Source organism: Heloderma suspectum, chromosome 4 (genome assembly GCF_057233095.1).
Source record: "Heloderma suspectum isolate Gila_16-S chromosome 4, 16-S_ref, whole genome shotgun sequence".
Classification (NCBI taxonomy): Eukaryota; Metazoa; Chordata; class Lepidosauria; order Squamata; family Helodermatidae; genus Heloderma; species Heloderma suspectum.
The window spans coordinates 181,126,209-181,191,763 of NC_139461.1; the positions used below are offsets into that span (position 1 = coordinate 181,126,209).

Consider the following 65,555-nt stretch of genomic DNA (forward strand, 5'->3'; position numbering starts at 1 on the left):
AACCCTCACCATGCCTGCCACTCCAACTGGTTGTGTGTGGCCTGCACCACCAGTGACCTTTAATGCCACATGCAACCCATGAGCCACATACGGTGGCCCTCCAGGGATTCCTAGACCTCTGCTTCTTGCGGCCTACTTGGAACAGAAACAGTGGAGGAGCTGTTGAACACTTGAGCACCCTCGCAGCCTGCATCCGACTTGCTGGGGCACACAAGTCGTGCAGGCTTGGGTGATATGAATCCGCACTTGGTTGCATAGAAGCCACCACATCCTTCTTTCGCACACGATCAGGTAAGATTTTAACTCATCAGTTGGTATTCACCTGGCTTGTGAGAATTTCCGGCGAGTTTTCGCAACGTTTGCATCTGATAATCAAAGAAGAACTGGGCTGGGAAGCCTTGGCGTCTTGAAAACTGAGATTGCAGCTTTTGGGAACAGACCTCTGGCGGTGAAAGCAAGTGATTTCTTAGAAGTGCATGTGTCTTTGATCTGACCTGAAATGATGAAATGCAGATTGCTTCTCCCAGCAAAAGGTTTAAAGGAAACAGAAACTAGTTTCATTATCAGAGAAAACAGGTGTCCACTGAAAACATGCTTCTTTCCAAAATGACCGTCCCTCCCACCCAAACACTGAAGCCTGGGCTACGTGTGCAGCAGAATACAGTGGTAGAATGCATTGTACCACTTCACCATTTAGGTGCCATCTTGGAAGGCTCTCCATTATTTTTTTTTAACTCCATGGGCGGGAGCCAATGGGGACCTTCTATGGGTGGCCACCCCCGCTGGTACCAGTGTGTGTGCAGCGCCTACCACTGGCGATGTAGCGTGACCTGCCCCTTCCAGAAATGAGCATTTCTGCTCATTTCAGGGCATGTTCCCGGAAGCACTATATCACAGCTGCCAACAGCAGGGATTGCACGTGCACTGCAGCTGGCAGTGCTGGCTGCATGCAGAAGGCCCCTGTTGGATCCTGCCCCTGCAAGTTAAAAAACACAACAACAACGTGCGATGGGGAAAAAGTTCTAGTTTGACCCACTCTGCTGTGCTAGCTTTCTACTTGCAGGGAACCAGTTTAGACAGCGATGCACCAAAAAAATGTGCCCCAGCCTACAGTCTGAAGCCGAACCATGCATTACATTACAAATGCAATGTACAGCTGCCCTTCTGCTTTTTGGTTGCTCACAAGGAAGTGCACGGAGTTCTGATTCAGACTGAGACTACCAATGGAGGCGGGGGGTCTTCTTTTTAGAATTCCCATGCAGGGCAAAGGAGAAAATATTGGGAGGGGAGAAGGTTTCAGCCTCCCTTCCTAATGTGTGGTGATCCAGATTGGGCACTCACATGCTTAATGGTGAATAATTAAAAGGTGGAGGGGCAGCTGCATGTTTCATTTTTATCATAAGATGTGGTGCGGCCCTGAAGTGGTTTGGTTCATTCCATTATGTTAAGACTAGGGTCGCCAGGTCTCCGGGCCTTGCCTGGTGTCTCCAGGCCTTGCTCCAAGTCTCCAGGTGGGAGTGGAGTGGGGAAAACCTCTGGGCAAGAGCTCTCCACCGGCTGCGGGTTCTTTTCCCTCTCCTTTTCTTTTAGACTGTTCTCTAGCCAGCGACGAGGAGTCAGCAAGGGAGTGAGCTAGCACAGTAGCCGTTGGCCCTGCTTCTGTTCTGCCCCTTTGGAGCTGCCCCTGCCACCCAGCCAGCCACTCCCTCACTTGCTCGGGCAGCTTGCTCCTGCCTGCCCAGTCCCAGATCAAATCAGCTGAGCTCATCACCTGTGACACGCTGGGCAGTGGCAGCTGCGGCTGTGCGAACGCAGCTTCCCTGCCCAAGCAAAGATGGTGGCCTCCTGAGCCAGTTTCGGAGGGAGGCAGGAGAGTTTTAGGAGTAGTAGCTGAAGTCCCACTTGCCTGCAGATGGAGGAGGAGAAGGTGAGGTAAGCTAGAAAGTGGGAAGGGTGGGCGAGATCACTTTGGGGAGAAGGGCTAGGGGGATGAGCACGTGGTACAGCCCTTTTTGCTCAGGAAGTGCAGCACCACCTCAAACAATAATATTTTTTTAAACTCCCTACTGTGTGGGCAGAATGAAGTGGTAGACTGAGAGGAGGTGCTAGATTTTTTTTTTTGCCTGACTCCTAAGCTGTGCTTTACATATCTATTCAGAAGGAAGGAAGCCCCAATGAGTCAATGGGGCCTACTCCCAAGTGTGTATAAGATTGCAGCTTAAATGCCATTGTTTGCTAGCTCCTTTAGAATGCAGAACAATACGAGGCAATAGGCTTTTGATAGATACTGTTCCCCTTTGCAAGCTTGTAAAAACTAGATGACATAATAAAACAAGGGGGGTTTCATCATACAACTTTGCATGTGATTTTTAGTTAGGCCCCGCATTGACAGAAGTTGAAAAATAGGAATGTTGTTCAGCGCTCAAAAGACATTTTTATGCAGTCTTTTGGCATAGAAACTAGTCTGTTGCTGAAGGGGTTTTTAATTGGTTGGCTGCTGTTTATTTTTTTATTGCTGTTTTTTATTGTTTTTAAAGTATTTGTTTTTATGTTCTGTTTTAATTAATATTTTATTTTTTATCTGTATTTTATTATCAGCTGTACTGAGTGCCATATTTGGCGGAAAGGTGGAATATAAATTAAATAATAAATAAACAATAAATAAACAATGGGGAGGAAACATCCAGGCATGCGGTTGGCACAGCTGGAGATAGATGATTCTGTATTATTATTTACACATACCAGGGATGTGTAAAGTAGTAACACATTAAGTAATAAAGTAATAAAGTAAACACATAACACATAAAGTAATAAGGTAATAAGAGGAAGACTGCAATCCTATGCACACTTACATGGGAATAAACCCATTAAGCTCAATGGGACTTCTATCTGAACTACATGCACCGAGCGACTGTGGTTGATGCTTAATGTATCATGCTTAATGACATTACCAGGGCCCGCCCCCTGTGATATCACCAGGGGCCGTCTCTAGGTCTCACGTCTGAGCCCTGAAATCTCTGGGCCCGGGATGTTCTGAACCTGGCAACCCTAGTCAGGACTTTATCATCTCATTCCCACTCTCATTCTGCTGCATGTGCAAATAAGGCCTGAGAGTGGGACAGAAAGGGCAAAATTTACCTAGATGGAAAGGAGAGAAAAATATGTCTCCTGATGTGGAGGCGGAGAAGACTGAAATCTGGAAATGTCTCGCCCACTTGATACTGTTGCCCCATCTGCACTCTTGAACTTAATGCTATCACAGCCTGCAATCTGGGGTGGGGAAGGGGTTTGCTCCTTTTCACAAAAGATGAGTTGGCCAGGATGGAAAGGGGCGAGTGGATTCCACATAGTGGGTTGGAGCCAGATTTATAGTGGATCCACTGCACTGATGGAAGCATACTTCCCCGCCCCTCCTTCCCACAGCAAACCTTCCAGACCCCCCAAAAATCTACACAGAGAGTCAGGAGACTCTACTGAATGGGGTGAGCTGTGGTGTGTGAGGAGGAAGAATTCCCAAAAATCATGCAGAGGGACCTATGGCAAGTAGTATCCTACCTCTCACAGAAAGCCCCTTCCTCTCATGACAGGCATGTCCTGGATCCAACCCAGTGTCTTCACTCTCGTGTCACCTTACTTTTGAAAAGCTGCAGAGTCTTTGTGTAGGTTTGTTAACTACTGGGGGTAATATCCTACACAGCCCATGTGCACAGAATCATGGCCACAGCCAGCCTGTAGGTCAGGGATGGAGAACCTCTGGCAAATGGGCCAGATGTGCCCCCAGAGCTTCAGTGCTCAGAGACAAAAGGGTATTTAACAGCAGTTAACATTGAAATACCCTGAAAACAATGGAGATGTGCATTTTGCATGCAAGAGAGCTGTTGCACTGGAGCTTACTCTTGAGTAGATTTGCTTAGAATTGAGCGGTGTTCGATATGCTTGGTGGGAAAATATCCAAATTCCTAAGAATTACATCTGGCCCTGCCTGTTTGGCTTTTATCTCAGGCCGGTAGCCAGAGGTGGGCCAGGTGGGCCTGCCCCCTACATTTTCTCTGCACCCCTTAATTTTTTTTACAAAGAAATAATTTTAAACAGTTTACAATTTTGCCTTTTAAAGGCCTGCAAACCAGATAACTGCCCACCTGCCTACCCCCGCCCCAAAATAAACCTTTTAGTCTGACTACAGGTCTGCTTTTTCTATCCTTGGCCCCATCCTGTACCCTGAGCCCTGGCCACTTCTGGAATGGGTGCCCCAAGACCCTTCCCAAATTCAGCCCCCAGGCCAAAAAAGGTTCAACACCCTTGGTGTAGGAGCTAGCAGAGGTCTCACCTCCTCTACTAAGACGCCACTGTACTGCTGGGCATGAAGCAACACTGCCAGGCCATTCATTCCAGGTCAGGTCATTCTGTGCCTCCCCTAAAAGCACCCCCAGGAAAAACAGGGGGTGCCCCCAAATAACAAGCAGATATTCCAGTTTTCCATAGTTCCGTGCATATATTCTGTGATCTCCGAAGCAGGGGTGCACAAACTCCTTCATCCTGAGGGCCGAACTCCATTCTGGAAAAGCTTTCGGGGGCCACATTCCAGTGAGGCCAAAGACAAAAGGGGCAGAGCCAAAAAATACCAGCATATTTTAGCTGAAAGCTCTTACTGCCAGTAAATAGGCCTTAGGAGAAGGACTTCATCTTTTGAGAATGGGGAAAAAACTGTGCAAACGCTGGGAAACCACCAAACAATCAGTGGTTGGTTGGGGCCAGGGAAAGGGTCATGGTCTTCTGGGGAACCCCAGAGGGTCAGGTTTGGCCCTGGGGCATGCAGCTCTGCACCCCTGCTTTAAAGAATGTAAAGAAAAAGAAAATAATTGGGCCCTCTGTAGAATGATGTAATCAAAATGCAGGCCTCATCACTGCAGTCACTACACTATCCTTCTTAACTGCGCCATCAAGTCAAGGTTGGCAGAAAGTAGACCTCAGTCCACACATGGCAGTGTTCAGTTACTCTCTGATGCCTGCTGTTTGCTGGGATCCTTGCACAGAATGCTGCACTGGAAGGAAGTCCCATTGCATTCAGTTTTTAATTTTTGTGAACCGCTCAGAGAGCTTCGGCTATTGGGCGGCACAGACACGAAATAAATAAATAAATAAATAAATAAATGTGAATAAGTAAGTAACTTCTGCGTAGACATGCTTAGGATTGCGCTGTTCTGGCAGTCGTTTGATCTGAGCGTAGAACAACATTGTGACCTAATGAACCCCTTATCGTTTTCTCTGTTAAGGCATGTTTCTTTTCTTTTTTAACTCTTATCACTACAAACAAAAGAAAAATCACCCAATATTCTAGAAAATGATTCTACAGAATGATTCAAAATTAATCATTCTCTGGCCCCATCATCAGGGCCGTAGCTCAGTGTGATAGAGAGCATGCTTTGCTTGCAGAAGGTCCCAGGTTCGATCCCCGGCTTCTCCAGGCAGGGTGAGGAAAGAATCCTGCCTGAAACCCTGGAGAGCCTCTGCCAGCCAGTGTCGACAATACTGGGCTAGGTGGGCCAATGGTCAGACTCAGTATAAGGCAGCTTCCTATGTTCCTAAAAGGCAGGCCTCATCACTGGAATCACTACACAATTCTTCTTAACTGTGCCATCAGTCAGGTTTGGCAGAAAGTAAACCGCAGTCCACAAATGGCAGTCTTCGGTTACTCCATGGTGCCTGCTGTTTGCTAGGATTCTTGCACAAAATGCTGAGCTGAAAGGAAATCCCATTTAATTCAGTGGTACCTACTTCTGAGTAGACATGTTTAGGATTGCGCTGTTCTGGCATTTGATTGATCTGAGGGTAGGACAACATTGTGACCTAATGAACCCCTTTATCCTTTTCTCTGTTAAAGCATGTTTCTTCTTTTAACTCTTATCGTTACAAACAAAAGAAAAATCACCCAATAGCCAAGGTAACATGGAGAAAAAGGAGAAAAGGAAGGGGGTTGACAGAGTTCCAGAGCTACACACTTACAGGGAATGAAATTAAAATAATTTAAAAACTTAACATTTGTATAGTGCTTTCAGTATACAAAACATTTCACTTGCATGATCTATTTGTAACCCTTACAACAACCCTGAAAGACACTCAGTGTTATTATGCCTCATACTGCAGTTGGCGGGGGGGGGGGGGGGATGAGGCTGAGAGAGAGTCACTTGCCTAAAACGATCCAGTGAGTTCATGGCAGAGGCAAGATGCAAACAGGGGACTTTCTGATTTGCAACTCAGTCTCTTCACCATCATTCATTCATTCATTCATTCATGATATTTTTGTACTTCCCCATAGCCGAAGCTCTCTGGGCAGTTCACAAAAATTAAAAACCATTAAAAGTTCATTATACAAAGTACAAAACCATTTACATAAAAACATCTAAACAGACAGCACACACACAGACAACCTATATAAAAACAATTTTTAAACAATCAACGAAAGACAATCCTGGACCTGATTAAAAACTCATTATATGCTGCCCTTTGCCTGAGAGAAGAAGATAGTTTTAACCTGTCGCTGAAAAGGTAACAGAGTGTTGGCACCAGACGGGCCACATCAGGGAGACCATTCCATAATTCGGGGACCACCACCCGCTATGCACTACATAAGCTCATAGATTCAATCTTAATCTGTGAACATCAAACCAAAAGGGTCATGAAGGTGAAATATTAGCTGACAGTACCCTTCCAGAGTGACATGTGGCACTCAGGAGAAATGCTTCTGAAACATGGTGATGGGCCATGAATATCTGAGACATCCTATGGTTTTAAACCAGCTTTCCTCAACCTGGTACCTTCCAGATATGTTGGACACCTCCCATCATGCCAGGTAGGGATGTACGAACCCCCCAATGTCCTGTTATGGGGAGGTCTGCCGGGAGGGCAATTCAGGACGCTTGGGACCCCACGGATACCTCCTGAGCCCTGCCACCACATCCACCAGAGTTGGTGGAGCGGATCTCCAGCTTTAAAAAAATAACATGATACACTAATGCCATTAGCTTATCGCAGGAAAATTACAGCCGTAAATGGCATATTGTATGCCATTTGCAGCCATAAAGCACTTACTTTTACCTAAATTGCAGCTGTTTACTGCCATTAGTGTATTGTGTTTTTTAGAAAGCTGGAGAGCCACCCCTCAGGCTGACTTCTGGACGTGGAGGTGAATGCAACCAGTCCGCTGCGGACTGCAGAGGTTGGATTCTTTGGAATCTGGCCTCATTTGAGTCTGCTGCGGATTTCTCCTGCATCCCTAGTGCCAGGCGAGCATGGTCCATGTTGGGAAGGGTGGTTTTAAACAAACTCGCAATGAAAAAGGTTCAGAATAGGGTCTGATTGTTGATTATCCATCTTCCTCCCCACACCTAGGAGTGGCGGAGAAATCCGCCACGGACTCCAATGAGGCCGGATTCTTTGAAACAGACTACCCCCCCGCCACCCCCCAAAATCCCCCCGGGACAGAACCTACCTGGTGGCAGGCAGCTGGTCCAGGTCACTGTCTTCGTTCCGCAGCCATCTGCTGCTGGGCTGCGGAACAAAATGGCACCTGCCATTTGCATCCCTGCCATTGGCCGTGATTGGCTACATAAGTATTTACGTAGCCAATCACGGCCAATGTCAGAGATGCAAATGGCATCCCCTACGCCATTTGCATCCCTGCTCTTTACCGTGATAGGCTACGTAAATATTTGCGTAGCCAATCACTGCCAATGGCAGGGACGCAATTGGCGTCCCCTATGCCATTTGCATCCCTGCTCTTTGCCGTGATAGGCTACGTAAATATTTACGTAGCCAATCATGGCCAACAGCAGGGACGCAAATGGCGTCCCCTACACCGGACGCCATTTGCGTCCGCAGACCAGCCACGGCCGGAAGTCCGGCAGCGGCCAGAGCCGGCCAGCGGCTCTGCGGACTCCCCGCAGAGCGGAGCCGGCCAGGAAGGATTCTGGGGGGAGGACCGGATCGCCTCCCCCCGCCTGCAGCCCCCCCACGGACCCCAGGTAAGGGGATCCATACATCCCTACCCACACCACCTCTTTCTGCTGTGTTATGTCCCACACTTCAGCCACCTTGCCAGATTCTTTTTTCAAATGAGAGATTTACTTCAGGGATTAGGTAGGCTGTGGAATGAGAGCACCTGTGCTAGATTCATTTATTCTCCTCTCCGTCTGAATAATGTCTGTGCACTGATTGACTCCGATCCCAGGCTGTCTTCACTCTCAAAATAAGAAAAGTGACTCAGAGCGAAAAGTGTAGTTATGTAGGCAATATGAATGAGTGTTCATCAGTGGAAGGCAGATATTTACAGTGGAAAGAAAAGCAGAATAATCATTCACAGCTCCTCCCTTTCCACCACCACGAAGTCCCCACCATCAGTTGCTTAGCCTAATTTTTTCCTTAGGTGACTAGAATGTTAGAAGAAACATTTCCTTTTTACATTTCCTTTATGCATCCTTGTGGGGTGAGTGGTTGTTATTGCCCTAGTTCCTCCTCCCCCCCTTATTTTTTACCCCACTTTTCTGTCCAAAGGGACCATAAGGCAGCTCACAGCAAACAAAACATAACAAAACTCTAAAACCATTACAATCATTAAAAGAAGCATTAAAAAAAAGTTTAATATTTAATGCAATTTAAAGGGCAGGAGCAATCCTTCCTGTCCTTTCCTTGCTACTGGCTCTGAGCCAGGTAGGAGCTCTTGGCTAAGGGGGCAGCCATGACCTATTGTGGTCTCCTGGTTCCTTGGGCCTGGTAGTAAATGCAGCCCCTCCCAGCATGACACTACTCTAGCTACTGATAGAGCAGGATTCCTCTGGATGTACAAAACTTGGCAGAGGACCTGGGTGTGGAGGTTAGGGTTGCATTTGGGAAGAAAGGGGGAGGAAATACTGTCTTCTTGTCAATCAGCCCTCCTTCCTGTTGCAGGAACCAGCTGGGTCAAGGAGAAAAGAGGACAACAGCCAGACATTACCAACCACTCCAGCCTCTTCCCCCGCTCCCTGTTCCTGGGGGGTAGGGGCTGGCGGTTGGCTGAAGGGAAGCCTCCCTTCCCTAAAATGACACTGGGGGATAGAAAATCCTGATTAGGTCTGGACTTCCATGTAGAAACAATAAAGTAGGGAAGGACATAGAGTGTACATATATATAAATGAAGGGTTCACAAAATGGTACTAATATGGAAGTGGCATCTGGCTAATTGAGTTGTGGGCAATATATCCAATAGGTGCTAGTTGTGACACTTCTTCAGGCAACAGCATTACGTGCAGCGACTCCAGTGCTGATGACTGCAGACAGAAGCTGATGGGAGCAAGTTCCTGAAACACCTAAGGTGAGAATTCTATCACAGCCTCTGGTGATGTTAACTCAGGAGAGGGGAGTGTTAAAGGTGCCTTCGTCTTGGCTCATGTGGGAGAAAGTGTCTACAGTAGAGAATAAATGTTGGGGGCCTCTAACATTGCAGACTAGACTATGAGCCAAATCAGAAGCTTCTAGGGGCCTTAATGAGCCCCTGGGCTTCCATTTGCCCATCCTTCCCCAGGCAGTTTAGGAGTTCACACTGGAGTCCAGTATGGTGTTCTCTTTTTCTCCTTCAGTTGGAATAACAACTGATGGCACACAACCAAGATCAACCCAAACAAGCTTGGTCTCCAGAGATATGCAACTGAATTCATCTCAAACTGCTTGAATATCTTTCAGTTCCCCATGCGAGTTTCTGAGAATGTTTGGTAAATAAGCCTGCCTCTCTGTAGTTCGTTGTTTACCTGAAAACATGAGCATAGACTGCCCTACAGGAAAGCCACCAGACATTTATGTCATTGTTGATGTTCGGAGGGCTTTCACGTTCCTGTGGTTGAACTCATCTCAACACAGACGAACACACAAGACGTTTTTCACATGGTCTTGTGGCTACAGAGCTTCACCAGCTGCTATAGTCGTCATTTTCATTCATAAGGTACCACCACCACCACCCCCAAAACAGGATGCCAGCTTGTTTAGGTTGGTTTCAGTGGCAGGAACGAATCAGGCTGTCTGGTATAAATTAGCCAATCGTGTGCACTCTTATCTTGTTCACCATTTCAAACTTCAGACATAGCCTGCATAGAGACGATGAAGTGGGGGGAATTGATGGATGAAGCTTTTCAGGAGAACCCATTTCTCTGGAGCAGCAATTCCCAAAGCATTTGTCACAAGAGCAGCCGAAATATTTCACAGAAAATTCCTTCTTGGCTTGTAAAGAAACAAGCGGAAGCAAGTCAGGCATTCTTCATCCATACCCCAAACAAATTAAATTGGACGTATGTTCCATTAATTTTCAGTGAGGGTTACTTCCAAATGATGCTAGGATTGGGCTGTTTGGCTGCTCTGTCCTAGCATTAACATTGTCTTGTTTGGGGGCTTTTGCTTAAGAAAGGGGATGAATGACATGAAGTACTTCTGTAAGGGCTATGCTTACTGCTTGAATGCTACACACATGATTTCTGACTCCTCAGTAAGAAAGTTTTATTCTATCTGGTGCCCAGTGTCACTGGGTGAGGCACTTCAGTGCCCATTTCTGGTACCACGTTTTCAACAAACTACCCAGGAGTGGAAAGACATTGTCCTCCATAAATAAGCCTACATATACATTCTCTCTCATTAAAAAAGAAAAGAAGAAGAAGAAGAAGAAGAAGAAGAAGAAGAAGAAGAAGAAGAAGAGAATTACTATGTTGGATCAGACCAAGGTCAATCTAGTCCAATGCTGTTTCTCAGAGAGTCTACAAAAAGTGGTATACGGCAAGCGGTATTAAAAAAATCTACTAAATAAATAAAATGTGTCAAGAAGCCCATAAAACAGAGCTGATTTTCAACTTTCATTTTAGTTTATGATGACAACTTCAGCCAATTTTTCAAGTGAATTTAGGACTGGGTACATGGAACAGGTCTGGTAAAGATACAGCATATCACATGCCCTCTTCTGGTTCCTTAGGCCTCTCTAGAACACATATCAGTGCATTCAAGACTGGAAACCCATTGGGTAACAGTGCCAGGCCCACATGGGTACCCTGTTATCTGCCTTGAAAAGACATTGGTGCACGGGATGAAGTTGCTCAGCTGTGAGGGGAAATGACAGGCACATGCTCAAGTGTTTCCTCAAAAAGAGTGTGTGAATAAAAGCCTCAGCAGTACCAGCAAGATTTTCCCCACTACTTACACACTTGGAGACAGCTATTTGCCTTTTCCCTTTCATGTCCCTAGTTATGTTCCATAGCACCAAACTAAGAGCGCAGGGGCCTTCTCTGAAGTGCCCTTTCTCTACAGAGAGGACAACAGGAATAACAAGATGGAGAAAGTCCCCATAGTTACAAGTTTGGTACTTTCAGGAATATAAAACTTCAGAATTTCTTACATAGTATATGTTTGGGGTTACTTCACAAACATAATGGCTACAGTCCAGAATCCTGCTTAGGCAAGAGCTTCTAATCTACTTTTATGTGAATGTTCAGGGCTCTCTTGGCAGCCTGGATCAGAGCCAAAGACTGCCTGTTCGTTCATTCGTTCATTCATTCATTCATGTAATATAAGCTGCAGATATACTGGGGGAAGCCATCGTACTTAACCAAACTTAGACAAACAGTAAGACTAGTCCCACTCAACCCAAGCAAAGAGTCAAAACAAAATTCCTACTATCTTTTGTACAGAAGTGTGGAATGGGAAAATCCAGGATAGATAAATTTCTAGCCATCACAACACATGTGGCCCTTGTAAACCATTAAGATGTGGGCTCGTCCCTGAGTGAATCACTAACTCACCATCCATCCATGACCTCACCACATGTCAAAATTCCTCCCCACTGAGCCATCTGTGCAAACTTTTTAAATGTGCAGCATTCTGCAAATATATATCCAGGAAATTATTTTGACATACTCTTGTTAAAAACAATGTGCTTCTTAGCAGCAACATGGCTACCGATTCTAAGGCAGGACTGACAATCCATTATCACTATATTTCTAATTCTAGAGCTCTCATTGCCTTTGCTATAGACTATGATCGGTCATATGACTGCTGCCTGGCAAATATGATTGGTCATATTTGCCAGGCAGCAGCCCACCTAAAAAGGTGTGGAGGGTTACCTTGATTAGGGGATTTTGTGACAGTCCTTACTCCCAGAAGTATATTGCATTAATTATGTAGCATGTAGCTGACCCCCTCTCTTGTTTTCTTACTTGAGGGTAAGTGCATGCAGCCCCAGTTCAAACCATCAGCACATACCAAGGGGGGAGTATTAAACCTCCCCCTCCCAGAGCTGTTTGCTTCCCAAAATGCTTCCCCCACCCCCTGGGCAGGAGGATAAAAAAGAAAGAGGGAAAGCCTCAGTTGAAACCAATGGAGACTTTTTCTTTTTTTTAACCCCCACATGGAGGGGGAGGGATTTCAGGAAGGAAATAGCTGGAGGCAGGAAGGTTAATGCTCCTTTCCTAGTGTGCACTAGTACCAATCCAAATCAGCGCAATGCATGCTATGGAATTAATGTAATGTGTAGTTTGACCCAGAGGCAGGGCAATTTATTAATTGATTTATTGATCTATTAAATGTATTAAATGCCTCATAAAATAAATTTATCGAGGCATTTTACAATAATGATTAAAAAAAACTTGGCATGATAAAAGATAATGCTGTAAGAAAAGCCTCATCTGGATCTGCCCGTATTGGCTGTCTAGCCCCGAAAGCAGGGCAGGGGGAGCGAGGAGGAGATCTGCTCCTTACCACTCCTCCCACCCTGCACTGGATAGGTGGTTGCCCCCAAACTCGGAAGTTACTGTTGATCCAGATAGGATTACTCCCTTAATCCATCTAGGCATTTAATGTGCATTTTTAATGCAAACAGTGCCTGGGGAGTATCTGATACTTATTGGGATGGCAAGAGGTGTGGGCAGGGAGTTTTACACTGGCCTCCCTTACTGTGATCTTGACAAAAATAACTCTTTTAACCCACTCTATTAAGTTGCTCCTGGTATTTACATTGGGAAGAAACTGGGGGAATGGCACCTCACAGCACAAATACCCAGTTCCCAATTTCATGGTGCTGAGTGCTCTTTCCCGGGGGCTGTCTTCACAGGGGATTTCCTACAGATTGGGAGTACTTTGTGGTCATTTGCAGCACATGACATTGTGGACATTGTGGCCAACCAGCTGTGTCTGTCTTGAAAAGCCACAGTATCAAAAGGTTTTTCAGTTAAAGGATGTGTATTTTTCAGTTAAAGCAGCTCTCAGGCGGTTTCACTGCAGCGTGCCACATTTCTCCTCATTAACTGCTGGACATGTCTGTGTGACCTGGCTCTGACCTGGCAGTGATGTGGCCAAGGGGAGGGGCTTGCCCTTCCCTCCCCCCACTCCTTTTCCCTCATTGGAACTACTGTCCCCAGGGAGAGTAAGTAAAGTCACTGGCCTGCCTTTCCAACACATCAAAGCACTAGAACACACTCTTGAGCCTTCAGAATCGTGGTGCACTTCCTCTTCGACAGTGGGAGTAACTAGCCTCCATTTCCCCATTGAGAGACGTGATTATGCGCTTCTCTGATGCTTACATTACTTTGCTTCTCTGATGTTGTGTAACTTCACTTCTCCAACTTCATTGTGTTACCATGCTTCTCTGATGTTTGCTTTTCTTTGCTTCTCTGATGCTTGCAGTAAAAACAGGTTGGAAGCTATAACTCCATGACAGTTTGCTGGAATGGAGTGAAATTGGGGTGGTGGGATGCTCTCATAGGGAGCCTTCAGATGCTGAACTGGATAACTGGGGATTCAACTTCTACATGGAAAGTGTACATTGGGGGAAAAGGGGTGGGAATGAACAGCAAACTTTTACTCTTTCCTTTGACATTAAACAAATGCACATTAGGGCTTTATCACAGTAGTGATCTACCACAGTATCAAGATCATAGGAGCAGAGAAGCCTGTTATTGTAAGCAGGGAGTAGTGGCCAGAGAAGGAGAAAGGGGGGTTGGAGGAGCTATAACTCTCTGATGTTTGTTTCACCTCCCCCTATCCCCCCCCCATTTTCCCCTATTGGGCAGTAGTGATCTACCGTGGTATTGGGACCATAGGAGGCTGTCACTGACAGCAGAGAAGCCTGTCATTGACAGCCTGGAGAAATTACCAGAAAAGGAGAAAGGGAGTGGGAGTAACTCCCTGACTGCTTGCTGGAATGTGGTAAAATTGCACTGGTGGGGTGCTCTCATGGAGAGCCTACAGATGCTGCACTGAATAATTGGGATTTCAGCTTCTTCATGGAAAAGTGCACACATTGGGGGGGGGAGGGTGGAAGCTATAACTCCATGACAGTTTGCTGGAATGGGGCAAAATTGGGGTGGTGAGGTGCTCTCACAGGGAGCCTTCAGATGCTGTCAGAGATAATTCAGGATTTCAGCTTCTTCATGGAAAAGTGTGCGTAATGCTTCAGAATTGTGAAGTAGTTACTTTCCCATTCATAACAATGTAATAGCAGGGGAGAGCCTGGACAGGGGTGGGACACAAGCCTTTCTGACTGGCTGAGCAGCACAGGACTTGAAACTTCGGGGTTGTGTGGGCAGAGTTAGGGAGGAGAGCTGAACATCATCAAGCCTGGAGGTGTCACCCAGTCAGTGGGAGAGACTTGTTTCCCACCCCTGTCCAGGCTCCCCCTACTAATGTGCTCCTATGAATGAGAAATGCGGCTTCCTACTGTGACTTCTGATAGCAACTACTCCGGAGGCTAGAAAGAGCACTGTAGTGATTTTTATGAATGAGACAGACAGGCTAGTTACTCTCAGCAACAACTGCATAATTCCAGAGGCTAGAAAGAGTGCTGCAGTGATTTTTATGAATGAGACAGACAGGCTAGTTACTCTCAGCAACAACTGCATAATTCCAGAGGCTAGAAAGAGTGCTGCAGTGATTTTTATGAATGAGACAGGCAGGCTGGTTACTCTCACAGGTGAAAGCAACAACTGTGCAGGCTAGATAGTAATGGGGGGTAAATGGGGAGGGAAGGGGTGGCCTCACCCCTTGACCATGTCTCTGCCAGGTCACAGCCACATCACAGAGGCATGTCTAAGGTTTAATGCAGAGGGACAGGGCACACTGGAGCGGAACTGCTTGTAAAAAATACAGAGTAAAAAGACTTTCCAAAAATGTGGCTTTTCAAGAAGAAAGCTACTGGTTGACTGTGCATTTATTTTATTTTATTTTTATTTATTAGATTTATTAGCTGCCTATCTGGCCAACAGCCTGGCCACTCTAGGCAGCATACAATACTAATAAGAAATTTACATAATCAACTGAACAAAACAACATAACAAAACAACACGGCTCTAAAAAAAACCCTAACCCACCCCAAATGCCCGCTTGAACAGCCAGGTTTTTAAAGCCCGGCGGAAGCTCATCAAAGATTGGCAACAACATCATGTGTCACAAAGGACCTCAAACTGCTCTCCCTAGTCCACACTAAATCGCTCGTGCAGATTGGCTCGTGGTGATAATGATGAAGATGTCATAGATGTAAATGTGTCATCTAAAGTAAGAGAGAGAGAGAGATTTTTAATTCTCTAGAGCCCTTTTTCCTAGAATGATGGTATAATACGTATTCACTTTCCTGCTTCTATGTACCGAGGCAATGACAGCCTCAAGGGTCATCAATTCTTGACTGATGTTTTTTTTAAGCTGTGTGCATGGTGACAGGATGATGAGTGTTCAAGTATTAGCACATATTCTGCTCTTAAATTTCTAAGAATGTACAAATACTTGAACACGCATTATAGGACTGGGCTCTCCCCCCGCCCTGCCCAATTCTGTAGCTTCATATTTTTCAGGCAATGAGTTGGCAGTGGGTATTTTGGTGATGTTCTGCAGCACTGGCATTATGGTTTTGTGTGGAGAAAACTCCCCTGAGGTCCTTCCATTTTATTTTTTTCCTGAAATGCCCCCTTTTGAGGGGAATTGGCAAAAACAAAATGGCAGTCACAGCCAATTGGAGCTATGAGGAGTTCTGGTGAGTCTTATTCTCCCAGCCCAAAACACTGAAAATTTGGCACAGCCCATCTCATCCTATCATACAGAGAGTTTCAAAACCAGTTTAAGTGCCTTTTCTGAAAGACGCCGTAGAAAAGGCAAGGACATCTTTCAATGAACAACTTGTGGGTGAACATACTACCCAAAGAGCAAGGATTTATGTTCACTTATAATTTGACAAGAGATTTTCTTGTCAAATTATGAATTACAAGAGCTTCTTCACACAGAGCTTTTATCCTGCTATTGAGATTGGTTACTCACAGAATTTTGCGGGTCCTTTAGATGACATTGTCAACCTCCAGGACATCTTCCGCACTAAATTACCTTTATTCTAATTTTAAAAGATTGGAGATAATGAGCTATCAAATTACAGCACTTGAGTTCCACTTGAGTTCCCTCATGAAAAGAAGAAAACCTGCAATAAGAGGAGCTAGACCAACAAAACATATGGAAGACTCAGATAAGGGTGAATGTGTGTCAAAGGAGTCCGTCATGATCCTGCATTTAAAATGGAAGCAGAAAGCCCCATTTTAAATGCGGGATTTTAGTAGGGATGTCAGAGAATTTCGCCATGAATCTCGGGGATTCACCCCCGAAATTGGTGGCGAAACAGTCTGCCCCCCCCCCCCGGGACGGGACTTACCTTGGGCGAATCCTCCTGGTGGCAGCGGCTCCAGCGGCAGTTCGGCGGCGGCGGCCAGTCTTCCAACCAGCTGCCACTGCCCCCACTTCCAGTTAAAAAAAAAAAAAGAAGAAGCGATAGGCTACGTAAAGATTTACGTAGCCTATCACAGCTGAGTAAAAAACACACACACACACACGCGTACGCAAATGGCGGCGCCCATGGGCGCCGTCATTTGCGTTCCTTATTTTGGCATGTCTAGTCTACGTAAACATTTACGTAGACTATGGTGAAAATAAGGGGAACGTAAATAGCGTAGCGTCTACGCTATTTGTGTTCCCCTTATTTTCGCCATAGTTTACGTAAATGTTTACGTAGACTAGACGTGCCAAAATAAGGAACGCAAATGGCGGCGCCCATAGGCGCCGCCATTTGCGTACATGCAGGTTTTGTGTGTGTGTTTTTACTCAGCTGTGATATGCTACATAAACATTTACGTAGCCTATCACGGCTGACTGCAGGGATGCAAACGGCGGCAGCTAAGGCCGCCGCCATTTGCGGCCCGGCCGGCCAGGATTCGGGGGTGGAGGGACGGAGTGCCTCCCCCCCAGCCAGAATTTCGGGGGGGAGGGATGGAACGCCTCCCCCCCCCGGCCAGAATTTCGGGGGGAGGGACGGAGCGCCTCTCCCCCACCGCGAATCAAATTTCGTTAAAGGTAAGTGACTTTCATACTTCCCTAGATTTTAGGCTGGTGTAGAGATGCTCTAAGTCACAGGGGAAGGGTAGTGTAATCAATGCAGAGTTGGTATTTAATTATTAGAAAGTAAGTTGCAATGGTTTCTAGTATGATCCATTTTTGAATAAGAATTACTTTTCTACAAGTTAATCCAGATCTGTTACACACACAAGTTATAGTACCTACAAATAAGCATTTGGACTACGTTCACCTGGGGGCGGGGTGGGGGGATGTATAAGGATGCTTCCAAGCTAGGCTTTATTGTGCAATCCCCCTGGCTGAGGGCCAGAACAGACATTACTTCAAATCTGTATCTAGCAGCTACATCTTTTTTTTTTTTCATTTTTACTCTAGAGAAGGTGTGGGGGAACCAATCTAGATGTTAAAAGACACCCCTTCCATCCCTCGTGGTAGACTTCCAATTTGGATCAGGGGCCCTATGCCTACTTTAGAGTAACAATGAGTGGGGGGAGCTATAGGTGCTAGGTATAGATTGAAAGTGACATCTGTAATGGATAAGGCTGCCACTTATGCACCACCAAAGAAAAAGAGGAAATGCATCACCAAAAAAGAGGACAAAGGAGGGCATAGATCTGCAGATAGGCGGCCGCCTCCAAACTGGGAGGCGACCACCTATCCTAAGCAGGGCAGGAGAAACATGGAGGGGATCATGCCCTCTGTGCTTCTTCCCCTGCCCTGCTTTTTTGGCTAGACAGCCGATTGCGGCTGTCGAGCCGCAGGAGCACAGAGCGGGGAAGGAGGCTGCTGTATGACACATTTGATGTGTCATACACGCAGCTATATTCTCCCCGCCCTGGAATGCCCCCAGTCACTCTCCTTTTTAGCCCCTCTGTGCTCTTCTTCGAGCATGGAGGATGGGGTTGTTCCGCGCTGCCTCCGAAGCAACACGGAAGTTGGGAGGTCGGTTTTCCGGGAACTGACCTCAGAGCACAGGCTCCGAGGTCGGTTCCCGGAAAACGGCATATCCTATGGCCATCTAGCCACTGTCTAACGGATTGCATAGGATTGCTCTCTCCAACAGAAATACAATACATCACACCATAGTGAGAAAGATTGTGTCCAGATGACCTGTGTGCCTGCTCTTCAGTCTGCTGTCAAGGTGCTAACACTTGATGGGCAACTTCAAGGCCCACGTTGCTCTCCCTCCTTATGGTTCTTTGATATTAAACCAGGCTTACACTGCACACCTCTTCAAATAGAGGACACCTTCAAATAGAAGATTGTCCTCTGGAAAGTAGGGCACCTGGCCACCCTAGTTTTGGGTCTCCGTCATGGAATTTTACGAGGACTCCAGGCATCTTCATCTTTTACTTCTCACCATCTTATTTTCCCCACCACTTCTGTCTTTTTTTCCCTCCACAGACAAAAAATCCATTAAGGAGGGAATGACATAATAGATGCACAATGCGTTTTAATTGGTAGCAGTAGGAACTGTCAGTCTGGAAGCAACCTAAGTCGAATATTGGGGATTTGCTGTCTCCTACTGAAATCAATGGTCCACTTTGACTGCAGCAACATAGCAACAGCTGTGACTGTTATTCCCGCAACAACTGAACTTAAATAACCATTTTTTTAAAATAATTTGCTTATTCTTTGGTATTCTCTGATATGTTTTTGTCACCAAAGAGACCTGTTCCCATCCAGTTTAACCACAACCATAAGACAGCTTTGACTCTTTTTCAAAACATAACTCTACACACGTCATTAGACAGTGAAGAAGGCAGGGGAGGAGGAAGTCGTTCAGTTTGTGGTAACAGTATGTGACAAACAGATCTTTTTCTTACAAGGCAGCTGACATGTGTCAGTATATAAAGCCGGCAGAAGAGTCAGCACCTGTGAGTGCGACAACTGTACAAAGTCAGCAGCCCCATGAAAGATAGCAAAAAAATGCCGTGGCTGTTCTTATGGCACACCAACGCAACTGCAATGAAAGAAGACAGCCATGAGCTTGCGGAAGGCAAGGATCATAAAAAGAAGAGCAAGGCGTTGTAAGTATACAAGTATAGCTGCACTTCCAAAAGGGTTTTTAAGCAAAAATGGCTCTTGGATGAGACGCTACTTAACCGATACTGTTCATTGGCTGTAGAATATACTCCATCAGGGATCTACCACTGTCGAACCATAAGACAGCCTGGAATGCAGGTCTTATGATGTCTTATCATTTTCAACAGTAAGCAGAGATACAGAATGATAGAATGATGGACTTTTTAAATGCCATGTAACACAACAACAGCACCATTAAGCACTCGTCGTAAGGCTGCAGTCCGATGCATACTTACTTTGGAGTAAGTCCCATGGAATTAGTGCTGTTTGTAAGTCAACACGCATAGGATTAGGTTGCACGTTCCATCAGTTACAATGGGAAATTCAAGCAGGGCCACAGGATATGTCTATCCTGTTGAAATCAAAGGGCGTTCAAAAGAAATATTAAGTTTGCCTGGATCATGCCCTAAATGCAGATGAACTGTTCTGTGAGAATTTTAGTGTGCTTTGATGTGCCTGGATGTGGCCAAGAGCATGGGCAGTGCAAGTGTGTGTTTGTGTGTGCATGCCAAATACTGTATAAAGAGTGTTCTCTCAACGTCTCACCAAACGGAAGGGTACGAATTCTGGCTGCCTCAGAAATAATCTGAGAGAGATGGAGGAGAGGCGTCTGAGTCTGGTGACCTACAATGGAGTACACACTGTACTTTTCCATGCCTTTGAGTATGTTGCATTAAATTGCCATCTAGGCTACTTAAATTTGTGGCTTGCCAAATGTGGAAAAGCACTTTTAGAGTTTGAAGGAATCCCCAGGTCATCTTATCCAGTATGGCAGGATACATCCTTCTTCAAACCGATACATTTTATATAAGAACTCAGTAGCAGGGCACTCTGCACTCTACGTTTCAGCCAGACTATTCTTAGATTCAAAGCCTAGGGCGTGTTTTTCCATGGATGTCCATGAGAGCGAGAAATGTCTCTCTCTCAGCTCTCTAACTTTACATTCTAAGACAGTCCTTTTGCTCGTATTACTCTGCAAAGAGCTAGGTACACAGAGAATGCTGCATAAATAACGAATAAACTACTGAATGTATTTTATCATTGATTTCAGGGGTGTAGAAATGAAAAACTATTTGATGTCTCTTGTGCCACATATAGAAGCCGCCAACATCAAGTATCCCACCTCCAAAGATGCAATGTAAGTATTCTGTGGTAATATTATAGTAATATTATATTATTTAATATGATAATGTGGAGGCATTTTTCACACATGGTTGCTTCTCACCTTGATCCAGCAAGGCAGATCTGTGCACAAAGTACACATATTCAATGTGAGTGCACATACAGGTAGAAATCACCATTCATATCTCAATGCTTAACTAGGACCTTCTGAACTGGCCGGATTAATGCTGTTCTGAATATTTTAAATCTGTTATTTTCACCAATTTGTGGGGACAAAAGGAATACTCCAGCAAAAGAGTCTGGGGAGGGAGAGAATTTCACAGGATTTTTTCATTACAGAGGGGGGCAGGGGTTCCGTTTACCTTTTAAGTATAGGAGGTAGCCGAAGGGTCTTCTATTTTATAATTTAAAAATACCCCATGTGCAGTGGCAGCATCATGGGCCTCTTAGCACAGAGGCTTTCAAACAACCAGTGCTTCCTGAAATGCTCAGGAAACGTGTCACATGGTCTCCTGAGCCTTCAGAAACTGCCGCCAAGCTGAAAGCCTTTGCGTTTAGAGTCCCACATTGCTTCAAGCAAGAATGGGGCTTTTAGAGCTTTAGGAAAGTTCTCCCCCAGCCCAAGCTCCAAAAGCCCCATTCTTGCTTACAGATATCAGCATGCTCAGAAAGCTGTCCTTGTGAGGCCCAGGGCCTAATGACATGTGAAGTTTAACGTATTGCTTGCAGCAGTGACGGGATTTTTTAAATGTAAAATTAAGACTGGGGGATGGGGGAGCTGATCTAGATTTGAATCACAGCTTAACTCTTCTCTTCCCTCCCCCATCGTGATTCTGAGGGGGTGAAATCGCACACACCATGCTGCAAATAGCAATAGGAAAAAAGCTCCTGCTAGCACCAATGGGACTTCTTTTTCTATCGCTCTTTGCAGTGCAGGAGGATTTTCTTCAGGATCACAGTGGGGTTTGTTGTTGTTGTTCAGTCGTTCAGTCGTGTCCGACTCTTCGTGACCCCATGGGGGAGGTTTAAGCCTCCCTCTCCATATGTTGGGGTCCCAATCCAGTTCAGCTTCACTCACACTTGGTTTTTGTTTTTTAAACTGACTAGATCATGCTGTCGTTGCTTTCTGCCAGGTTAGCTGCCCTGTGACAGTCAACAAAATTCAAACCCTGTCGATTTTGTGCCTGTCATGCAGCTGTTAAAGCAGGGGTGGGTAGCCCCCACCCTGGGGGCTGCTTGCACCCCCTCTGGCCTTAAGTGCGGCCCCTGCCACTGCCACCGCCCCCGAGCAGTGGCAAAGCAGTAGGCACTTAGCTGCTGAAATCCATGTGTCTTGTTTTAAAGCTAAATTAAAGCCGCCACCACTAAAATTCAGACACACTCGGTGTTGGTGTGGCCCCTGGGGTGCTCCAGGGTTTGAAATTAGCCCCTCGGAGCTCCCGAAGTTGCCCCCCGTGTTAAAGGCACAGGAGCCCCACCCCCAAAAAGAAATGATGGCAGTCTAATTCCCAACACTCCCTTCTAACTTACTTAACCAGGCCATTGGGAAGCTGAGGTCACTGAGTACAAGGCATCACTGGAGCTTGTCTCACTCCTTGAAATTCCAGCAGAGCAGCCTGTGGTCGAGGAGTGACCCTGAGAGTAACCTATGGAATTAACCATCTCTCCTGGTTTGAAGTGTATTCATTTTGAATTTTCTTTCTGTTCCGGTTTTGTGATGTGTTCTTTCTTACTGTAGGCAGCTTCCTCCATCTCTAGACGTGCATTTTGGTGTACTAATCCATCTAAGCCTCATACTGTTGTGAGATTTTTTAAAAAAAATGATAATCAACCTCTGCAGATAAGGTGGGAGAGTTTCAGAGCCCAGACTTACAGGAAGTAAGATAAGACAGTCAATATAATTCTAGAACATTGACTCAATATCCTGTCAATGAATTAAAGTTTTCTCTTATCTATTTTTTTTTATTTTATGAAAATCTGCATTCATTTTTTACACATCCCAGTTCATGATCTTATTTGTGTCACCAGTAATGTAGTAATTGATAGAGTGTGTAACTAGAACTATCAAGTCCTGGGTTCAAATCCCCACTCAGCTATGAAACTCCATGGGGAGTGGAGTAAAATGGAGTAGGGTAGAGACCATGGCAGAGCACATGCTTTATACACAGAGGCTCAATCCCAAATGTCTCCAGTTCAAAGGATCTTAGGGTCAAAGCGTACATTACTTCCCCAGCCTAGTGCCCTCCAGAAGATTTTGACTATAATTCTCAGCATTTCTGACCATTAACCGTGCTGGATGAGGCTAATGGGATTTGAAGTCCAAAACATCTAGAGGGCACCTGATTGGGGAAGGCTGCATTACTTTAAAGATGTAGCTAGCAGCTATGTCATTTTTCCTCTCTTTTTATTACTCTAGAGTAACTGCAGGGTGTCCAATCCAGATCAAGATCCTACTATGTTGAGTAGGGGAGCTTTAACACTTTCCCCCCTGCTGGGGTCCTAATCAAGATCATGGGGCCTGCACCTCTAATATGTATTGCCAAAGAGTGCCCATTTGCTTTAATGGATCACTAATTTGCAAAATTAATTACAGGTGTCGGGGGAGGTGATCCAGATCAGGACAGCTCCAAAATAGAGCCTCAGTACTAATCAGGGTCCCTGCGCTTACTCTAGAATAAAAAGGGTTTTTCACTCCCAGCCCCCATTTCCCTGATGTAAAATCATCCAGTTGGTATTTGTAGTCTCCAACTTCATGTCTCATTTGATCCTCCTTATGGAAAGAATTCTGCTAGGCAACCAGTTACTGAAAACGTCCTGGGCTAGATGAATCTGTGGTCAAGTAGCTTCAATCCCACCTTGAAATCCTTGAGGAAATGGTGGAAAACAAACATGATATATAAAATGATTTTAATGTTCAGATTTCTCTCTTGATTGGTTTTATGGTGCATACGTATATATAAATCTTTGGAATAATTTCTCACTACCACCACCACCCACAAAAGCAAAACTAACCACTCAGTCTCTTTTCCAGAGGAGGCCACTACATTTCAAAAAGTCAAGTTTGAAATTTCTTGCAGTTAAATTGTTTCTGTTGTTACAGGCTTCCTGCAGAAGAAGTGATACAGTGGTCTCAGTCTCTAGAAAAGCTTCTGGCAACCCAGTGTAAGTATTCTATTATAACAGTTTTGCGAATTGGAAGATATAATCTTGAAAGGACAGTCTTTGAGCAAAAGAACAGAATTGCCACTTTCAAAATAAATATGACTTGGTTAAGTATCATCCTTCAGGGCAGCTATGCCATTATTCAGAACCTCCTAGCATGGTAATAGATGGATGGAGCCCTTGCCTCTGGACTAGGGAGACCTGGGATCAAACCCACATTCAGCCATGAAAGTCACTGGATGGTTCTGAGCCAGTGTAGTGGTGCCATCAGGGCAGGAATTGGGGGATCCTCTCAGGAGAATGAGGTGGGGGCCCCCGAAGTAGAGCAGGGCTGCTTTTGAAATAAGTCAAGTCATACACATTACCATTTAAAGAGAGGTGGGGTGGAGATCTGTAAGACCATTACGTCCAGAGTCTAAAATTACCTAGCTGCACCATCACTGGTCATGATCTTTCAACCTAACAGGATATTGATGAAAGCAACATGTGATCATCCCATTTTATAGATGTGCAAATTAGCAAAATATTAGTTTGTGAAGGTTCTCCAAATTCTGCCACGAAGCTCATTCTGACTCGTGTCTGTATCAGATTGTGAGCTTTGTTTTTTTCTTTTTGCTTGAAAATTTGTGTGTATTTTTGGGCAAATTTTTCCAGTCAATCCATCAGTTGTGCACATTTTTGAAATGTACACATTTTTCTCCCACTGGTTAAAGTATGTTTGTGCACATTTTATATGTATTTTTCAAATGCTTGCAAAATGTATGCACTTGTATGAATCTTCTAAACATGTATGTTTCTTGTTCAGCAAATCACAAGCGTTCAAGTCCACAATCAGTTCTGGGAGGCATGAATTGGGTTAATCCTGGGGGGGGAAAAAATAACTGAAATGAATTTTTCATGCAACCCTTCCCCATTTAGGCTGTGTTGAACTCCTTGGACAAAGTGAGAGGATACAAATTATAATGCAAAAAAAAACTTGCTTGAAAACATAGAAGTCTGAACAAGTCACCAAAACCTGAGCAATTAATTGGTTTAGTGGGCCTTCCTAGAGAGCAAGAGTATCCTACAACTATAGTGCCGCTTCTGGGAATATCCCTTCCCAAGTATTATGTGGCCTCATGTCCTGGAAAGACAGTTCCTAGAACTTAATTGCCTCAGTATAATCACAGTTGCTTCTTTATGTTGTCTTCCCCATTTATATGGCTAAATCCATTTTGGTGTTTTTGTTCATTGCAGATGGTCAAGATGTTTTCAGAGAATTTCTGAAATCTGAGTTCAGTGATGAAAACATTGAGTTTTGGCTTGCTTGCGAGGATTACAAGAAAACCCAAGCTGATCATTTACATGGCAAAGCAGAGAAAATTTACAAGGAGTATGTTCACTCAGATGCTAAAAAGCAAGTAAGTTCTAAGTCAGAAAAGGAACACATAGAGCAATTTCTAATGTGTATAATTGGACTGGTAGAGTCAAGTTCACATGGGGAGGCATTTATTTGAAAACATCTCCATTTATGTTATAGCATTGTTGTATTTTGATATGTACCTCTATCCGTGCTGTTGCTAAGGGCCACATATTATGTGCATCACTTAGTTTCTCCTTTACTTGCAACTAAATGCACGAACTGACTCCCTTGAAAAGCATCACCTGTGAAATATTATGAGTTGATGTGCGTGGCCTCCCATTCATGTGCAAAAACTAGCCCTAAAGCAACCTAGGGAACACACATTAGCTCCAACTTCAGCATGCTGCACAACTTGATATTACACTGGCTATATATGCCCAAACCAGGAATGTCAGGAAGCTGTGCCACTATTTGGCTATGCATTATTTGACTGGCCCATTTTCAAGATGAATCCCCACACCCATTATTTCACTTACTATGCATTACATGTAATGTTTATTGCAAGCAAACCTCCTACCTCAGTTTCAAATACTTGTTGTTGTTCAGTCGTTAAGTCATGTCCAACTCTTCGTGACCCCATGGACCATAGCACGCCAGGCCTTCCTGTCCTCCACTCTCTCCCAGAGTGTGCTCAAGTTCATATTCATTGCATCGCATCGGTGATGCTATCTAGCCATCTCATCCTCTGCTGACCCCTTCTCCTTTTGCCTTCAATCTTTCCCAGCATCAGGGTCTTTTCCAAGGAGTTTTCTCTTCGCATTTGGTGGCCAAAATATTTGAGCTTCAGCTTCAGTATTTGTCCTTCCAATGAGCACTCAGGGTTGATTTCCTTTAGGATTGACTGATTTGACCTCCTTTCAGTCCAGGGGACTCGTAAGTGTCTTCTCCAGCACCACAGTTCGAAAGCATTGATTCTTCAGCACTCAGCCTTCCTTATAGTCCAGCTATCACAGCCATATGTTACAAATGGGAAAACCATAGCTTTGATTAGACGGACCTTTGTCGGCAAGGTGATGTCTCTGCTTCTTACTATGCTGTCTAGGTTTGCCATAGCTTTCCGCCCAAGGAGCAAGCATCTTTTAATTTCATGGCTACAGTCACCGTCTGCGGTGATCTTGGAGCCCAAGAAAATAAAATCTGTCACTGCTTCCATTTCTTCCCCTTCTATATGCCAGGAAGTGATGGGGTCAGATGCCATGATCTTCATTTTTTTAATGTTGAGTTTCAAACCAGCTTTTGCACTCTCCACTTTCCCCCTCAACAAGAGGCTCCTTAGATCCTCTTTGCTTTCTGCCATTAGGGTGGTATCGTCTGCGTATCTGAGGTTGTTGATAATTCTCCCGGCAATCTTAATTCCGACCTGTGATTCATCCAACCTGGCGTTTCTCATGATGTACTCTGCATATCAATTAAATAAGCAGGGAGACAATATGCAGCCTTGTCGTACTCCCTTCCCAATTTTGAACCAATCGGTTGTTCCATGTCTGGTTCTTACTGTTGCTTCTTGACCCTCGTACAGGTTTCTCAGGAGACAGGTAAGGTGGTCTGGTACTCCCATCTCTTTAAGAATTTGCCAGAGTGATCCACACAATCAAAGGCTTTAGCGTAGTCAATGAAGCAGAAATAGACGTTTTTCTGGAATTCTCTTGCTTTCTCCATGATCCAGCGAATGTTGGCGATTTGATCTCTAGTTCCTCTGCCTCTTCGGAACCCAGCTTGTACTCAGGGTAGTTCTCAGTTCACATACTGCTGAAGCCTCGCTTGTAGGATTTTGAGCATAACCTTGCTGGCATGTGAAATGAGCACAGTTGTACGGTAGCTTGAACACTCTTTGGCATTGCCCTTATTTATTTATTTATTTATTTATTTCTATACCTCCCAATAGCCGAAGCTCTCTGGGCGGTTCACAAAAATTAAATCCAAACAACACACAATAAAACAATTTAAAATATACAGAACATTAAAACCACAATATAACAATACAACCACAATAAAACCTAGTAGCAGTGCAAGAGTTTAAAATACAGATTTAAAACAGCAAAGATAAAAATTTCGAAAACTAAAATGCCTGGGAAAATAAAAAGGTCTTCACCTGGCGCCGAAAGGAATACAATGTAGGCGCCAGGCGAATCTCACTAGGGAGCTCATTCCAGAGCCGGGGTGCCACAGCAGAAAAAGCCCTCCTCCTAGTAGCCACCCGCCTCACTTCCTTTGGCAGGGGCTCACGGAGAAGGGCCACTGATGATGATCTTAAGGTCCGGGCAGGCACATATGGGAGGAGGCGATCCTTCAGGTAACCTGGCCCCAAGCCGTTAAGGGCTTTGAATGTTAACACCAGCACTTTGAATTGGGCCCGGAAATGGACTGGCAGCCAGTGCAGCTGGAAAAGTACTGGGGTAATATGAGCTCGCAGGCCAGTCCCTGTTAACAATCTTGCTGCCCTATTTTGGACCAGCTGAAGTTTCCGGACCGTTTTCAAAGGCAGCCCCACGTATAACGCATTGCAGTAATCCCGACGAGAAGTTATCAGAGCATGGATAACTGTAGCAAGGCTATCTCTGTCCAGATAAGGGCGTAGTTGGTATACCAGCCTAAGCTGATAAAAAGTGCTCCGTGCCACTGAGTTCACCTGTGCCTCAAGTGACAGTTCTGGATCCAAGAGCACCCCCAAACTACGAACCTGATCCTTTAGGGGGAGTGCAACCCCCTCCAGAACAGGTTGAATATCACCTAGCCGGGCAGACGAACCACCCACTAACAGTACCTCCGTCTTGTCTGGATTGAGTTTCAGTTTATTAGCCCTCATCCAGTCCATTACCATGCCCAGGCACTGATTCAGAGCAGCCACTGCCTCACCTGGTTTTGATGTAAAAGAGAGGTAGAGCTGGGTGTCATCTGCATATTGATGGCACCTCAGCCCACACCTCCGGATAACCTCCCCCAGCGGTTTCATGTAGATGTTAAACAGCATGGGGGATAAAATAGAGCCATGTGGAACCCCATGGCACAATTGCCATGGCACAGAGCAGTAATCCCCCAGCACCACCTTCTGGAATCGGCCAACCAAGTAGGAGTGGAACCACTGTAGTGCAGTGCCTCCTACTCCCAACCCAGACAACCTATCCAGAAGGATACCATGGTTGATGGTATCGAAAGCTGCTGAGAGGTCCAGGAGAATCAACAGGGTCGCACTCCCCCTGTCCCTCTCCCGGCAGAGGTCATCCCACAGGGCAACCAAGGCAGTTTCCGTTCCAAAACCAGGCCTGAAGCCCGATTGAAATGGATCTAGATAATCCATTTCATTCAACAGTGCCTGGAGCTGTCCTACAACCACCCGCTCAAGCACCTTGCCCAGGAAGGGGATGTAGGCCACTGGCCTATAATTGTTAACATCCTCTGGGTCCAGGTTAGGCTTTTTCAGGAGTGGTCTAATTACTGCCTCTTTTAAAGCGGCAGGCACCACTCCCTCTCTCAAGGAGGAATTCACAACCTCCTGGACCCAGCCGGACAACCCCTCCTTGTTTGCCCTTCTTTGGAACTGGAATGTAAACTGACCTTTTCCAGTCTTGTGGCCACTGCTGAGTGTTCCAAATTCATTGGCATATTGAGTGCAGCACTTTAACAGCATCATCTTTTAGGATTTTAAATAGCTCAGCTGGAATACTATCATCTCCGCTAGCTTTGTTGTTAGTAATGCTTCCTAAGGCCCACTTGACTTCACTTTCTAGGATGTCCGGCTCAAGTTCAGTGACCGCACTATCATGGCTATCAGGGACATTCAGATCTTTCCTGTATAGTTCTTCTGTGTATTCTTTCCACCTCTTCTTAATCTCATCTGCTTCTGTTAGGTCCCTGCCTTCTTTGTCCTTTATCATGCCCATCTTTGCACAAAATGTTCCCTTGAGATCTCCGATTTTGTTGAAAAGATCTCTAGTCTTTCCCATTCTACTGTTTTCCTCGATTTAGTTGCACTGTTCATTTAAGAAGGCCTTCTTGTCTCTCCTTGCTATTCTCTGGAACTCTGCATTCAGTTGGATATATCTTCCCCTTTCTCCCTTGCTTTTCGCTTCCCTTCTTTCCTCAGCTACTTGTAAAGCCTCATCAGACAGCCACTTTGCTTTCTTGCATTTCTTTTTCTTTGGGATGGATTGAGTTGCTTGCTGCCTCCTCAACAATGTTACGGACCTCCGTCCATAGTTCCTCAGGCACTCTGTCTATCAGGTCTAATCCCTTAAATCTATTCCTCACTTCCACTGTATATTCATAAGGGATATGATTTAGGTCATACCTGAATGGTTTAGTGGTTTTCCCTACGTTCTTCAATTTAAGCCAAAATTTTGCACACAATCTGAACTGTATGAGCTGTGCTCTCAGCTTCATAAGGTGTGAAAGGAAAGACACATATTGCCCATGCGATAGAGATGTGACAAAGAGCCATATGCAAATGACATCTCCCCAGCATATGCCATCATATGCCCTTATTTGCCTTCCCTGTCAAAGCTGTCCCAACCATAGAGAAAAACCATTCAGGGTGCCAAAATTCCAGCGGCACTCATCTCAGCTATATAAATGTCAGAGAGAGAGAGAGAGAGAGAGAGAGAGATTGCCTCAATTTATCAAATTTCTTAGTGCATGCTTATAGGTGAAATGGGGATTCAGATCTATGTCAATGCTGATGTGCAGGAAGCTGGAGGTAGTATTTAATCTAGATTAATTAATGCGGAGCACAACATTTAAACTAATGAAAGTGACAATACAAAAAAAAATGTATCCTGGCCAACTCTTGATCATTTAATGTAGTATTGCTATGCTGTTCAGCGTACGATAGAATACAAGTGAGGGAGGGGCAGGTGGCAGCATTTGAATTCACCTCAGGCAACACCTTGGGTGGTCCCTGGCTCCCTTTACACCAGCATTTGTACATGGCAAGCTTGTCTTCTACATGAAGAGTGGTGGTATCCTTAGAAGGCACAGATACACATCAAAGTTCCTTAGGATAAATGAAAACACAGGGGAGGAAGCAGACCTAAGAGCAGCTGCTTAACAGTAATTAAATGGGCCTTGGATTTATGGCTATAAGCAAGACTTTATACTTCATTATGAGGCACAACAGTGTCAACATGATGCCATTTTAAAAGATGCTGAAGTCCAATTCTGCTCTCCCTAGGTCAACATTGACTTTCACACAAGAAAATCCATAGCTAAGGAGGCTCAAGATCCGACACCTTCGAGCTTTGATGAGGCCCAGAGACTTGTGTATGTACTGATGGAGAGGGACTCCTATCCGAGATTCCTCAAGTCCGGATTCTACCGTAACCTGCTAAGTAAAGTTCAGTGCAACAGTCTCAAGTGAGGATTCTGGGGAGAGCCAAGGATGGGCTTTGAAGCTTCTCTAGCATTTGAAAGTCGTTCAAGTGCTGTTGGAACTGAGAATGAAAGGAGACTTTGGAACTGTCAGAACATGGGCTAGTCTACATGAGACAACCCAGCCAGATGAGTGTGTCTGGGTAATTTTCTTCAAGGAGACAGTGAAAGGAAGAGAGAGACCATATTGTCTTGGTGCCACTGAGCTAAGGACCACGTCCCATGTTACCATGTTTTTTCTCTCAGGAATGGTCACGCTGTCCACAGGTGTTGTAACACAAGAAGGATGTGCATCTCTATTCATGCTGTAGCTAAGGGCCACGTATTATGTGCATCACTTGGTTTCTCATCCTTTGATTACTTGCAGCTGAATGTATGGACTGAGTCCCTTGACAAGCATTGCCTGTATTACGAGTTGATGTGCAAGGTCTCCCTCTTGTGGCCCATGCACATGTGCAAATCCGTTGATGCTGCATGCAGCCATCGAGGGATGAACATGCATGTGTGAACTACCCCCAAGCACCCTAGGCAACACACATGAGCTCCAACTTCAGCATGCTCCACAACATGGTATTATTACACAGGGAATATACGGATGAACTAGGAATGACAGGAATCAGAGTAGCTTATGAGGAGGTAAATCTGCATTTTTTTTTAAGATCTCCGACTGGGGATTTGGAGACAAATCTTAATCAGGCCTGCACAAGTTGTGACCCACCAAACTGAACACCGTTTACCTGTGATGTGTTGTGACCAACCAGGTGCTCAACGACATTTGAGCCCCTGCTGTCCTACCCCACAGGAGCTGCAACAACAGGGCTGTCAAATGCATAGCTGGCCACACGGCATGGCTATCATTGAGCTTGGCAGGCTGCAAGTTGTGCGGGCCAGTGTTAAATACATCCATCCATACTGACATCAGCAGCAGCATTTCTTAAGAGGCTGTGCTGGGAATATTTTACTAAGATGTAATGCTTCAAGTCAAGGCATTTGCAACCTCAACCTCTAACCATGGGTCAATGTTGCCACTGTCATATTAGTGATGCTTGGAGGTACAAGGATATGTAGCAAGCCATCCTCTGTTCTCCAGGCTCTTACCTTATAGATGTTTGGCTTCTCCAGAGGGACAAGGCCATGTGGCCAAGGAGGAGCTTCCCCTTGAAGCTGAGCTGTCAGCTTCTCCCTCACCCATGATTTACTCATTCATCTTTCGACTGGCTGGACTCCTGATTCCACTTTCTGCCTCCTGAGAAACACACAAGGGGGTACTAGATTTATAGAATTCCAGCTAGCCCTGCTGCTTTTTTCAGGAGATAAAGAGGCAGTGCAGGAAATGCCTCCATCAGAACCATGCATCTGCTATGCCTCTCAGAAAGTTGATGCCCAAGATGGGAAGCAGATCAGGCCCATGCAGCCTGGGCAGGACTGCTGGAAGGATGGAAGAATTCCATCTCCAGCCTGGGCTCGGCCAAAGCCTTTTCTGGTTGCAAGAGAGATGGAAGAATCCCTGAACTGACCAGGCACGAGCACCACTGTGCAACAAGAAACAAAACTGGTCTTTCATACTGACAATGGCCCCGATCTGAAGATAAGTGAACTTAAGGAAGTCCATGGAAGGAAAGTTTCCTAAGTCCCCTCCCCTCACAGTCATCCCCCCCACCCTATATTGGGTGTCCAAGAGCTCTGAATAGCATGGGATAGAGCGTGGAGGACATTTGGGTAAGGGCAGATCACCCCAAATTGGGCAGACGTCCATCCAATTTGGGGACAATTCCCCCCAGTAGCCCTCCATACCCTATCCCATGTTGTTCAGGAGGGCCCCCCAACCCTCCAGAGAGGTTTTTCAGGAGGCAGAGGGGGTGGAAAACTTTCCTTCGGTGAACTTCCTTATCTTAGGATCCAAGCCAATATGCTTAGGAATGGCAAAACCCATCACCAAAACCTGTCATTGTTGCCCCCAAATGTAAATGATTTCATCTAAAATGTATCACAATCTGTGTGGCTTTATGACATTGAGTGCACTGTACATTATTCTGAAATGAGTCCCCAATAGATTGGAACCCTGTTTCCTGTGGATATAAGCTAGAACATTAATAATTCTATTTTAGTAGTTGGCATGTAACATATTAATATTTAATTTATTGCAAATTGTAAATTAAATGGCAAATGACCACTGAATTACAACTATATCACAACCCATGTGTGCTTCTGTGAGTGTGTTCTCTCTGTTATTAACAACAACTGGGGCGGGGGATAAGGTACCATGTGTCCTACTTTACACAGAACAGTCCTCTATTTGAAGGTGTCCTTGGTTTGAAAGGCTGACTAGTCCAAAGCCTGTTTAAAGATAAAGAACCCTAAGAAAGGAGGGAGCAGAGATGCCTTGAAGTTGCCCATCCACAGGTATCACCTAGACATCTGCTGAATGAGAAGACACATACAGGTCACCTGGTCACAGTCTCCCCCACTGTGAGATGTATTGTATTTCTATAGAAATTATTTCCATCTTTACATATAAATTAGCATACAAAATGGTTCTTTGGTGATGCACTGTATCGAGCACTGAGCAGACTACGATGCATGGCTAAAGAGCTCCCCTGGGCTTGGTGGCTTGTCCAGGCCTGCTCCAGAAACTGAAGAATCAGATGACAACAAAAGCTCAGAGCCTGCAGAATTATTGCTGTGGTTGTTGTTTTCCTTTTCAGCATCCTAATTATTCACATCATACTTACTCCACTTGAACATCCATGGCCCACGGTGTATTAAACCGCAGCCATGGGTTCTTATATTTTTATCTTCAGTTGCAAATTCCTAGCAATATTGACAAATCAGCCCTGCACAACTTGTGGACCATCAAGTCAATAGCAATGGTGGGTCTACCTGGGACTGAAGGATTATTATTCTTCTCTCTCTCTCTCTCTCTCTCTCCACCCCCTCTGGGAACTGTGTGATGAACCTGGGCTATATCCACCATGAATAATAAGGCTTGGCCAGTTGGACATTATTGGTTTCTAATTTAACAAAATTCATTTGGGGTGTCAACAGAGCTGGTCTGCCCTGTTTGGTATGTCTAATGGTTGTCTGTCATTTAAACAACAAAATAGTGCTCTCCCCCATTTTACTTCTGTGTCAGGCTATTCATCACTAAATACCCTTTTGTATCTGGGATCTGGTTAGCTCCTTCAGGAACATATGAGCAGGAATTCTGTCTTTCCTAGGCTAAGTAATAATTAATAAGTAATTCTGTCTTTCTTGGGCTAACATATGAGCAGTAATTCTGTCTTTCCTGGGCTAATAATAAGTAATTCTGTCTTTCCTAGGCTAACATATGAGCAGTAATTCTGTTTTTCCTGGGCTAACACATTAGCAGTAATTCTGTCTGTCCTGGGCTAACTAATGGTTCAACATTATTTGAAGGCATCCTCTGTTTGAACAGCTGTCCCGTCCAAGTCTGGTTTAAAGATAATTAACCCTAAGAACTGTCTGCATCTGAACACCAGACTGAACAGGCAGGGACACAGGTCATCGGCCCACAATCTACCACATTATGGTGAGGTTTACCATATTTCTATTTAAATGATAGTAAATTTGCATCTGTGAATATAAATTAGCATATGCAAATTTGTGTCCTCTTTTGCCATCTTTTGGGGTGATATATTTGCTCTTTTGGGGTGATTCAAAAGTGGCCACCCTAGCCCTAGATTGTAAGGGCCTTCTACCCTGTATGTGATGAAAGTGCCTAGCAAAATCTTCTGAGTTGCAAGGCTGAGCTGGACTGCATAACTAAACCCCACATTTTGTGGTGCTGACCTCTTAAGAGCTCCTGGCATGCTGTAGAGCTTATTTATCAAGAATGACAGTAACTGGTGAAGCTGACCAGGAGGCCTTGGTAACCTTCTTCACGGAAAAGCACAGGGTGATTTACGATGGCAATATGAGCACGGCAATTTAGGTTTTGTTTTCAAGCATTCAAGTTAAAATGTGCTTTATTCAGCGCAGCCTTGCCCAGAGTGGACCACAACAGCTGAGGTGATGGCTGGTGTCAAAATCTACAGTAAATAACTCTGCTTGGAGTTACTAAGTTAATTCTACACGTAATTACTATGAAAGCTGTAGTTCTAATGCTTAGAAGTTTATAGTGAACATAAATAATAATGAAAGCTGTCACTGATTGTATCTTGCTGTGCCTCAGATGAGAAGCCTGTTTTCCCCCTCTGCATTTTCTCTTTTAGCTCACAGTTATTTCAGTTTTTCCATTCTCCAAACACAACCTTGACTCATTTCTGCTTATGGATGCCAGGTTCCAGCATAAGAACCAGTGTGTGAATCAAATCTGATCACCGACTCCTGAGGGCACTGCAGAGTTTAGGAGGGTGGGGTGTCCTTTCACCAAAGCAAAGCCTGTGTCTCAAAAGAGAAAGTGATGAAAAGCAAGGGTTAAGGTAAGAAAAGTGGAGCTGGAGCAGAATACGGCCGAAAATGCGGCAGATATGGAATGAACAATAAGGCAGAGATGAGGCAAGAATCAGAGAAATGTTCAAAGCACAGATAAAAACTTAAATGTCACAAAACCTGGTTGGGTTCTGGGTCAGATGTGGAGAGCCCCTTGCCTGGAAAAAATGCATTGACCTTACTTTTTGGTCATTAGCTCTGGCTATTAGGCAGTATAGAAATGTAATTAATAAATAAAATAATACTTTCTCGGACGTGCACTGCAAATGCTTCATGCCATGACTAGAGTCCTCCTAACCATCTCATTTCTCCCCTGTCTGTATGCAATGTCGCAGGCAATGGGAAAGCACCTGTTTGTAGCATGAAAGCCACAGAAGAGTCTAATGCCTTCAGATCCAGGCAGGTGGCAATGATGTCATTGCCTCATGCTAGGCTATGGTCTAGCATGTCATTGCTTCATGCTCTGTAGGGTGGCCATATGTCCTACTTTACAGGGGACAGTTCTCTATTTTGGAGAAAAGTGCTGACCAAAGAAAAGAGATCAACAGCATTTCCATGTCATGGCTTTGATGCTTGGTAAAATTAATAACCCATGGTTAAGAGTGCTGATCTCAGTTGTCTGGGGTGGGGGGTGAGGATCACATCCAAGCCAATCAGGAATCACATAAACATTAGGGACAGGATAAAAATACCTGTCCTCACCTTGAGACTAGCTGTGAGTCCTGCAAGCTGTGGTCCCTGTTTCCCTGGCTCATTTCCACCTGGCCTGGGAGGGCCCTGGCTATATCCAACTATGAAAGCTGCTGTTCTTGCTATTTAGATTTCTTTTTGTAATTTTCCTTCGTTTAGCTTTATTATTATTATAAGATTGTTTAATTTTAGTGTATTTATTAAAGTGAGATGTTTTGATTATCCTATGCATATGCATATTTAAAGTTTGTTTGGACTTATAGTTGTTAGAAAATTACCTTAACATCTTATTTTATTGTGTACATTTTCCTGAAGTTTCTGTACACCGCTTTGAGCATGGTTTTACTGTGGAAAAACAGCATATAAATAAACTGATGATGAGAAGTTCTCTTCTTCTTCATGGGTAAAGTGACTTGATATGAGAATATGCTGTTTAAGAATCCTAAGGAAGCTTTCAAAATGTGCTTTTGCTTGTTACCACCATTGTACCTTGATATCATGTAACTATTATTTGGGGTGTGTGTTTGTTTGGGGAATAAAAGAAGTATTTGTAAAGATTTTCCACCCCTCAAGCTTTTTTTTTTTAATTCTCAGTACAAACAGCCGCTGGATCCACAGTAAAGACCAAGAGATGCTACTGTGTTCATAGAAGATTTCCTAGTTGGACAATTTAACACTATCTAAATGCCAGGGTAAGAAAGTCTTCCTAGAGGCCAACATATCCGACTGGCTCAAGGTCATCCAGTGAGGTTTAGGGCTGACTATGGATTTAAACTAGAGCTGTGTGCAAATGGCCTCTTGAAATTCTCCACCTTACTTGTAGGCAGAGAAATTTGGGAGACACTTTCACTGGCTAGAACTGGGGCAGATTGGTCTCTAAAAGACTACTCACTCCGGAAGTATTCCAGCCTCCTTAGCAACCACTTTGTGCTCTGTTAAGGCATAAACAGGAGAGCCAATGCTTAAGAGGGTTCTCCATCAGCCTGCCACCTACCTGGCACTCTATATCTGTTGCTATAGCAAGCTTATACAAAGCTAGGGAGCCTGGAAATACCACAATTTCGAGTTATATGCTCATAAATATGTTCAATGAAATTCACTGACGGGAAACAGCCAACAAAGGCCGTCAAAATGCCAACAGTATGTGAAGAAATCATAGCAACATGTTGAATTTGTTCCATTCCCATTCGCCTTTGCTCCAGGTGCGCGCGCGCGCGCGCGTGTGTGTGTGTGTGTGTATATATATATATATATATATATTCATTCACACACACACACACACACACACACACACCCCAATTCCCCTTTCCTCTGCTGTAATACTATGGTGATGCTACACTGTGCTTGCACTAGGGAGAAAAGGCACATTCCAATAGCCCTCATAAGGGGGAGGCTATTAGCCACTCATTCCACATCACACTCCCCCAAAGCCCCTCGTGGACTACAGTTTCCTCGGTACAGAGATTTGTCACTCAGTAGCTACTGCTCTTCCACTTCACAGGTTGGAAACACTGGGTAAAATGCAACCTAAGTCCTACTTAGAGTAGACCCATTGAAATGAATGGGACTTCAGTTAGTCCTGACTAAAATAAATTAGCCAACTATCCCCATAGGATTGTGCCTGAATTGAGGGAAGGGGGCCCATTGAGGGTGCCTTGTCCAAGAGCTCTCAAAACCTGGAGCCAGCACTGTCACAGGTAACAACAAAATACACACAATTTTAGTGGTACGCCCTGGATCCTTTGCACACGTCTCAGATCACATAACACAATATGGCTTCCAGCCCTAGTGGAGATTAGTGGGCCAACAGAAGAATGCTTTGGCAACTTCAAAATAGGAGGAACAGTTCTTGCCTTGGTTACTTTAAATCTGGGGAACAGTTTTTGGAGAGAGATTGCCAGATTATAAAAGCCAAATTCAACCTTGTCACACTTTAGTATAACTAAGGGGTAGATATTAGAAACAGAACCAAGAGTGAGACTATGTAGTTAGGAGCAGGGTTGAATGTAAATGGCTGGGGACATCTGGAGCAGACAAAAGGTGTGCCCCATTCCCCATATTGTTCCCATATGCCTCCTTCAATTTCCTCCCACAGAAATAAATAGTGGTCATTCCTTCCTTCGGAGAAAAGTACGGTAAAAAGAGACACGGTAGCTTTGGTTTCTTTAGTAGACACCCTGTGATGTATTACTAAGCTGCCTCCCACATATTCAGTCATTCAGACATGACCAAAGTTGTTCCTAATTTCAGAAGCAGGAGGAAAGTGTGACCTTTCCCACTCTCCACCCCCATGACGTGGCCCCATATTCTCAAGGGAAAAGACATTTCAACCCACAGCACAGAAGTATCTGCAACAAGTGAAAGAAGAAGCTATGAGCCATCTCCCCAAAGCAGAAGTGGTTTTGACTGCAACTGGACAGAGATTCTTATGTCTGGATTTTTAAAAATTGTACCTGTTCCTGAGCAACCCAGACCACTAGAGCAAAAGCAGACCCTCCACACTCCAGGGTGGCTTTCAATTCACTTCCCTCCACAGTCTAAATTGAACTGTAGCCCTAAGACCACCCTAGAACTTCACACTTATGACGTCCTCAGTTTTCATTAAAAGGTATAGTTTTCCCCAGTCTCTAGCAACTCCACACACACACACACACACACACACACAGAGTCAGACACACAGAGAGACACAGTCATACAAACACACACATGACCAAACCAGACTTTATTTATGTATTTAATTTCTTCATCTCCCATCCGGCCGGTCACCCAGCCACTTTGGGCGATGTACAACAGTACAATTTAAAACAGTAAAATTACACATAAAAACATCGTCTAAAAATACCCTTGTTGTTGTTCAGTCGTTAAGTCGTGTCCGACTCTTCATGACCCCATGGACCATAGCACGCCAGGCCTTCCTGTCCTCCGCTCTCTCCCGGAGTGTGCGCAAGTTCATAAAAATACCCTAACCCACCCCAAATGCCTGTCTGAACAACCACGTTTTCAATGCGTGGCAGAAGCTCATTAAAGAGGGGGCATGGCCGAGTTCCCTAGGAAAGGAGTTCCACAGAGTGGGGGCCACCACAGAGAAGGCCCTCTCCCTTGTCCTCACCAGTCTAGCTGTCCTGGCTGATGGGACAGAGAGAAGGCCATCCGAGGCTGATCTTGTTGAGCAGCCTGTCTGGTGTTGCTGGAGGCGCTCCTTGAGATAGCCTGGGCTGGAACCATTTAGGGTTTTTACATGGGAATTCCCTTCTTTCTTCCTTTCATCAAATTATGGGAGTTCCAAAGCAATTGGGGAGAAGGAGTGGCGGTGGCATGAAACAATTTCAAGCAGAGCCATAGTGCGATGTGGAGAAGGGTTTAATCTTTTTCCCCTATGTCAATTCCTCCAGCTTAAAATTGGCCCTTCTCCCAAATCTCCTATTTGCTTCCATGCAAGGGGATGTGGACACAAAACCTATGGCCACCTGTTTTTCCTTTCACAGTTAGTAGCAGCTTCAGAGGGGAGGGATTTTCAGCTGGGGAATCAGCGCAGGGGCAAAAGGTGAAGCCCTGAATTTAGCCATCCGCATCCACGGTGGGGGGGAGGCGATCTATCCCTCCCCCTGGAATCCTCCCCAGCTGACTCTGCTCCATTGCGAGTCCGCGGAGACGCCGACCGGGGCTGCCCACGGCCAGACCTCCGTCCCCTGCTGGGCTGTGGCTAGGGATGTACGAATCCCTTACCTGGCTCCACGCAGGAGAATCCGCGGTGGGGGGGAGGCGCTCCATCCCTCCCCCCGGAATCCTCGACGTGGGGGGAGGCGCGCCGTCCTTCCCCCCGGAATCCTGCCCAGCCAGCTCCATTCCGCGGCCAAGCCAGCCACAGCCAGACATCCAGCCACTGGGCAGCCCTGCAGGGATGCAAATGGCAGCTGTCGTAGCCGCAGCCATTTGCGTCCCTGTATTGAGCCATGATAGGCAACGTAAATATTTATGTAGCCTATCATGGCGGGGGAAAAACCCTAGCGTACGCAAATGGCAGTAAGCGCTGCCATTTGGGTACGCTGGGGTTTTTTTCCCCCTGCCGTGATAGGCTATGTAAATACTTACGTAGCCTATCACGGCAGGGGGGAAAAATCCCAGCGTACGCAAATGGCGGTAGCTGCCGCCATTTGCGTACGCTGGGGTTTCCCTCCCCCCGCCGTGATAGGCTACGCAAATACTTACATAGCCTATCACGGCCTCCGCAGGGACACAAATGGCATCCCTGTGTTAGCCATGATAGGCTACGTAAGTATTTACATAGCCTATCACAGCTAGGAAGAGGAGGAAGCAAATGGCGGCCAGGACGGCCGCCATTCGCAAAGCAGCGTGGACGGGAGCAGGTAAGTGCTCCGTTTTGCACGCCTTTCATGGGGTGGAGGCGGCGGGGACTTCGTCCCGCACGCCTTTCGTGGGGGGGGGGGCAGGGGCTTTGTTTCACGACAGATTTCGGGGGGCTGAATGCACTGGCATTCGGCCTCACCGAGATCCATCGCAGAATTCTCTGACATCCCTAGCTGTGGCCACAAATGGCAGCTGCCGTAGCGGCTGCCATTTGTGACCCTGTTCCTTTCGTGATAGGCTACGTAAATATATACGTAGCCTATCACAGCTAATGCAGGGACACAAATGGCGTAGCAGCCGCCATTTGCATCCCTGCGTTAGCTGTGATAGGCTACGTATATATTTACATAGCCTATCACGAAAAGAGCAGGGACGCAAATGGCATAGTGGACGCTATTTGCTTCCCTGTTCTTTGCCGTGATAGGCTACGTAAATACTTTCGTGGCCTATCACAGCTTAAATAATGAGGGAAATGGTGGCCGCAGACCGGGGCAGCCATTCGCGGCTACAGACCAGGGGCAGCGGATGGACTGGACAGCCGACACAAGATCCATCCCGGGGAAGTTTCGCGGGGTGGCGGGGGGGATTGCTCCGTTCCGCCATGGACTCCGAGGGGCCAGATTCTAAAGAATCCGGCCTCACTGGAGTCTGTGGCGGAATTCTCTAACATCCCTACATTTGTACATGCTGAATTGGATGAGGGCCAATAAACCAAAGCTCAGTTCAGACAAGGCAGAGATACTGTTAGTGGGCAATTCATCTCCCCAGATGAGTGGGATTCAATCTGTTCTGGAAGTTGCACACTGTATCTATAGGCTCAGCATGACCCTACATCTTTGTCACAAGAGGTACAAGCAGCTTCTGTGGCACAGACTACCTTCTATCTGCTTAGGCTGATATGCCATCTATGACCCTATCTCAGCAAGTGTAGCCCTGATAACTAAGGTTGTGCACCCCTCTGGCCCGAAGCCTGAACTCCGAGTCGAAGCAGGGTGCCTCGAGCCACTTCAGGACATCTCCGAGTCAAGGTGGAAGGGGCACGAAGTTGCCCAAAGTGGATTGGGTCACTCCGAAGCACTTTGGTGTGCTTCAGGCAATCCAGAGGCCCAGTTGTCACGCCGCTTCCACTGCGGCCGGCCAGCCCCAGCTCCTTACCTGGTCCCCTGGGCATGCCCCGGCAGCTGTTTTGTTCCAGGGAATGGGGGGAGCCATATCCAGAAATACAGAGGAGTCACCATTTTAAAAATGGCTCCCCTCATTCCCTGGAACAAGATGGCTGCTGGCGTGCATCCAGAGGGTAGGGATGTACGAAAGTCACTTACCTTTAACGAAATTTGATTCGCAGTGGGGGGGAAGCGCTCCGTCCTTCCCCCTGAAATTCTGGCCGGGGGGGGGAGGCGCTCCATCCCCCCCAAAAAAATTCTGGCCGGGGGGGAGGCGCTCCGCCCCTCCACCCCCGAATCCTGGCCGGCCAGGCCGCAAATGGCAACCCTGCAGTCAGCCGTGATAAGCTACGTAAATGTTTACGTAGCCTGTCACAGCTGAGTAAAAAAAAACCTGCGTGTATGCAATTGGCGGCGCCCATGGGCGCTGCCATTTGTGTTCCTTATTTTGGCACGTCTAGTCTACGTAAACATTTACATAGACTACGGCAAAAATAAGGGGAACGCAAATAGCGTAGACGCTACGCTATTTGCGTTCCCCTTATTTTCGCCGTAGTCCACGTAAATGTTTATGTAGACTAGACGTGCCAAAAGAAGGAACGCAAATGGCGGTGCCCATGGGCACCGCCATTTGCATACGCGCGTTTTGTTTTTGTTTTTTACTCAGCCGTGATAGGCTACGTAAACATTTACGTAGCCTATCACAGTATTTTTTAAAAATCTAGCCGTGATAGGCTACGTAAATCTTTACATAGCCTATCACGATTTTGTGGGTTTTTTTACTGGGAATGGTGGTGGTGGCGGTAGCTGGTCGGAAGACCGGCCACCGCTGCCACCACTGCCGAACTGCCGCCACAGCCGCCAGGAGGATTCGCCCAAGGTAAGTCCCATCCCAGGGGGGCGGGGGGGGGCAGACCGTTTCGCCACCAATTTCGGGGGGAATCTCCCTGAGATTCGTGGCGAAATTCTCTGACATCCCTACCAGAGGGCCTAGGGGCTGGTGGCGGCAGTGGCTCCTCCCACAGCAGTTGCGGCAGCCCGCTGTCATTACAAGCTGCCACTACTGGCCTCACTTCAGCCTTCACAGGCTTGAGCCGAGGCAGGAGTCAGTCTCCAACTGGGTGCCCTCCCCTCCTTGCAAGGAAGAGAGAGAGCGCAGCTGGTGGGCAACTCCTGCCCTTGTGCCTGTTGGTGGGCTGCAATGTGCAGTGGTTTCCCCCGGCAGTGCCTTCCCCAGTGGCTCCCACGGCAGCACCAGCAGCAGCTCTCCTGGTGGCACCAGCAGCAGTGGCAGCTCCCCTGACAACGGCACCCCCACTCCCCATGGTACAAGGGCCCAGGTAAGGAGCTGGGGGCTGGGTAACATACAGGGGGGGGCGAAGCGGGATTTGGATGTCTGAATCCCGCTTTGGCTTCATAGGCTGAGGTGGGCCAGTGGCCCCTGAATCAGCCCAAGCCGAATCAGGCCCACCTCGGAAGCCCCGAAGCAGCTTCCGAGATGGATCGGGGGGGGGGACCATGCACAGCCCTACTGGTAACCTTTTGTTCATTTCACAACAGTGTGGAGTACCTTCCAGAAATAGTCCGGAAAAATCCAGGCTATGAGACTGCTAGCTGGGACTGGGCCGTATGAACCTTTTCCACCAGTGCTTTGTTACTGTCACTGGCTTCTAGTCCAGGTCCAGTCCCAGTTCAAAGTGCTGGACTTGACCTTTAAAGCCCTTCATGGTTTGAGACTCGGGCACCTAAAGGATCTCTTCTTTTCATATGTACCTACCCAGACACTGAGATCTTCTTTGGAGGCCTTTCTCTGAGTGACCCTACCAGGAAACATGGGTACATACTCACTTTTTCTTCAGCATCAAGTTTGATCAGGCATTTACACTGTGTGAGTAAGATACTCAAAGGTGGTTTAAAGATGGAGCTACACACAACAGGAAACACAAGGCTGCCACCCCAAAACAGTAGCCCCACATTGAGGTCTCTGCCTCTGTAACTTGTAGTCCAACTCTCCCCGTGTCCTGTTGCCACTGTTGTTTCCTTGGTCCTGCTTCATATTACTGTTTGCTGCTGACAGGAGTCAAGAAATACATAGCATAATGCAGGGGTAGACAACCTAATGCCCTCCAGATGCTTTGGACTACAACTCCCATAAGTCACAGCTAGCTTGGTCCATGGTCAGAGATTATGGAAGTTGTAATCCAAAATGTCTAGAAGGTACCAAGTTGCCTGCCTACCCCTGGCATAATGAGATCAGACATGTATAATTCTGCCCTTCGCCATATGTATGGCAAAAAAGATGCTTCTGGAATTCAGCCTTCCATTTTCAAAATCATATGCTTAACTTTTTTGTACTCACAAGGAGCGGGGAAGAGTAATGCAGTGGAGGCTGGTGGCTCCGATTTCACTGGGGTGGTGAATCCGCTCTGAGTTTCAGTCAGAACCAGGCAGAACTCTAAAGGAGCTATCCAAGGTACAAAACCCATTTTGTGGATTGGGCTCAAGCACCTCGGATAGCTCCTTTAGAATTCTGACTGGTTCTGACTGAAACCCAGAGCAGATTCACTGCCCCAGTGAAATTGGAGTCATCAGCCTCCCCTGCAGGAATGTCAGTGCTGTTGTTGTTGTTGTCTTATTTACTTCTTTAATTCTGAACTATTGTAAATCATGGAAACACCACGTTCACAGGTCTCCACTGGAAGGGCAACAAGATAAGCAAACAAGACAGAATGAAGTGATGGATGTTCCACACGAGAATGCCTTGTACTGCATTCTCTGAACATTTGTTCTCATGAGGACTAGGTAGGTGGCAAAGCTCTTTATATTGCTTTTAGTAATAAGGTGACATAATTGCTCTATTCACCAAAGTGCTATTTTGAACTTCAGATTCCATGTTAGTTTTAGGATGGTCCAAACACGCTGTATCAGAACAGAACAGAGTTATACAGTGTTGTTTCAAGTGTCTAATAATAGATCAGGTCGACCACATTTCCTATTAAAAAAAAAAGAGGAGAGAGAGAGATGTGCTGTGGGAAGGGAAGGGAAGGGAAGGGAAGGGAAGGGAAGGGAAGGGAAGGGAAGGGAAAAGGTAAAGTATCTATCATCCAAGTATTCAACTTGACCACAAAAGATTACTTTCCCCACTGTTTGCCAATATTTCAATAGAGAAAGAAAATATCTGTGTTGCAATGAGCATCTGCCCAAGGTCAGAACCGAGGGCATGTCCATGCTACAGATTTAACTTTTGTTGCTAAATGAAAATTAGGGATCTCCTTTAAAAAAAAAATCACACCAAATGGCCCAAGTTAGAAGGAGCAACAGCTGTCTCTGCATCTACCTTTTGAAGAGGTGGGAAAATGCACTGCTCTCCACTCATTCAAGCTAAACTTGCTGAAACCCCTTCCTCTGCACAACTATTAACGGGGACAGGAGCCATTAACTGTTTTGCATCTGGCTACCCGACTTCTTACTATGACTGTTTCAAAGTAGGAGCAGGCAGGCAATTCTGTTTCCTTATTTGGATTCTGTATGCCTATCGACCCACTGTGGATTTTTTCTCATATGGCTCATTTAAAGGCTGGCATTAAGCCATCTTCAGACGTGACCATGTTTTCTTCAAGATGGATTTCTAACAATAATGGTTTTTGAGGGGCAGGTTGGACTTAATCCCTATTATTTTGGATAGGAGGGAAGCAAATAGGTATTGATACAACTGAGATGACATCTCTCTAGTTACTATTATTATATTTTTGATCACACTTCTATCTTTCTGCGTTCCTGAAATGTGAATGCTACAAGGCATATGACACTTCATGCATGATTTCTGATTGTTACATATATCAGGTTGGATCCAAGATCTGCCTTCCAGGAGAGGGAAATACCTTCTGTGAAAGGATCCCGTTTTGGAGGATCCTCTCCTCCTCCTTACACCACAGCTCACCCCATTCAGCAGGTTCTCCTGACTCTCTGTAGCATTTTCAGGGGGCTGCAGGGACCGCCATGGGAAGGAGGGATGGCGAAGTCCACTTCTGCCAGTGCAATTGGTCCAGCAAAAATATGGATCCAATTCTCTGAGTTCTTCATGTAATACCATATCATAGCATCCCCCAACCCACTGCCCTCCAGATGGTTTGAACAACTCCCATCATCCTTGAACATCAGCCCTAGTGACTGAGGCTGAAAGGTCCAAAAGATATGGAGGAACCAGGTTGGGTAAGAAGGCCATATCATGTACAGTATATCTTCCATTTAAAGTCAAACATTCATTTATTTGTTTAGCATTTTGCGTTCAGTTTGACATTTTTCATAAATATTATTAATATATTGCACCCTTGAAGAAGATTGTTCTTGAAACGTGTTGGGCAATTTACACCTAAAACAAGGGAGGAAGCCTCCCTCTACTGGTAAACTGTCTGAAGGGCCTCAGGAAGGCCTGTTTTGATGGTGGGAATGGAGGTATGCTGGTGGGATTGACGCTTACAACCCCAGACGTCTCCTGGCCTGCCCACACAAAGTTCAGCTGATGTCAGTGTTTCACCAATGATGGTCCAACACCACAGTGGCGAGAAGCAGGGTATGGTGGGAGCCTGCCATGCTTGGGCACAGAGATGCCACCTACTAAGTCCCTTCATTTCCCTGACACATCCCAGGAACCTGTGCAAGTCTACACTGGGGCCAGCATAGATAATTCTCCCACATTGCAGTCAATGGGAGTAGAACAGAAATGGCTGACCCCCACATCCCATCCTGCCCACAGTGAAGCAGCAGGGCACAGGATGTGACTGTTTTCCATTCCTCTCACCCTGCTGTCAATGCAAGGTAGGATTGCTCTTCCCCTTACTGATTTTGAACACCACCTTCAGGATCCACCACTACCTTTCTGTTTGGTTCCCCTAGGACTAGTTTTGGCCAGGTTGCACTCCTGGCAGCTTCTCCGGTGTTGGGCTGCTGCCTGATTTGCAGAAAAGGAGAAGAATATGGTAGAACACAGGTTGAATTCAGCTTCCTGACAATGTCAACACTGAAGTTACTAGCCCTCATGGATGTGACCGTATGCACAAAAAAATCCAATTTAGATCACTGCAATTCACTCTACATGGGGCTGCCCTTGAAGATGGTTCAGAAGATGGTTCAGAAGATGCAGCTTGTGAAAAATGTGGTGGCCAGACTGATAACAGGTGCAAGGAAGTCCAAACATATACAACTGATTCTGGCTCACTTGCACTGGCTGCCTGTACATTTCCGAACCCAATTCAAAGTGCTGGTTTTGACCTATAAAGCCTTACATAGCTCAGACTGCAAAAACAGATGGAATGTCTCTCCTGGCATGAGCCTACCTGTACACTATGCTCATCATTTAAGGTCCTCCTCCAGGTGTCCCCTCCAAGGGAGGCTCAGAAGGCAGCAACAAGGAAAGGTCCCTTCTCGGTGGTGGCCCCACATTTTTGGAATGAACTCCCCAGTGAGGTCTGCCTGGCACCAACATCGTTATCTTTTCAGTGCCAGGTTGAGACCTTCCTCTACTCCCAGGCATTTGGCAACACAGGTTTTTAATCAGGTCATGGTATATTGTTTGGATAGGTGTGTGTGTGTATGTGTGTCTGCTCTGTTTATATGTTTGTAGTCAAACTGTTTTTATATAATACTGTATTTTTAAGGATTTTAATTTCTGTAAACTGGCCAGAGGGCTTTGGATATTGGGTGGTATAGAAATGTAAGAAATGAAATGAAATGAGATGAAAAGGGTACATGAATAAGGGCCAGACTAGACAAACACATACCCAATATCACGGTCTCCCTTTCTCCCCTAAAAGCACTGGCAGGAGGGCCTAATTTGGATTGCTGCTGTGGTATGGAGGGAGAGTTAATTCTTTCACCCAAGCTGATTTCCTGATACAATTCTCCTTCCCACCCACCCCCACCCCACCCCCGTGGCTGCTGCCACCACCGAGCTATTATTATCCATGGAGGGGGGAACATAACTGGCACAAAGAATGTCTACATTTTTGCAACTTGGCAGCTCTGACGGAGCAATTTGCAACAGTGAATTGGGGCCAAAGGAAACAGTTACGCTCCCCCAGCGCGCACACACACACACACACACACACACACACTTTGGCCCTGATCCAAATAGGGCATCCTTGTGTTTTATTAGCTGCCACTACCACCACCAAAAAAGGTGCTAGAGGTGGGTTTATGCATTTCTAATGTCACATCTAGTTCGGATCTAAAATTTCCAGGGGTTGGAGGCAGCCCTTCAGTGTTTCTTGCCCCTCCCCATGGTCAGCAAAGCGGAATAATTATGCAACAATGGTACAATAAATTGCAGGATAAATGATGCAAAGTAAGAAATTTGCCCAACTTGCATAGTTTGTACAAGGTGCAGGACTCGACTTTTCTCGTAGCACAATTTGGATCATCTGAGCACAGAATTTTATTTTATTCTTCACGGCTGGAATACAGACCCAGGCAAAGCTGCACCAAGGCACTGGGGACTTAATCTGTAGCATGCTTTGGAGTGGTGCTGTCTCATGCTCAGGACTTGACCATGACACACATGACCAGAAGTTCGGCCAACATTGGTCTTAGACAATCCCTGCACTAGATAAACATTTTCCTTTCGTTTACCCTTCTCTTAAGGGGAAAGAGGGAGAGAGAACACTTAAGAGTTTAACAAACTAAAACGAATACCATACATTTTACCAGCTTTGCAAACTCCCTTCCAGTTCGTAAATTTAACCACACACATGAAAAGATAGATACACATTTAGTGCTTTGTTGGAAGAGGACCTACATTAGTCCAAACTGTCATAAAAATAGTAATGTACGTGTCTAGCCTTGCAGTTTTCCATCGCTCAGATCCCAGTAGCCAAGGATCTGTCTGAAAAATGGTGGTGCAAACATTGGCTCTCCATCCAAATCTATCAAAGAGCCATATTTCAAGGCATTGGCCTCCGTGTTATATAGCAACACAGACTCTTTGCACTTACCATTGTTCTAGCGATCCTAATGGCATCCATTTAGCCATCTAAGAATCATTCACTGGGCCAGTTTTGACATAGATCTCTACACAGCTCACAACATATAGCGCGAGCATGTGCATGCTAGCCAGTGTTTGCACTGTCTCACTATAGATATCAGGAACAGCATAGAGTTAGATGGGGCCATTGAGGCTATCAAGTCTGACCCCCTGCTCTGTGCAAGAATTCACTTTAAAGCATCCCTGACATGACTGTTCAAACTCTGCTTGAATACCTCCAGCAACTAGTGTGTACAATTCAGGAAACCAACGAGGAGGAAATAAAAACAGACTGGCCTGCTATTTTACTTCTAACTCAGCCTTCCCCAATCTGGTGCCCTTCAGAGGTCTTGGACTTCAGCTGATGGCTATGGATCAGGAATGCTGGGAGTTGTAGTCCAAAACATCTGGAGGGCCCCATGTTGGGGAAGGCTACTCTAACTGCAGCTTGGAGGGTGGAAATCAACAGGTAGAGCTTTTCACTTCATGGAGATAAACACAGAGTGAATACCAGCTAACAGAGCAATCCAAGAGGGGTTAGGGTGAGTAGGGTGGCCACTAACAAATTGCTAAAAAGGGGGAAATGCATCACCAAAAAAGAGGTCAAAAGAGGACATAGTTTGCATAAAATTTGCCTATGCTAATTAATATGTATAGCTACAAAATGAGAAATAAATTATTATAATTTAAATAGAAATACAGTACATCTCACCATGCTGTGGAAGACTGTGACCAGGTGACTTGTGTGCCTGCTTTGCTCAGAGCATTTCTACATGACGCTTTTATTGGACGCTCATGATTGGTCACTCATGGAGGTTTGTGGGTCCTTTACATGATGTTGTCAACCTCCAGAACATCTCCCATGCTTCTTGAGCTTTATCCTGCTTTTAAAATGATCAGAGATAAGCCGATAACAAACGTTAATGCGAGATATCGGCAGTGTCTAATGACAGTGTTGCCTTATAATACAGCCACTAGATGGTGCTGTGTAATAAAACATATAGAACATTGCCAAGAAAGGAAATGCTCAGTTCAGATCATGTGTCCCTCGTGTAAAGGAGCCCATTGTCATCCTGCAAAGAAATCAGAAGCAGAAAACCCCCGTAAGGATTTCAGTCTCATGTGATGAACCTCTCAGTCTGCTGTGCTGTCCAGGTGCTGCTGATGGGCAACTTCAAGGCCCAGCTCTCCCTTCTGATGGTTCTTTATAAGCTGAACTTGGACTGGACAGCCCTTCAAATAGTGGACATCTTCAAACACAGGACAGTCTTCTGGCACCCCTTCAAACAGAGGACTGTCTTGTGGAAGAGAGGACACATGGCCCCCCAGCATGGAGAAGAGCACCTCTGCTGGCAGAGAGGGGCTGTGCCCTGGACACCCCAATTAAACCCAAGGGCAATACTGTGGGAATAAATATACCACCAGTGATAGCTGGTCATAGGCCCTGAAATGGGGCATTCTGGGCTGGGGGGGGAGCTTTGGGGGTCTCAATCCAAAGCCCCTCTATTCCCCTGTGGGGCACAAGATTTTCCCTCCCACTGATTTCAATGAGAAGGAAAATTAACAAAAAGAAATACTGCCAGGAGAAAAAATGGCGCACACACCCAAACTCCCACTCCGGCTGTTTGGGTTCCAGGCAGGCAGGGCTCTGAATGCCACAGTGGCTCCATGACAGATGTCCCCATCAACTTGAGTTAGAATTGCTCTGCAACTAACCAAGTCGTTTGACCGCTTCATAAATGTGTGATAAAGTGCAGCAATATAGACTACCGTAGCTGGCTTTGCAGCGTTCTGTGTCGGCTGATGCTCCATCCCTAGTTTACTAGCTTGTTCTGGTGGGACAGCGGGAAGAAGACCTATCCCTCCATGCTTTTCCGCACTTCTCATCACTGCTTCCTGTCTTTTTGTTTAAGGAAGTACGTTTAACAGACCATGGGCATGCGATGACCGTTTAACCTTTGCATGACCCACACTTGCTGGATTACACAACAACTCCCAAGCATATTCAAAATGTGGGCGCATGTTCAAAATGTTGGCTGCACATACCCTGCACATACCGCAACCTCACCGTGGGTTCATAACCCACAGTAGGCTGTCATGTCATGTGAACAGCCCCACAGGCTGCCTTAGTCTGGGTTGGGTTTTTTGTTTTTTTAGGAAACTTTGAGAGATCTGGTCACAGATGATTTGCATCTCATCTAGTTTGCCCCAAAATGTAAAAAGATCCTTGAGCAACAGGGCATGGGAAATAGGAAACAAGTGTGAATGAATACAAATAGGAGCATTAAAAGTAAACAAGTTTCATGGAACTGAAAAAGGAAGAACAGAAAGAAAGACAAAACCAACAGCAAGAGAAGAGGCCACAAGAAAAGGATACTATTTGAATGTAAGAAAAACTGTTAACAGAAAACCACAAAAGGGAACTGCCAAAGCATGTGAGCCAAAACTGGTGAATTCTGTTTCATAGTTTGTAATGCCCTAAGAACTGCAGCAGCAATAATAAAGAGGCAATTTTGATATAGGCATAAACAATGATCATATAAAATTGGGGCAAAGCTGCCTCTGGTTCCACAGAAGGTTCCATGTACAGAACCTTCTTCTTTGTTTGCTACAACACAACCCACCAGTCTAGTGACTGGTCCCAGCATCTGACATCTGGGTGGCAGTTCTGCCCCTGAGTGCCTACGCTTGTTTCCACCCTAGCTTCCCAGCAGCCATTGGGCTTTGGTTAGCCATGACTGCCCTCCTGCCCAATACAAAGGCATCTCACCACCTCTGGTTTCAAATGAGGAAGGTGGTACAGGTTTCAGTGGAAGAGTTCACCAGGAATTGCAGGGCGGGGGGCTCCTATACCCCAAATCCTTTTAATTCTGCAATCAAGAATGGGTGCCTACAGAAGTTAGCTGTAAGGAAGGCAGAGTCAAAAATAAGCACATGATTTGTGAGAATACCTAGGGATCCACCTATGTGAAAGCATGCCTTATGTTCAGTTAGACCTCCATTTTAGGTGAGTGTTCATCCTTTGCTCCCAGGATTGGAACTGGTTAGCTTGTTTCCCGGCACACATTGTTGGCACCTGCAAGTAAAATCTGTTTTCACTCTACAGGACATGGCTGTTTTGCACTCAGAGTACAGCACACCCATAAAAAAATTGAACAGGGTACAATTTATGTGATTCAATCTTTGTACTAAACAGCATAACACTGGGACAAACCATCTCACTTAAAAAAAAAAAAGGCTATAAATTGTTCAAAAAACCTTCTGGTCACTGATGAGGTTAACTCAATTCACAGAACTTAAACTACAGCAATTCTGGAGGATGAATGTCTTTACATTGACACAAAGGCATGCTTACAAAAATGCAGGCATCTGGGGCTGAGTACCTCTGAGCATATGTAGAGTTCTCTCCCCACCCCGCAGGGAAAACACTCCTTTCAAAATAAGAAGGGAAGCTAACACACGTGTGTGCAGTTTTACCAATTCCACACTGCAAAATGATGCCAGCTGCTTCCATAAGTCTCTCATTAAAGGGTGAAGCACTATGTGGCAGCACAACAGGATGTGTTTACCTTCACAACATCCAGAGATCAGTTCAAATGAAGCCATCACCCTCATGGGATGCCTTAGTGTGGAGGGATGTGCTGTGATTAGGGCAGCCACTTAGGAATCACCCCAAAAGAGGAAATGCATCACCAAATAAGAGGACAAACGAGGTTTGCAGAAAGTTTGCATGTGCCAATTTAAATGTATAGCTGCAAATTTAGAATTTGCATTTATGATGATGATGATGTAGTAAATGGAAATACAGTCCATCTCACTATGATGTGGAAGACTGTGACCAAGTAAGCTGTGCCGGCCTGTTCATTCTGCTGTCCAGGTGCTGCTGACGGGCAGCTTCAAGGCCCAGCTCTCCTTTCTGATGGTTCTTTATCTTCAAACTGGACTTGGCCTGGACAGCCCTTCAAACAGAGGAAGCCTTCAAAATAGAGGACAGTCCTCTGGCAGCCCTTCAAATAGTGGGCTCTCCTCTATAAAAGAGGACACCTGGCCACCCTGTGTTTCTTAGGATTTTCATCCTCCAATTCTGAGAAGTGGCCAAAGGATGATATTCTGATTGGGCCTGTAAAATACCAGCTAAATGACAACCCTAATCCCGCACCATATGCATGCCTGTAATGTTGCTTCCCTTTATACTGTTCTGTTTACAAACAGTGAACAGAATGCAAGGATGGAAGTGTCATCATAGCCAGGCCATGGCTGTGGTTGAGTCCAAATCTAAACACTGCAGCTCAGGACTTCTGAGGTCAGTGACTTGAGCTGGACCTGCTGGAGCACAGCAAGCAGAAGGTCCTGCTCTGTTGACCACTCAGAAGCAGAAAGCCAGTTTCTCTGGATTTCTACCAGACCTGGCCAATCCAGAGGCTTCATGGTGCCCACCAGTCAGAAGGACACCCCTACTATTCCCTTCTACGGCAAAAGAGAATTCTGATTCTTGACAGTCCGCAGTCTCTCACTAGGCTAGGTGCCTGTCTCACACTCTCAAGGCCCAGAGCCTCTGACAAAAAAGATATTTGTTGGGACCCAAAATCACTCTGATCCAAGTAGATGCCACATTCACCCTTCTGCCAACACTTAGGGCTAGTGCATATCAAAGCAAGAGTTGCTTGCTTGATAACATCCCCCATTATGACATGGCTGCCTGCACACTCTGGTGGTGTGCGGATAATCATAGGGGGAAAAGAAGCCATTGTGGCTTCCCCCCTGCCCCCCGCATGTGCCACCCCCACACCCATTGTTTACATAATATCCGCACTGCAGTCATGGTTTGTAGGGTGGATATGAAGCCACTCCCACCACATCGTGTACCGGGTCCGCACAGCACGCCAACCCACGCTGCACCACAGGTGATTATGTAAACAATGGGCGCATGCAGGGGCAGAAGGAGAAGCCATGATGGTTTCTTCCCCTACCCCTGCAATCATCCAAACCTGGACTCCAAGATATTTGTGTGGTTTGCTAAATGGATTGTAGCCACACTCCCACCAACACCTTTTGGGATGGAGGGATTGTAGGGTGGCCACTTACACATCGCCAACAGAGAGGAAATGCATCACCAAAAAGGATTTCACTAAAAAGGATTTCTCAGATTTTGTATGTATAACAATTACTTATAAATTGATTTTTTATTTGTCTATGTTTATTTGATTATTTGGATATGGCATAGTCTCTCAGGTATCTCTAAGCTTGTGTATTTTTTTCAGGTTCCACTTAGGAATTCAAACATCATGTTAATCTTGTTTTAGTAAGGGCTGTAATGATTGTTTATATTTTCCCGCAGTGAAGAAGACCAGATTGGTCAAAATGTGTTTGAGATATTAGTATTGTGTACTTGCACAGCCGTGGATTTGGAAATTAGTAATGTGACTATGTAGCCTATGTATGTGATGGGCATTTTTTGACTGCTAATCATTTTAATGTTGTGTGAGATATTAGCATTTATATTAAAATGTTATTTAAACAATCTATTTTTGTGGTTGTAGGTGATTAAGGAGAGAACCGGTGTATTGGTGTTTGTTTTTGGTTATTCACCAAAAAGGAGGAGAAAACCAGACGCAGATGTGTGTGTGTGTGTGTGTGTGCGCGCCCTCATGGGGCATAAATACAAAAAGGCATATCCGCCCCCTAAATTTGAGATGGCTGCAAACCACAGTTCCTTTCCATTAATATATAAGGGGGGGGGTGGAATTCACTGAACGTTATTCACAATAGAGTCAAATCTCCTGCAGAATTAATGTCCCAAAGACATTGGAATTGCCTGATAAGTTTGTTTTTCAGTGTGAACGTGTTCAGTGACATGGTTTTAATTGATGAGCAAATTCCAAATGCTTGATGAAGAAAAAAAAAGAAAAGAAAAGAAAAGATGATGTTCTACTACACCACACTATCAGATTGTACCACTGAGGTAATATTAACTATTATAGTTTTCTTGTTTTCAGTTGGGGACAGAGAAACATTCCTCCTGCCCTTGGCTACCATGTCTCATCTCAGGTCATAGTTCTACAAGTTTGTTTAATTCATAGTTCTGAAGCTGTAAATACACACTATTTCAGTTCAGGATTGCAAACAGAAGTAGGTCAGACACAGTATTGGGATTTATTGCCAACTAAAGAGTTCTGGTTGCTTTGCACAAATATTTGCACACAAGTTATGTGTGTGTGGAAAAACATTGTCTGAGCTCTGAAAAAAATATATATAGTAAAGGGGGGGGGACATTTTTGATCAACCCTGCCAATCTTAACATTTTAAGGTATCTTAAAATTAGAAAGAGGTTTAAAAAAGTGGAGAGAAAACCACACAGACCTCTTAATGCACATACACATACACTTTTTTTCTGGCATCCTCCCTTTCTGACAAACACTTAATGGGACTTAGCATCCTAAAACATCACAAAATATACTGGCACCAACACTGTCATTCTTTGGGTGCCACATTAAGACTGTCCTCTACTCGCAGGCATTTAATAGCGTATGATAAGGTTTTAACTGGTCCTGGAAGGGTTTTTTAATTGTTGATTGTTTTAAAATGTTTTTGTATGTAAATTGTTTTTATATTATGTTTTATATAGGGACGGATGGATTCACCTCCATCTGGGGTGGAGGGGAGCTTAATCAGCCCCCCACCCACCCACTCGCGTGGTCCAACCCACTCAGTGAGCCTCCCTGCTCAACCTGCCCCCACCACTGAGCCTCCCCATGCGCCAAGGACTCCGGCAGTCAAGCCCTTGTGCTTAATGTGCACGACAGCTTGACTGCAGGAGTGCTTGGCATCCGTGTGCACACCAGGCATCCTAGCCATCTCCTCCTCATGAGAACTTGGGGCTCTGAGGCCTCATCCTGCCCCCGTGGGGTGTTAAGGGCATCTTTGACAGCCGACAGTGGCAGGACGAGTCCCCGGTGCCACACACGCCCCAAGTGCTCCAGCCATCTCCTCCTCGCAAGGAGGAGGTAGTGAGAGTGACTGGGGCACGTGTGGTGATGACAAATCTGGGCTGCTCCTGGCCACTCGCCAAGCTCCAGGGTGCTCGGCGGTGGGGTCCGTAAGTGCCCCACAGCTCGGCAGGTGGGAGCTGGGAGGCTGGGCCTGGAGGAGTCCGCCACCCACCCAGCCCAGCCTAATCGCTCACAATGTCCCAAGGTTTCTCTTGTGTTTTTAAGGATTTAATCTTTCATAAACCACCCAGAGAGCTTTGGCTATTGGTCAGTAAAGAAGTGTAATAAATAAATACAACAGTTCAGTTGAGAGCAGAACAGGCACAACCACATTTTATGATTAAAACACAGTGAGCCAGTTCACCCAATCGCCAGGCAGTTAACAAGCTACTATGGCTTGTTAACCACAATGCACTTGTCAGTAACATGCTGGCCCGACTTAATTAACCTTGCCAGTGCGGTTGATCGTGTTGTCCAAACCCAACAAGGGTCGGTTGCTGCCGACAAATCTTGATAAAATAGTTAAGAGCAGAGACATGAGCATGTTGGGAATCCATGTCCATCATGTAAATATGGCCCTACTTAGGCAACGTCATACCTTCTAATGTTTAACATATGAGAAAAAGACATGCTTTTAACACTCCAGTGCTCGTACCAAGGAGCATAGACTAAGGGGACCCCCTGACAACATCACACATTGCTGAAGGCTCTACTGTGCCTGTCATATGCTTGGATGTTTGTTCAAGATTGGGAAAGGAGTACGGCAGGGCTGTATACTCTCACCCTACCTATTCAACCTGTACGCAGAACACATCATGCGACGAGCTGGGCTCGATGAAGCCAAGGCTGGAGTTAAAATCACTGGAAGAAACATTAACAGATATGCAGATGATACCACTTTGATGGCTGAAAGCGAGGAGGAGCTGAGGAACCTTATGACAAAGGTGAAAGAAGAAAGTGCAAAAGCTGGGTTGCAGTTAAACCTCAAAAAAAAAAAAAAAAACAAGATTATGGCAACCAGTTTGATTGATAACTGACAAATAGAGGGAGAAAACGTGGAGGCAGTGACAGACTTTGTCTTTCTAGGCGCAAAGATTACTGCAGACGCTGACTGCAGCCAGGAAATCAGAAGACGTTTACTTCTTGGGGGGACAGCAACGACAAATCTTGATAAAATAGTTAAGAGCAGAGACATCACACTGACAACAAAGGTCCGCATAGTTCAAGCAATGGTATTCCCCGTAGTAACCTATGGCTGCGAGAGCTGGACCATAAGGAAGGCTGAGCGAAGGAAGATAGATGCTTTTGAACTGTGGTGCTGGAGGAAAATTCTGAGAGTGCCTTGGACTGCAAGAAGATCAAACCAGTCCATACTCCAGGAAATAAAGCCAGACTGCTCACTTGAGGGAATGATATTAAAGGCAAAACTGAAGTACTCTGGCCACATCATGAGAAGACAGGAGACCCTGGAGAAGATGCTGATGCTAGGGAAAGTGGAAGGCAAAAGGAAGAGGGGCCGACCAAGGGCAAGATGGATGGATGATATTCTGGAGGTGATGGACTTGCCCTTGGGGGAGCTGGGGGTAACGGTGGCCGACAGGAAGCTCTGGTGTGGGCTGGTCCATGAAGTCATGAAGAGTCGGAAGTGACTGAACAAATAAACAACAACAACAAGAACCCTAAAACAGTCCATGAGTTCCACGGCAGCAATCCAGCCTCGCCAGGTTCAGATGACATGGTAAACCACACCAACGAGGGTAATTATGCAAATTGGGCCAGCATGTGACTGGCACACACAGTGTGGTTAACAAGCCACCAAGGTTTATTAACCACACTGGTGATTGTGTGAACTGGGTCATTCACACAATACGCTAGCCCACACTCAGTGGTTGAGTGTGGGTTGTTGTTGAACCATGGATTATTTATTTATTTTTGAACTGTGAGTTAGTTTTTTGTCTGAACCCAGGACATTTTTTGCAGGGTGGCTTGTTAACCATGCAGTGTGGCTTGTTAGCCACTCTGAACAACCCAACAACAAACCATGGGTTCTCAAGATGGCTTGTTCAAGAAAAATTAGCCACTCTCCATGGTTAACATGACACCCTGTGGAAAATGTCCTGGATTCAGACAACCCACACTCAACCACAGAGTGTGGGTTAGTGTGTTGTGTGAACAGCCCCATAGTGTCATACTTTCCTTATAAGGCAAATGTTTGTTTCCTGTCTCCTAGCTGAGCAGAGCAGAGGAAGCTGCTCCGGCTGGTCTAGGGGCTATACAAGGAAGCAGACTCCCAGAGAGTGAGCAATCAGAGTGAGCAAACAGGGAGAGCAAACGGGAGTTTGCCAGGGGAGCTCGGCAGGAGAGGTCAAGGGGGAGGCTCCTAACATTTTTTTTTTCATTTTTAAAAAATTCTTTTTCTTGTAACACACACTTCCATACCAGTGGGACCCTGTTGTTAACCTCCAGTGAATAGAGGACAAAGCACAAGCTATTCCAGTACAATCAGAAAGCTAGAAACATAAAGGGAATAGAGACTATGGAAGGAAAGGTCCCTCCAGTGGTGGTGACCTGCAAGGTCTATGCAGTGTTTGTTTTCTTGCCTGAGATCAACATGGCCTACATGTGCAACAAGTGCAAGTTGATCACGCTGCTGGAAGAAAAAGTAAGAGGACTGGAGCGGCGAGTGTTGACCCTCCAGGGAATAAGAGAACATGAAGAGTTCTTGGACAAAATGGTAGAACTACAGCAGCAAAGTGAAGAACAGAAACTAGAAGAGCAACAGCAAGCTGAGGCAGAAGAGAAAAATGCTGAGGTGAGGAAAAATGAAGTACAGGATGTTCCTTGGAAAAGGGTGACAGTTAGGAGCAGAAAAACTAGAAGCCACTCTACACCAGTAGAAGCACTGGAACTATGGAACTATTTCCAGGTGCTTAAAGATGAGACTGGGGGACAGCCTGCAGAGGAAGAATTACAGGGGAACCTGTATGAGAGCGAGCAAGAGGCTGAAGGTCAGTCAAGCAGAGGCGATGAAATGAAACCAAGGCCTACAACAACAAGAAGAGGAGTAGCAGTGGGAGACTCCTTGCTGCGTGGGATTGAGACCCAAGTATGTCGCAAAGACCTATGGACTCGCCAGGTATGCTGTCTCCCGGGAGGACGGATTAGAGACGTGACTGAAGGGTTGCCTACACTCATAAAGCCCACTGAAAGGTATCCCTTTCTTCCCATCCATGTGGGAACAAATGATACTGCCAAGTGGATCTACAAAGAAATCACATCAGACTTTGAAGCTTTGGGAAGGAAACTCAAGAACTTTGGGTCCCAGATAGTTTTCTTAGGGGTGTATGGATTCCCCATCATCTGTTCCGGTAGGAATCCGTGGGGGGGGGCGATCTGTTCCTCCCCCCCAGAATCCTCCAGAGTGGTTCCACTCTGCTTGGATTCCGGGGGGCGGGGACTGGCTTGGGGGGTGCTTACCTTCCCTCCTGCCAACCAGAGCCGTTCACCTCCTCCCTGTCCCTGCCGATTGGCATGTCTTTAAAAAAAAAAAAATTAATGGTGATCAGGAGGATGGGTCGATAGACTTATACACAAATAGAGTCATGATTCTTGCGTTTAAGTCTACCTGTCCATAGGCTTATACGCAAGATTCACGGCTCTATTTTGCGTATAAGTCTATGGGCACATCCTGCTGATTGCATGTGATTGCAGTTGTCGATTACAGATATAGTTTTGAAAAGCAAATGGGGGGAGTTTTTAAAAAGGAAATTCTAAAGGCACAATTACAAACAATTCCAGCAAGAAAAAGGGTGGAAGACAACAGAAGAAGCCAATGTGGCTTCCCAAAAAGCCTAGAGATGACCTGAAAACAAAAAAGGACACACATAGGAAGTGGAAGGAAGGCCAAGCTACAAAGGAAGAGTACAGGCAGGTAGCACAGAATTGCAAGGATGGCATCAGGAAGGCTAAAGCTGAGAATGAGCTCAGGTTAGCGAAGGATGCTAAAAGCAACAAGAAGGCTTTCTTTAGAGATGTGCATAGTAAAAGACAGAGGAAAGAAATGGTGGTTCAACTATTAAATAAGGATGGCAAAATTATGATAATAGATGACAAGGAAAAGGCAGAAGTGCTCAGTCCCTACTTTGGCTCAGTCTTCTCCTGAAAGAGGGCCTATGCGCCCCCCCCCCGGCAAAGGCGAAGTACAGGCTGAAGGGGTAGGATTGCAGCTTGAGATCAATAGGCATATGGTCAAGGAACACCTAATTACTTTGAATGAGTTAAAATCTCCAGGGCCAGATGAACTGCATCCTAGAGCAATAAAGGAACTGGCAGAACACTCAGAGCCACGGTCTATTATCTTTGAGAAATCATGGAGGACAGGTAAAGTGCCAGATGACTGGAGGAGGGCTAACATTGTCCCTATCTTCAAAAAGGGCAAAAAGGAGGAACCTGGGAATTGCAGACCAGTCAGTCTGACATCCATCCCTGGGAAAATTCTGGAGCAGATTTAGGGATGACGGAGAATTTCTCCACGAATCTCCGGGAGGCCGAATGCCAACGCATTCGGCCCCCCGAAAATGGTGGTGAAATTCTCCCCCCGCCCCCCCCCACCCCGGGATGGGACTTACCTCCTTCGAATGTCCCTCTCGGTGGCGGGTTCCGGCTGCGTTTCGGCGGCATTTTGGCGGGGGCGAGGGCGGCAGCCAGTCTTCCGACCGGCTGCCGCCGCCGCCATTACAAAGTAAAGTAAAAAAAACAACACATGATAGGCTACATAATGATTTACGTAGCCTATCACGGCTAGATTTTCAAAGTTTACGTAGCCTATCATTTTTACGTAGCCTATATTGGGTGACTTTGAAAAAAAAAAGGGTGTACGCAAATGGCGGCGCCCATGGGCGCCGCCATTTGCATTATTTGGACAGGGGTAGTCTACGTAAAGATTTACGTAGACTACGGCGAAAATAAGGGCAACGCTATTTGCATTCCCCTTATTTTCACCATAGTCTACGTAAATCTTTACGTAGACTACCCCTGCCCAAACAAGGAACACAAATGGCGGCGCCCATGGGCGCCGCCATTTGCATACACGCTTTTTTTTTTTCAAAGTCACCCGTGATAGGCTACGTAAAAATGATAGGCTACGTAAACTTTGAAAATCTAGCCGTGATAGGCTACGTAAATCGTTACGTAGCCTGTCACGTGTTGTTTTTTTTTATTATTTACTTTTTTTATTTCGCGGCCGGGGAGATGGGGCACTCCCCCCCCGGCCTGAATTTCGGTGGCGAGGGATGGGGCACCTCCCCCCCGGCCTGAATTTCGGCTGGGAGGGATGGGACGCCTCCCCCCCGCCAAGAACTTCGGGGGGAGAACCGAAGCACCTCCCCCCCACCGCGAAGCAAGCTGCGGGACCAGGTAAGGGACTTTCGTCCATCCTTAAGCAGATTATAAAGCAATCCATCTGTAAGCACCTTGAAAACAATGCAGTGATTACTTGAAGCCAACATGGATTTGTCAAGAACAAATCCTGCCAGACAAATCTGATCTCATTTTTTGATCACGTAACCTCCCTTGTGGACCGTGGGAATGCTGTGGACATAATATACCTCGACTTCAGCAAAGCTTTCGACAAAGTGCCCCATGATATCCTGATGAGCAAACTAGCTCAAAGTGGCCTAGATGAAACAATGATCCGGTGGATCCACAGTTGGCTACAGAATCGGACTCAAAGAGTGTTTATCAATGGGATCTTCTCAAACTGGGGAGGGGTAAGTCCTGGGCCCAGTGCTCTTCAACTTTTTATTAATGACTTGGATGAGAAGTGCAGGGAATGTTTATCAAATTTGCAGATGACACAAAACTGGGTTGGATAGCTAATACCCTGGAAGACAGAAACAGAATTCAAAGTGATCTTGATAGGCTGGAGCACATTGGGCAGAAAATAGGAGAATGAAATTTAATAGGGATAAATGCCAAGTTCTGCACCTGGGAAAAAGAAACCAAATGCACAGTTACAAGATGGGGGATACACGGCTCTACAATACTACAAGCGAGAAGGATCTTGGAATTGTGGTAGATCACAAGCTGAATATGAGCCAACAAGGTGATGTGGCTGCAAAAAAGGCCAATGCTCTTTTGGGCTGCATTAATAGAAGCATAGCTTCCAAATCCCAGGGAGTACTAGTTCCCCTCTACTCAGCACTGGTTAGGCCTCACCTGGAGTACTGTGTCTAGTTCTGGTCACCACACTTTAAGAAGGATGCAGACAAGCTGGAGAGGGTTCAGAGGAGGGCAACAAAGATGATCAGGGGACTGGAAACAAAGCTGTATGAAGAGAGACTGAAAGAACTGGGCATGTGTAGCCTTGGGAAGAGAAGACTGAGGGGAGATATGATAGCACTCTTCAAGTACTTGAAAGGTTGTCACAGAGAAGACCAGGATCTCTTCTCGATCATCCCAGAGTGCAGGACACAGAATAATGGGCTCAAGTTACAAGTTACAGGGAGCCAGATTCTGGCTGAACATCAGGAAAAACTTCCTGACTGTTAGAGCAATACAACAGTGGAACCAATTACCTAGGGAGGTGGTGGGCTCTCCCACACTGGAGGCATTCAAGATGAAGGTGGATAGCCATCTGTCAGGGAAGCTTTAAGATTCCTGCACTGAGCAGGAGGTTGAACTCTATGGTCCTATCGGCCCCTTCCAACCCTATTATTCTATGATTCTATGAATGTGGGGTGAGGTAAGGGCACTCGTGTGTTTGAGAGAGAGAGAGAGAGAGAGAGAGAAACAAACAGTGAACAGGAAGGAGGTACTTATCTTTTCTCCTGCCATGCCTTGCAAATGTTTCCTGATACCCTCCCCACCGTAATTTCTAATAATTTCCCCTCAAATAAACTCCCAAACTGGGAGGAAAAAACAGCCTGAGGGAAGCATATATAAGGGGAGAAGGTGGGCACAGGAGGATTTCAGACTGCTTTCCTTTCCCAGGCCAAGATGCTCTGCAATTTCCTTACTGTAAACACGCAAACTCGGGTAATTTTCCCTGTGCCAATCCAAGAGCTTGAAAATGAGAACCTCTTTCTACCTGCCACCCATACAATCTAATAGAGCAGCTTGCTCCATTACTTGGTGGAGTGGGGGGAGAGACGCTGCAGGGAAGGGGGAAAATGAGTATAGTGTCTATGTAGATGCACAAAGCATGGAAGACCCATGTGGCATATTTCCTTCCTTCCTTCTCCATCCTATCCCCCCATACAAACAAATAGAGCAACTTTCAAAACCAGCAATTTGTCTCCCACTTGAATTTTAATTCAAGGGAGAGAAGAATTCAGGGGCTTATAGAATCCATCTCTCTTTGGAGGTTGCTTTTAAGGAGCTCCTGAAGTTCTTTGTCAAGCCTGGCTTGGGAGAACCTGGCCAGCATGTCTGTTTAAAATATTTCTATATCACTTTTCCATAGCTCAGAGTGCCTGGTGTCCCATCCTCCTTCCTGTGTTTGGGAACGTGCATTTACTGATCTGCCTGCTGACAGACCATGCCAGATGAATGCCTGTAGGCAACGTTTTCCCGTAAGTGCGTGGCAATTACAGGAAGTGCCATGTTCTGTAGTCCTACTCATCTCACCTCTCAAGTGGGGGAAACACAAAGCAAGATCGTCTCCAATAAACACCGTGGGCAAAGATGCTTATGGAGGGAGCTGGTGCCTGGATAATATAAACTTTGTCACTGTGCCCGGGGATAACAGGCGAGAGTCAGGATGTACTCTCACATTACACAAGCCTTGGCAAGGCTGGCACTGACCACTCTTAGCCTGACAAAGCTCTATGCCTGAACTCAGATTGCAAGGGGCTCTAATGCCTTCACAGTCGATACAGGCCTGGCCAGCCCCACACTGAATGAGAATTAATATGGCAGCTCTGGATCTCAGGGTGACATGAAAACATCTGGCACATAATTGTTCGATTTCATTGACTACTGGCACCAGCCATTATATATATATAGACAGAGACAGAGAGAAAAAGAGAGACAGACAGACACATGTGTGTGCGCACGCACGCACACAACAGCCCTTCTGTCATCGGGCAGAGGGGGAATGGAGCACTGGCAAAATCTGTTGAATATATCCTGACAGCACACAGAGATGAATTCCAAAAAATACAAGGGTACCTGATTCACAGAACTACTGTGCTCAGCGCTAACAAACACAAACTGAATCGGCTGTCTGAAGTGGTTGCTGAGAGTGCAGAACAGCATTTATCGACTGTCTGCCACAGTCCTTTCTAAACTAGGCTGAGTAGCAGAGTGCCAGATTGTGCTGTATGCTTGTAACGAATACAAGGAGCACCGTGCAATTTAGGGTGGGAAAGAGAAGCATCTAATCTTGAGCAGAGTCTTTGTATGAATCAGAGTTTCCACTGGGATGGCTATCAAGAACTGGCTGTGACCAAACCTTGACACAACTTGCACGTACGCCTTGATAACAAGATTTCAGATGAAGCTGTAAATAAGGGTGCACAGGAGCGCTTGCCAAAGGAAGTGAGGTGGGTGGCTAGCAAGAGGAGGGCCTTTCCTGTTGTAAGACCCTGGTTGTGGAATGAACTTCCAGAGATGCTCATCTGGCAACTACATTGTACTCTTTCCAGTGCCAGGTGAAAACCTTATTTCCCTGGACACTTGAGTCTTTCAGCTTCTATAAGGAGGGAGTGCAAAGGCCTTGAAGTCGCCCATCAGCGCTTAATACATGGACAGCAGACTGAGCAGGCACACAGGTCAGCTGGTCAAGGAGATGTATTGTAATACATGCAGGCCTTCCCCGAGGTGTGACCCAGCCCATATTGTTATAGTTCCATTGTTGGCCAGTGATTGATTTATTATATTTTATGGTTATATTTTATGGTTATATTATTATCATTTCATTAATTTTGTTGTTGTTGTCCATTTCTATACTGCTTAATAGCCGGAGCTCTCTGGGCGGTTTACAAAGATTACAAAATGTTTTAGAATATTTATACACCACTGCTCATTTTTCAAAAATCCTGATGCAGTTTTACAGCAAATTATAAAACAATGCATCATGATCAAAGCAGGCAACGTTTAGACAAGCCAATGGTTGGATGCCGCCCCATGTGTGCTATTTTACAGAGTACGGACCTCTATTTGAAGGTGTCCTCTATTTGATGGGCTGTCCAGTCCAAGTCCAGTTTAAAGAGAAAGAACCCTAAGAAGAGAGCTTCTCAGAACTCTTGAAGTTGCCCATCAACAGTAGGCATCTGGGCAGCAGACTGAGCTGCAGCTACACAGGACACTTGAGTCTTCCCCACTATGCACTGCATTCACAATTAAATTATAATAATTATTTCTAAATTTGCACCTACACCTATAAATTAGCAAATTCACTTTTTATTCAAATCTGTGTCCTCTTTTATTCTCTCTTCCTGTAATGCATTTTCTCTTTTGGGGGTGATGTATACATAGCCACTCTACACCCATCTCACTTCATGGCCTCCCTTTCCTCACTTTCTCTCCCCTTTGAGAGAAGGTTACAACAACAGATGGGAGTGTTTAGCTTGGAAAAAAGGAGGGTAAGGGGAGACATGATAGAGGTGTACAAAATTATGCTTAGTGTGGAGAATGTGGATAGGGACACATTTTTCTCCCTCTCTCACAATACTAGAACCCGGGTTCACCCTATGAAGCTGATTAATGGGAGATTCAGGACAGACAAAAGGAAGGACTTCTTCACACAGCAAATGTTAAACTATGGAACTCGCTACCATAGGATGTAGCGATGGCCACCAATTTGGATGGCTTTAAAAGGGGGTTGGACAAATTCCTGGAGGAGAAGGCTATCAATGGCTACTAGTCTCGATGGCTATGTGCTACCTCCAGTCCCAGGGGCAGGGAGCCTATGTACACCAGTTGCTGGGGAACATGGGTGGGAGGGTGCTGTTGTGCTCATGCCCTGCTTGTGGGTTCCTGGTCGACAGCTGGTTGGTCACTGTGTGAACAGAATGCTGGACTAGATGGACCCCTGGTATGATCCAGCATGGGTCTTCTTATGAAGGCTGAAGCATAGAGACAGGCCCATATTAGAGTCAGCTCTCTTTCAGTTACCCAACCCATGCCATGCAAATGAAGTACCTGTTTCAGATCTGAAAATGCTCGCAAAAAATGCATGATTTATGATATGATCACAAGCGATGGATGCTTCATTGTGGGAGGAATTGCGTTAAGACTTATCTATGGGCCCTCATCACTTTTTAGAAGAGGCTTTGTAGTGTACAAAAGGAAGTGTCATATGATAAAGGGCTGGAAAATCTTAGTCACAAGATGATAGCCCTGTCTGGCAATGGAGA

General features: G+C 45.7%; 1 protein-coding gene across 1 annotated transcript; it reads left to right on the forward strand.

Moving 5' to 3' along the window:
- The first annotated feature begins 19,261 nt into the window (after nt 1-19,261).
- On the forward strand, nt 19,262-32,716 carry RGS1 (regulator of G protein signaling 1). Its single transcript, XM_084848200.1, has 5 exons — nt 19,262-19,412; nt 20,519-20,605; nt 23,690-23,751; nt 24,988-25,151; nt 30,321-32,716. The coding sequence occupies exons 1-5, from the start codon at nt 19,294-19,296 to the stop codon at nt 30,504-30,506; spliced, it is 618 nt and encodes a 205-aa protein (XP_084704326.1). The 5' UTR covers nt 19,262-19,293; the 3' UTR covers nt 30,507-32,716.
- Nucleotides 32,717-65,555: the final 32,839 nt, after the last annotated feature.

Excerpts from the sequence above, each read along its gene's own strand:
- RGS1 (XM_084848200.1), top strand. The coding sequence starts at position 19,294 with ATGAAAGATAGCAAAAAAATGCCGTGGCTGTTCTTATGGCACACCAAC. Across the intron at positions 20,606-23,689 it reads CCCACCTCCAAAGATGCAAT|GCTTCCTGCAGAAGAAGTGA; the intron begins GTAAGTATTCTG and ends CTGTTGTTACAG. Across the intron at positions 23,752-24,987 it reads AAAGCTTCTGGCAACCCAGT|ATGGTCAAGATGTTTTCAGA; the intron begins GTAAGTATTCTA and ends TGTTCATTGCAG.